At 39.7% G+C, this 72,089-nt stretch overlaps 1 long non-coding RNA gene across 6 annotated transcripts; it reads right to left on the bottom strand.

Annotated features, from left to right (window-relative positions):
* Positions 1–42,152: 42,152 nt before the first annotated feature.
* LOC135261482 (uncharacterized) lies at positions 42,153–61,593 on the bottom strand. Of its 6 annotated transcripts, XR_010331963.1 has the most exons (6): positions 59,865–61,593; positions 53,038–59,447; positions 52,385–52,436; positions 47,997–49,983; positions 47,375–47,434; positions 42,153–47,013 (listed from the first exon to the last, which is right to left on the bottom strand). It is a non-coding gene; the product is annotated as an uncharacterized LOC135261482 (long non-coding RNA). The 6 variants fall into 6 exon arrangements; XR_010331962.1 differs by having other exon boundaries at positions 42,153–47,434; XR_010331966.1 differs by having other exon boundaries at positions 42,153–47,434; positions 47,997–48,053; positions 59,865–61,591.
* Between the last annotated feature and the right edge of the window lie 10,496 nt (positions 61,594–72,089).

The raw sequence follows: 72,089 nt of genomic DNA, 5'->3' as shown, positions 1-72,089 counted from the left end.
TTGATAACATTAGACAGCCAAGTGATTCAGAGAAGGTGAAAGAGCACACTGTCAGACAAGTATGATGCGATGAACATAGTAAATCACAGCCCTTTACCAGAGGAGGTCAGAGAGAAGAGGAGGGGAAACACTCAAAAAAACAAAAAAAACGTTGCGTCATCTGGAGACCTCTCTGTTTTGTGAGGCAAAGAACATGGCGGCGAGCAGCCAGGGTCTTTTTAATGTCTCGCTGAAGCTGGGCTGTAAAACCTGATGGAGTGTGAAATTAAAATGTGTATCACATTTCCAAGCATCATTTGATGTCCTCTCCCCCAGTACAAATGGTCCAAGGTGCTCTCCCGACGAAGTGAGAGCAAAAATCGGGATTTCAGATTAAGACAAAAGGGGGAAAAAAAACAAAACATGATTGGTGGTGCAGATTTAATTTTCAAATGGTTGGATTTGTTTTCTTAAAATACAACACATGGTCGTATAGATATGGAGTATGGGAAACAATAATTATGCTGTTTATCTTAGTTTTTCTTGCCATATTCTGCTACTATGGAGTATAGCATTACTTAATATAATCAAGTGTAACACTGGCATACCTCCACACCTTTGGAGCACTGGTCAATGTGGGAATGCACAGTTTATTTTCTGGTATGAACTGATGAGTAGCATAAAATTGCATGAATACCCTTTTGTCCCAGCTCCTCCCCCCAGATCCCTTTTTTTTGGGCTAGGAGCTTAGCCATTAAGTAATCTGTGCACATAACGCTGATGTAATTTTAGCAGAGAGAAATTCAAGCCAGGAGAACAGTAGATATATGCCAGTGTGACATCATGCTTCTGTTTGGCTAATAAACTGGAATCTAGCTGTAATGAGAATATAATAACCCTCTGAAATGTATGATGGACGAGAAAAATCTCTAATCCAAATATAAATCCACATATTGTAAATAATAATAATAATAATATGCTAATAGAACACCAGTGAAATAGTTGATTCTGGTGTGGAATTTGTCTCTCAACATGAGGACTAAATAAGTGTTAATTCCAGTAAAGCAAGCCATCATGAAAATGAATTGATCAGAGATATAGCCAAAATAATGGGTGTGTCAAAGTCAACTGTTTGATATATTGTTAGGAAGCAAGAATGCATTGGTGAGCTCAGCAATAGCAAATGATCTACTAGACCACGGAAGACCACTGTAGTGGATCACCGATGAATACTTTCAATTATAAAGAAAAACCCCTTTTCAACTGTCGACCTGATCAAGATGTCAAAAACTACCAAAAAGAGAAGACTACACCAGCATAACCCCAGCAGATTCACTGCGAGAAGCAAACCACTCAAGACCAGAACAGGTTACAGTTAAACAGTACATTGAAATATACATGACATAACCAAAATATCTGGACACATCTTGGTCTGGGGCTGTTTTTCATGGTTTGGCCTAGGCTCCTTAGATCCAGTGAAGGCATTCATCCATCCATAATTCTACAGCGTACAATCACATTATAGATGATTCTGCGCTTCTCCAACAGTTTGTGGAAGGCTCTTTCCTGTTTCATCATGCCGATGCCCCTGGGCACACAGCGAGGTCCATATAGAAATGGTTTTGTCCAGAACGGTGTAGAAGAACTTCATTGGCCTACTCAAAGCCCTGACCTCAACTCCATCCAACACCTTTGGGATCAATTGGAAAGCCAAATGCGAGCCCGGGCTAATTGCCCAATCAGTGCCCAACCTCACTAATGCTCTTCTAGCTGAATGAAAGCAAATACCTGCAGAAATGCTCCAATATCTAGTATAAAGCCTTCCAAGAAGAGTGGAGGTTGTTATAGCTGCAAAGGGTGGACTGAGTGCATATTAATACCAATAATTTTGACTGAGATGTTGGATGTCAGGTATATATATATATGCTTTTGCTCATGTAGTGTATATATAAAACTGTATAGTTCTGGAACAATGTTTTAGGAACGGACGAGACAAGTATTAACCTCTTCCAAATGGATGGAAAAAGAAAAGTGTGGTGAAAGAAAGGAAATGTTCATGATCCAAAACTCCTCCAACCCCCTGTCCACCATGTGAAACATGTGTAGTTGTCATTAGAACTGAACTTACTCAGTTGTCTTCATTGATGATGTGACTGCTCATTGCAGCAGCAGGATGAATTCTTAAGTGTATAAAAACATTTGCTCAGATCCAACTAGTTCATTCACTGGACAGCCCTTCACCTTGCAACAGGACAATGACCGCAAACACTCTGCTAAAGCAACCAACTCTATTTCAGATTATATCCAATTACTTTTGCGCCCCTAAAATGGGAGACTACATATGGAAAGGGCTGTAATTCCTACACGGATCACCCTATATGGATGTAAATACCCAAATTAAAGGTGACAGTCTGTGCTTCAACTTCATATTCATTGTTTATTATTAGTATTATTATTAATAATAATAGTATTATTATTATTATTATTATTATTATTATTAATAATAATAATAATAATAATAATAATAATAATAATAATAATAATAATAATAATAATAATAATGAAGAAGCACTGCTGTTGTGCTGTGGCTTGCCACGTCTCTTCAGAAAATCCCAAAAGAATGAACGTTTCAGCCTGGTGATTCGATTTTTTAATGTGTGATGGATGAGGTAAAAATGATGATAAAAATAAAACGCTATATGTCAGCCAAGAACCTCTCACCGTAACGGACATATCCAGCGGTGCTCTCGCTAAGCCACGTAGTTATTCATTGTCCTAGCTTTCTATTCAGGGCTACTTCATTTTCTCTGCCTAGCAGTCAAGGCTTTTTTCCCCTCTCTATTATAAAATATTGGATTAAATTCAAGCAGTGCCCCGCCATTGAAAAGAACAGGACACTCGTTGGGGAGAGAGGCTGATGTACTTCTTTTCAAGATCATCCCATTTTTTCCCCTCTTTTCTCTCCATAGCCATGGCCTCGTCAGTAACGCTAATAGAAAGTACCTTTTTCACATTGTGTTAAAAACGAAGAACTCATTAGTGCAGTCGGCGTGGGCCCCAATAGGAGCTCTGGAAAAGCAGAACAAAGATTCTGTACACATGCTAACAAAGGTAAACACCCAGCTGCCTGCCCCCCCAATTGAAAAAGCATGCTGTAATCTTGGCTCCACTTCTGTATATTGCTCTCTGCTATTCATCCAAATATCTGTTTATTCCTTTCAAGGCCTTTGCTTGAGGGGTGGGGGAGCCAGGAGATGCCACATCACAACCTCAGACATTGTCCAGCTACCACAAAACACACATTTCATGTCTGTAGCAGGCGAGAAAAACGTTGAATTTAAATTCATTAAATTCTTTATGCAATGTACCTCCAACGGCCTGTATTATTTATTCTATATATTCTATTCATTATTTTGTTTGAAAAAAATGGGAAAATGTTGGAGGTTAGGACTGCCGTTACGTTTCTTTCCCCAGTTCCACTTTGGAAACTCTAAAGCTATCTTTATATCCAAAACATTGCATTCCAAGTCTTAGATGGGTTTTTTTTTTCTATGTGACTCATCATACGAAGCTGAAGACACTTCCTCTGCTTCAGAGGTCACCCTTCACTTCACCGTAATTACAGCTGCTGTTGAGTCATACTTTTCAATTCACTGAATCTTTCATTGCTGTCTGCCTGACGACACAAGAACACATTAGATGTACACCCTCTGGGAATAGGGGAGGGTAAAAAAAAAAAGTTATATGAATGTGTGACAGCATCACGTATTGCATGACAGCCCTAATGTGTTCCCCTCATGACACGACATCACACAGCATTGTGCATGGATGCTTGTGCTTGGAAGATGTGGGAAGTTTCTTGTGTGTAACTCGGCTGAACTGTTCCTCCTAATTGCATGCAAGCAAAGCATGAGGAGTTCCTTGTTATGACCCGAGATTGTTTCACGATGCTCTGAAGAGAGAAAAATACATAACATAAGTTGGACATTAGAAACATGAAAAAAACAAGAAAAAATGTTTTATATTAATATATATCCAATGCTATAGGTTATTAGATTTGTTTATAATTTTTAATAGCAAGTAGTAGTAAGTAAGTAGTGAAAGTAATAGGAAGGTTTATTTAACTTGATTATATTATTATTATATTGTTGTAATTATTTCAAGGAGGAATAATATTTTTCATCTCTTGTGTAAATTTTAAAAGAGAAACTTACATACTGGTTTCAGAGAAAAACAACAGAACAATTCTTAGCTGTTTTTTTTTTTTTTAATATAATGGCCATGTTTTGACTTTAATCATTGAACTACTCAGTCAAAAGCTATAAATACATGAATACAGAGATTGAGTTTTCTGTTTTACATGTTAAGTTAAATGCCTGCATTAACTGAAATAATGTCTGTATTTATGTGTCAGTAAACGGGAGCTGCACTCATAATGGCGAAAACAAAAATACCTCAGTTTGAAAAATCACTAAATCTTTACCATTTCCACTTGAAACACACAAATTGTGTCATATTCCATAAAGTGACCGAATACCCTTGAGTTCAGTAGGAGACCATATGCGCTCTGCAACAGCAGATTTAAAATTGAACATTTTACTGTGTAGCTGTTTGAATGGATAATATGTAAAATTCATTCTAGGTAAGGGCACCTGCTTAGAGAATACTCTCTGGATTGGAGCACCTGCTGAGAAAATAATGTAATGGAACCAATGCCTTGCAGTACAATGGCTTGGTATTTGTGAGACACACAATAGCCATTGTGTTATCTGCTTTTTCCCCCCCACTGTTCTATTCCCTGGATATTCTGATATGAATAGGAATTTTGATCCCTATCTGTAACAGAAGGGCTGTTGTCTGAAATACAGTAATTTGCAGTATCATTGTCAAACTTACATGTTCCATTGGCTTCAGTATGCTCTATAATTGCAACTTCAAACCCAGGAAAGGCATTTTGATGTTCCCAGGACAGACTAGATGAGATGTTGGTTTGTGAAAGATTTTTCCTGGAGATGAATTATTCCCCTCAGTACCAGCATAGGCACTTCTTAAATGCTTAAGTGTGACCTTGCAGAGTGATTCCACAATTGACTCTCAGCTTCTCTCTCACACATTCCAAGCACAGTGAGACCGACTATGCAGAGATTCCTTTGATATGAGTGATCAAGACAAGTGATCCCATACAGACAGGTTTCTCCAACACGTCAGACTGGGAGAAACAGGCTATCTCACTTATGCCAGACACTGATGGGGAGGAGGATGAGGGAGGAGATGGGGGGGGGGGGGGGGGGGGTTAGTAGGATAAAAGGCAGACGAATGAAAGGGAAGTCTTGGATAGGAAGATTGAAACTGAAAAAAAAAGTTTAAAAAAGAAAAAGTATGATGATGGAGATCTGGAAAGAGAAGGAACTGCAAAGTGCTTGAAAGTCTGTCATATCTGGAGATGTATTATGAACAGCAGGTTTGCTTGGATTGCACATTTGAGGCGCTCAAGTAGAAAATCCCCCTGGGAAATCAGAGGAGACCTATCCCGATACCGTACACAGTTGGTCAACAATGATTGTTCTAATCTCCTGGTGCATGGCTCGGAATCGTTAACATTTCAAGGTAAGGTTTAAAAAGCTGAGAGTCATTTCATTTTTGCCCTTTGCTGAAAGTACAACCGCACTGACTGGAGAAATGTAAAAATGTATTGATCTGGATCAGACTCAAATTAACAGTTTATATTATGCATTGACGTGTGACTTCTGAAAGGAAATTTACCATTATCGCAGTGTTGAAATACTGCCCTCATAAAATGGTCCTTTGCATTGATCTTTTATGGTTAACACTGAAGGATGCCCATGTGAAGGCATTATTGGGCTTACGGGCTGCTCACTATCCCAATGACAGGCATCACTCCTTTACTGTGTCCATTATGAAGGTTGTTGATATGTGCTGACACATTGGGATGCACACATTATGTTGGTTTTATAGACTGCTATATAATCCCTGGCCATTCCAAACTTTAAAGGTTGCGCATAATGTACATGTCAGCGAGGCGATGATGGATGAGCTCTTGCCCTTTAGGTCTTCTTAGGCTCATTGAGGACAAAAAGAAAAAACTGTGCATGTTTCCTGTATTTTCTGTGACTTTATCTAAAAATAAATCTCACGCAAATGTCGATCAAACACCCTCTGCAAGGTTAAAAGGCATAGTGTCACCCCTACAGACAGCTTTCCTCTCTGACAACCAAAAATCCTGGAGAAAATTGGCCTAATCCTACAGAAAATTGATCTAATCCGCTAATAGATTAGCCTGTCCTATAGGGCATTTTTACACGGCAAGAAGGGCTTCTAATTTAATGGAAGACAGTATGAGCTGCCCGCTTTTGCATTCCAATTAGAATCTCAATTTCAGTTTCTTCTGCACTCCCCACTGGCTGGTATTGCCACAGCAGGTGGTCCTCTCACTCCCTTGATTGGACATGGTTTTGTAGCGCATTAGCACTGGTGGGTGGTTGATCCTGTTCACAAAAAAAGCTTTGAGCATGATTTTTTTTTCTTTTTCTCCTTTCCTCCAAATATCCCACTACTGAATACTGTGGGCACATGGTCATTTGGACCAGCTCGAGCCACTCTGCAACCTAATGCAGTAATTATCCACTGACATTTCTTATCACGCTGATCTAATCAAGTAATCAAGGGCCCAGATGAAGGGAAGTCATGGTTTGTAGAAAAAGCCTTGAAGACACCCCAACAAATGAGCCCCCGTTTTGAGGGCTGCTGTTCACATTTAGTAATTTACTACCACTGATCACTTTTATTTATTTTCACGGTTCTCTCTAGAAGTGTGCAAAAATAGACACGGAGCATCATTGTGACGTGTCTTGTCTCATAACCAATTTGTAGCTATCCTACCAATTTTCTGGAGTTCAAAATGCGTCACAGGTTCAGTTATTAGTTCTTGGATGAAAGCTTATCATCGCAACAAGGACCTCAGTTCACAGCAGTAATTTGTGGAATGCAGCCCTCAACCCAATACGTACTAGACATACGGTATAAATAAATTAAGAAATAAATGGGATTTGTCTAAATGCTTTTAGACTCTTAGCAATAGCACTATATGTACAATGCAGAAATCTGGAGAGCCTTTTAACTACTTATGTAGTTTAACCTGACAAGACAAACAACAGTGGATTGCGTCCATTCTAAATTATATATAGCTGCAGTCCATTCTAATTTATATGTAGCAGCTTTACAAAAGTTGGAATTCAAAAAGGAGCCCTTCAGTCATAAAATAAGAGAAAGAACTGGCTAGGAAATTAAGTAATGGGTACTGGACTTGCGACCAGTGGTGCCACCAGTCCAATGAAAATGTCTCACATTGGGTCTTAACACCCCATGTTCAGATATTTTTCTGGGGCCTCTGTCAGTCAGGACCCTTGGAATCCTTCTTTCTCGACCTATAGCCCCCCCCCCCCCCCCCCCCCCCCCCACCATAGTTGTGTTAGAAGAATTAAGGTACTGTTCCAGAAGAAACATGACTAATACGTCGCCTTTAGGCAAGAAGCCCTACATGGATTGATTTAGAGACTGTGCAAAATGGTACCTCACACAAATGAACGCAGCTTACATGCAAGCTGTAGTGTGTCTTCTAAGCACAAGGAATAACAACTTGTGAACACATTTAAATGGAAAATATATCTGTTAAGCTGTCCAAAAATGTACAAAGAGAGGCCAATGGGAACAGAAGAGGGTGAAAAGGGGCTTCTTGGGGCAATACATACATGAGTCAGCTGCAAAACAGGCACAGCTGTACTGTGCAGCGGTTTGGTGAGAGTGTGGCCCTGCAGGAGACAAAACAGCAGATCAATATGACTTTGTTGAAACAAAAAGAAAGACTTGACTGAAAATATGAAGACATGATCACGTAAGTGAAAGAAGGAAAGAGAGAGATGAAAGTGATATTTGTTCAGTCTGTAGGTATGCATTTTCTCCAAATGTATATGAAATGTATACGTGCTTTGTTGTTAAATTCACGCTATTTCTCAACCACTCCTGGATTCCATCCAATTTTTTTTTTTTTTTTATCCTTACAGTGTTTCAATTTCCAAATAGGAGCCTCATTTTCTGGTCGACACACTGAGTGCATTTTTCTTCATCTTGTTCACAGCATAAAAAAAACCATAATAAGCCAGACTCATACAATCTCTGTTGTCTCCTGGGTAATATTTGTGATATGTTCTGCTTGCATTCTGTAGATTTGTTGTGGATAGGTACCTGGGAGGGAAGGCAGTAGTGCATTTTCCATTTCAATCTTCTCATAGTTATATGTGCTATCTGGGAGCTTGTATACAGAGTGGATAATGTATGTTCCAATCTTATGTTATATTTTGCCAGTGTATGTCTTTCTGTCACCCAATATGAGTATATATGGACTTCTGGGTATATGTACTGAAGTGGTTAATTTTGAGGAAATACAATATCTGGGTAGGTGAAATGCATCATTCCTGTAGACATCCTATTTTTGCCATTCCCAGAAACATAAGAAATGACAGAAGCAGTAACATTGTTTTTGAATCAATTTCATTTTTACCTTCCAGTTTATGGTTATCATATGAATTTGTGTGAAAATCCATGCCCTATTATCTACAGTGTTGTACAATATATTTTGCAATTTCTTTGTGTTTTATGGACATGCTTCATTGGCTTCTATTCTTTATGAACCTCCATATTACAGCTGGGTATAGCAATGTGTTTCAGTGGTCACACGTGTGTGAGAAGGATATTAAACGCTTTGAATTTATTCAATGCAGCCCCATAGCATATCACATCTTAAACTTTATTGCCTGCATGCGACTTTGCGGTAAATTAAAGTCAAGGAGCCACAACTTTGCATACAAAACAGGTTGTGTGACTAAAAAAAAACAAAACAATGGCAGATTGTCTAATGCAAGAGACACATTACGCTATATTGCCTTGCTTCCTTCAGCTGAACCGATGAACCGCATTTCGTTTAACATAAATAAATAATTGCTGAAGGTGCAGTACAGGCTGAATGGTTTTTTTATTTTTGTTTTTTTTGCCACCTGTAGTTTCTTTTTATTTTTTTTACTTTAGATAGACAAATTCAGTTAATATATGCATATTTATTGAACAACAAACCAACGTACAACATTGTTTTTTTTTTTTGTTTTGTTTTTTACATAAAAGTAATCTTAGACTCAACTTTCGTCAAAATAGCCTCCTTTGGCTTTAATTACAATTCAATTCTATCCAATCATTTTGCAAAGTGGGAGGTAGAGGGGTGGGAGGGAGTGGGTAATTAAATTGAATGAAATTTCATCTAAAATAGGTTTGTTTAAATCCTCAGTTAGCCAAATACCTTTTTGCCTGCAGTATGTGAAAAATAGGCCCTAAAGTTGCAAGAAAGGAGGAGTTAGTCATAGATGCACGGGGCCAAGTAAACATATTGTGGCAAGAAGGTTATTCCCAGTGAGAAATTGCAAAGACGCTTAAGATTTCCAGGTGCAGTGTTCCGTACACACTCAGAACGTTCCAGCTGATGTGCAGTAATGTTATCAGGAGAAGATCCAGGAAGGCAGATCAAGACAAATATCTTGTGTTGTCCAGCAAGAGAGACCGTATTAAAACTGCACCTCAACTACAGGAAAAACTGAATGCAACTGGAAAGAAACCAGTTTCCCTGACTACACTGAAACGGCAACTATGATTTGCCGGTCTAGAAGGATGTGCATCTGCCTTTTGACCTGCGCTGTATGTGAAATGAAGAAATACAGTCCCTTACCACTCTCTTGAAACTTGAAATATTATTTGTGGAAAAGGATCTATGTTACACTTTATTTCTACACCATTGCCACACAGATTATTTTAAAGTGCTTGACATTTGCCAGTTGTGTGTGAACAGCTGCAGACTTGAAGATTGATTCATAGAACTTCAACTTGCTCTGAAGATGCATAAAACATATTTCCCCAGGACATGGTTAGGCCACACCAGGGCATTTATTTAATCAATACTTGAAATTGTTTTCTGACCTGCAATTACATGCAAGTGCAGTTTTGTCTCTTCACAGTTTGACGAGATCAGCAATCACCAAAATGAACTCCCGAAACTCACAGAAGATGTAGGGACTTTTTGAGAACATCATAGACAGTGTGCATAACACCAAGAGACAGATTTAAAAAAACAGATAAACATCTGCAAGCAGTATGTGGTTGGCTTTAAGATTTTCTCCCCATTAATTCAGCCTGTAAGCAGAAGTAATAAACAAAGTAAGCTTCACGTGCCCTTTTTTGGCAACCATTAACCTCTTTTTAAGTGGACACCTTCACAAATTCCTCTGTAGTAGGTCTGAGGTAGTCAATGCACACTGAATCTGACTCATCTCCAAGGAGACGGCATGTACCCGCCATACTGGTGAAGAAAAGAAACAATAATTAGCCAGGTGTTTGCTTGAACAAGGACTCCTTCCCTCTCAACTAGCACAACGAATCATCAGACTGTGCATATGTGCAAGAACTCTGTGGGTGTAGGACATGGCATGTGTCAGATGGTTCACAGACAGCTGCTAGAACAAGCTGCAGTTTATATGGCAAGGTGTCTATACATAAACAACTATCAGTGTCATTACAGAAATATATCTCCCGGTGTTCTTCAGTTTTTTTTGTTATTTTTTCTCCTGAAAACAAAATGTTCACAACATTAATGCTCACAGTTCATTGGCTTTGTTAATGGCATGAAAGGCTCTTCTTGGCAAGCAGTAATCATCTTGCTTTTTTCATATCATTTGATATCTGGATTGGGGCTACCATTGTGGCATATTCCTTACACTGTTTACAGTGATGTTCTTGTCTCTCACATGCTTCTGTTCTTTATTGAAACCATTTTGTCTTACCTTTTCTCTCATGATAATTATACATCGGTTTGGTAGTTATGCCTAGTTCTAACAGGAAGTAAATATGGTCACTTTGAAAACATACTGGGCTGCATATATTATGTATTTTTCCTGGCGCAGTATGTCATACTTTGAGTAGTATGAGTTTTGTATCCTTACAAGACCCAAAATGTTTCAGGGGGTTCTTTGGGTACAGCTTGCGTATGAAGCATCTTCGGAATGGAATGTGGGACGAGCTTTACTGGAACTGAGACAAATCCCCATGGATACAGTCTGCGTGCTCGCCAGTTCCTCTGCAAGGGAGAGGGGGCGTGTGATATGAGGAATTCCTCAGGGACAAAGCCACCTCTTTTGTAGGACGAAATGGCCAGAATCACAAAGCCATTTTTCCAAGTGAGATCCCCTGCGGTTGACGCGAATGCGGCCTTCTCTGGTGAAAGGACACCCTGACTTCCCTCATCCCCTATTCAAACTAAATGCGTGCCTCAGGACAGTGATTCATCTGTCCCGACTGCTGACCATCGTTAAAGTCGTCCAACACTGCCCATGTGGCCAAAAATATTTATGGGTGTTCACAACTGCGCTTGGTTTGCCCAGATGCCATTGCTGGGAGCTAATGGTTGAATTATTAAATGCCTATGAGTTACACTACATTGCATGTGTTCTGATCTTTTACTTAGTTTGCGCAACCCTCACCCAAAATGTTTTCTTTGGTGTCACCAGCTGCGTTTTATAGATCATTTATAATATTTGTTGAAAAAATGGATAATCAACATTTAAAATGTTCACAAATCCATTTGAATGGAAATGTAGCTACAATTTCATAATGAGGCCTAATGTCTGTTTTCACTTAGTATGTACCAATTTTGTGAATGGGTTCCTGGAATGTGTCATAAATGAAATCACATAAATAAACATTTTTAGAGGAAGTAATTATTATTTTACTCTTCTTGATACTTCCATTTTTTATCATTTCAGTATTTAATAGCAGTAAAAGGTTGTATTTTAAGTGGTAATAAAAATTATCTCGATCCAAGTTTATATTTTTGAACACCTGGTTAAAGTCACCACATGTGTTGTGCTTGTGTGATTGGTTATATCAGTTAAATACATAAACTGGTAATATGACAGCAGAGATGGAGGCTTTAGGATGAACGACAGCAAATTATAACTCAAGGCCCCGGACTGACACAATATCAATAGTTTTGAATAAGCCTGTTTTGCAATGTGTCAGCATGACGGACTGGGTCTGAACGAATTCTCTCGCAGTCCTCTGTGCGCGTGCAAATACGCGGTCTTAATTGTCAGAGATTTCATTACACCTTGTGCGCAAGGTCCCCACAGGCAGGTTAACATCATTGCCCAAATAAAAATCACAATCTCTTGTTTGTTCTCTGTAAACACCAACCTAAGAGAATATAGTAGGTACAGTAGGTATTGGTTAAATATAGTAATAGCATTACATATGAATGAATACTCTATGTTTACTGTAAAGCTGTGCATGTCTGAGTTGTGGGGTGTGAGGAGCAGTGGAGGGAGGTATTGGTCACGCGTGACCCACTCCTTTTGTGTGTATCCTGCCAGCTCCACAGATCACTGTATGTGTTAAAAGTTTAATGCCTTGAATAACATTGCACTTGACTGTCTTTCAGCGGTATCTTGTTAATTGTGTTCCTGGGGCTTGTATGTTTCATAAAGAGCATATTTCAGTATTGAGATTGAGATTTTTTGGCATTGTGATCACGTTTAGCAGCATTCACTTTTATACAAAAATAAATAAATAAATAAATAAAAGAAGTAAGTCTGGTAAATATATTACAATTATTTGGCCCATTTATTACATATTCCCCTTTTGCCTGCTGTAAATGATATCTATTTTTTAAAAGATGTTGTTGACTATGAAAAGAAATATGAGTAAGACTGATTTTATGTCAAAATATTTACAATGTTGTTTATACATTGTTTCACAATATAGGCAATTGTGAAATAGACAGTTTCCATAATTATGTGCTTATCCTTCAATTGTACATTTAAGAATACATTACAAAACAAAACACATAACACTTTACCATATGTTGTATTCCAAAGATACTATACTGTCCTGCAAACTAGATTGATTTTATGCATAAATTTACTTTTATTTTTAGATCAAACGTTTCTTCACACTATCCTTTATTCAGTGGTATCGTGCACAGAAACATTGTACGAATGTATTTGCGGTTTTTGAGACTGACGTCTATAGAAATGGCCCCGTTGTGGAATCGCACACTGTCTTGGATATGAGAACGGTCCTCCTTGTCCCAGCGGAACTTGCATCCACGGTAAAATACATATGTAGTTTTTATGGTTCGCACTGTATGTGCAAAGCACATGTTAGCAAAAGAGTCAACCACAGCCTGACACACACTGTCTTCAGAAAAGAGCGAACCCAGTTCACTCAGCTTGACAAGTTCCAGGCGATTTGTGCACTTTGTTTCTGGCACCGTCATTCACCCACTCCCCCTTTCAACTGCACTCCTTTTAGCCACAACACAATGTGTCATAGACACACGATGACTGTTTCCACAACACGGTGATGTCATTTCTCAGCTGCTGTTTTATTTTGAGACCTAGGAAGAAATTGAACTGCAATTTGCGTCACTGAATTCAGGAAAGTGTTATCATATGTACACAACATTACACAAAATCATTTATCTTCAGGGATTTGAAACAAAATAAAGTTTGCAAAATACGATGTGAAGAAAGGACAACAAAGCACACAATTCTACTTGTGTCGGCACTAGGATTTATTTTTTTTCAGTGCCACAAAATTTTGTTTCTGTGGCAATGACAGCAAGTCTTACATGGGCATGTGTGCGATGCAAGGTACTGGTGCCACGCCCACCTGCCCCCACAGGTGGTGAGTGGAACTGACAGAGGGGCCCCCCATTAATTCACACCTGCCCTCCGCCTGGAGCTCCTCCGGTCTGACGCAGGGATAATCTCAGCCAGCCCCCGTGCTCCCTTCCCTGACAGTCAGACAGTCTCCCTCCTCAGCCATTTTTTGATCAGGTTAGTCACGGGGTAGGCTGCTCCTGGCTTTCCGTTTGATTTTTTGCCAGAACATTCTCGGAGAGACTTGATGGACACAGCCAGGCTCCGGCTCATTTCGGTTGGGATTCAAATCCTCTTTTTATCAGCACACCCCATGGGTATCGGGGATTTTTGGAAGCTGTGTTTATCAGCATGGATTGAACCGAACCCCTCCCGCCCCCTCCCCCTCCCCCGCCCCCTCCCCTTCCCCTCTGCTGTGCATCCAGGACTGCAATCTGCCAGGTCCCCAAGTACACCAGAATGCAGACTGCACCTGCTGATTCAGACTACATTTAACATGAAGGACGCGATCTGATCATAACATTATGTGGTAATAAAATAAAAGAGTGAAGTGTAACATTCCTGTTACAAGCACATGTGGGATTCTTCAAATACCAATGTGGCTCTTAAAAGAACTTTAAACCTGAAGATTGATTTAGTTGCTGCATTTAACCTAGTATTTAAGCTAACAATAATAATACTACTACTACTAATAATAATAATAATAATAATGACAACAACAACAACAATAATAATAGTTTTTTTTTTTAGTAAATACAAAAAAAAAAAAATTTGGGACAGTGACACAATTTTTATTGTTTTGTTATTGTACTCCAGCACATCGGATTAGGTTTTTTTTTTTTTCAAAGAAAAAAAAAGGAAAACAATGAACATAAGGTCAAAGGGCAGACCTCTAATTTGAGGGTATTTACATCCATATTTGGTGATCCAAGTAAGAATTTTTAGTAATCAGCTGTGCTTCTAAAATAGGTGCTCTATGCATGTTTTATTTATCCAGTGTGACTGATTTAACATGTTGGTTCAAATCCATAATGCCTGTGTACAAGTGTCCACCGCAAACAGCCACATTGCTTTAATGATTATCTCATTTGCAGGATCGTGGGTGTGGCCAAATCTCTGACACACCAGCGTAAGGTACAGCTTTCCAGCAGCTGAGCCTGGCTGCACAGAAAGCCCCTTACTGCTTCAAAAGAACTGGAGGCTTCACAGTGCCAGTTACCCGCCTGTTACCCACTCTCATCACAAACATATCGCCGTAAGCATCGCAACGCAATCTACCTCTTAGCTGGCCACACTGCCATCGACATCAGCTCCACAGAGATGGCTTTGAAAGAATGACAGGACACAAATGCCCGAGCTTGTTCATCTCATGGCATGATCAATAAATTACATGAATATAATTAAAAACAGAGTAAATGACCCGATGCACTGTGATTCCTTAAATCAGTATGCTCAACAACCTGAATAGATAAACATCCTTGTAAGAGTACCTTGGGGTTTTTGATTTGCCAAGATTAGCTTTCTGATTTTTTTGTAGCCCTTGTAACCAAAGGGCATCTTAATCTATTGGCTTACTTGACCTTTTTCAAGCATGCCAATTCCTTATATGTAAGACCTTTAATAGACTGTTGATGTTAGACTCTGATATGTAAGACTGATGTCAATTAGTTTAGCTAAGTTGCTGCAGGTGTTTGGAGGGGAATAATGTTGGCATAAGTTTTTTCTGACTTCATGCAATGACATCACCCCTTGGAGTCACTATAACAGCTTGTGAATGGCCCTTGAGAGGCTGGGACCTTGTTGGTTGCATTGTGAGCTAATAGTGTATATTCAGGAGAGCTCTGATATGTGTCAGTAGGTCAGAGGTTCAATCTCCACTCTCCCCACACTGCGCTGAATTGTCATTTTGTGAATACATTTATATGACATGCTAGGCTCTCTATACGTGCATTACAGACAAGTCCTGAAAGCCCTGACACTCAAATAATGGGCACTGAAGTTTTCAGTGTCAGGATTGTGTAGGTTTTCTTTTTCCGTCTACTGAAAGACTCTCAAGACTCAACCTTCGGGAATCCAATCTAACTCCTATGCATGTCAAGTGAATATATCAGACTGTGGGAGCCTTTAATATCATTGTTATGTAGACAGGTAAGACACCTAAGATCAGATTAAGACTGAATTCTTTCACATGATGGCTGGTGGCTGTAAAGCTGTTCCTTGAGTGATTTTCACCGATCAACAACAGCAGTGCAGCCTGAAGCGGACGCGCGTGGACGCACAGCAGCCATGTAGCATTTTGTTGCTCATTCTTCCCCCCCTGCCTTCCTCCCAGCCTTTATGGTTTTTTTGGATTGATGGATGCAGTCTCCCCCTGTACGTGTGATAGCAAATGATCACCTTGTAGATGGGACAGTAACACAAGAGGCTCGGGGAAGCAATATATTGGGTTCCGCTCTCATTAAAACTACACAAAAGGGCAAAAATGTGTGGTGGCTGGGCCTCGTCCTCCCGATGCCCCTCATATTTGATTAGCGACAGAATGGCTGTCAGGCTAAAAGTCCCCTTCCCTCCCTCCTACTTCAGCAGCATGAAGAGAGATAGAGCTAGAGTAAGAGAGAGAGAGAGGGGAGGGGGGAGAGAGAGCGAGAGAGGCATTGCATTCCTATTGCATCAGTTCACAATAACAAGACTGGGAGATGTCAGGCTCAGACAGACTAATGGGTTTTGCACGCTGTCATGGAGGACGTAAATGCTTTTTCACGTTGACATTATAAAGCCTTGTCCCTGCTCGGCAACCCCACAGCATTACCATGTTAACAGCACCCCCCATTCAGTCCATGCCAATGTTATTAAAACATTGTTGTGTGTGCGTGTGTGTATGTGTGTATATATATATATATATATATATATATGTGTGTGTGTGTGTGTGTGTGTGTGTGTGCCTGTGTGTTTTCAGACACACTTTGGCACATTTGTCTGAATTTCCAGGTCTCCAAATAATTCCAATTAATGGAGAGAGATGCTTGGAGAGAGGAGGAGAAGAAAGCGTCTTTTTCCTCCTCTTTTTTCTTGTCCAATATAAAGGGGAAAAGAGAAATGTCGCAGCTCACACAAATATGACTGCTGCACAAAGGAAGTGGAAAGAGCCATAATGCTTCTGATAAATAGAACTATTACCGAAAGAGAACTTGAGAGGGGCAAGGGCGCTCTGTATAAAATCTTTATTTTCTTTTACTGCTGAATGGTTTGTCTTTATTTGACAATAATAACAGCTCTATATTTTACAGCGGCTTATCTAAAATTTTGCAGGCAGACGAGTGTTTTCCCTTTTTTGTTGTTGTTTTTGTATAGGTTGATATGTGTTTTGAGATATTTTTTTTTTGCAGAGCATGCTGTCTTACACATTTTACAGTCTCCCTCGGTGACAGACTATTGTTGCTAGGCATTGCAGCATCCATGAGGTTTCCAAGCAGTGAAGGCAGAAGCGTGTCAGTTTTTTGATAATGTACCGTGATTACTGAAACAGCGCACATTTACAGAATAGACAAAATGTTAATTAAAAAATGCTAATTTTTTTTTTCTCATATGGACAAATCTGACAGTCTAAAGGCATATTGTGATTTAAAAGCATGTGCATTTTTTATACACTGAAATGTATATTTATTCCTGAATTTATAAAAATGGAGACTGAATCAGGTGTTAGAAAACATCAATTTAAAAAAAAATCTCAATCAAAAATAACAAACTGGAAAACAATTGCTCTGCACCACAGACTACCATATAAACTGGGAATAAAACAAAAGATAAGACTGAGATAAAAGTACAGCATGTTTCTGTTTTGGATTTGGTGTAGCGTCCCTTGAGATAAATTCCTCTTGGTTCAAACAGTATTGGCTTTTGTAACTGGCCAGGGAAAAGAACAGTTTTTTTTCCTCCTAGGACCACAGTCATGTTGGGGTACAAAATCACCTAAACTGGTGAACTCTAGTGCTACTCTTTAGCCTGAAGGTGATGTAGAATCCATAATTTCTACACCTTTGAACATCAACACAGGATTCAGTGGCCATCGCTGGCTATCATTTTTGTTTTTTTGGTAAAAAAAAAAAAAAAATGAACCTGGGAAACAACATAATGGACTTTTCTCAGGTGAAATAAAACTGACTGAACTATCAAACTTTCTCCGTGCCATCAGGTCACAACAACTAAGAATGCTGCAGGCAACTATATTGTTTACGTGTCTGAATTCACACATGCAATGCCAATTTTGAATAGCTATAGCAGGCTTCTGTGGTTCCCCAAATTCAATTCAAAATGCTCGCACTGACATATCAAGCTGTGAACGGTGCAGCCCCTTCCTATCTTCATCCAATGATTACACATTCACTCCAACCAGACCTCTCTGTTCAGAATCCTTTGGCTGGGCTGTTCCATCTATTCAAGCACCTGGCAACGTCTTTGTGCTGATCCCCAATCATGGTATGACCTTCCCCAATCAGGCAGGAAGGCAGCTTCACCAGATCCACAAACCTACCTCTTCAGACCACACCTCAATATTTCTATTAAATAAGAAAATCCATCTCTGCCTTTGTCTCATAGGTCTTGAGGGTCTTGAGGTATGGACCTTGAAAGTGGCACATTCAGTGAGCTCCATATTGTTTGAGACAAGAACATTTTTTTTTGATTTGACTCCGTACTCCACAATTTTCTGATTTGTAATCACACAATTCACATGTGGTTAATGTGCATTTTCTCTGTTTTTATTGAAGGGCATTTTTATATACATTATGTTTCCCCCCCATTTCAGGGAACCATAATGTTCGGGACATATCAATGTTATGTAAATGAAAGTAGTCATGTCTGATACTTTGTGGCACATCCATTGCATGCAACGTCTGCTTGAAGTCTGTAACCCACAGACATCACCAGGTGCTGAGTAACTTCTCTGGTGATGCTCTGCCAGGCCTGTACTGCATATTCTTGCATATGTCTTGGGCTAGTTGCCTTAAGTTTTCTCTTCACCATATGAAGTGCATGTTCAGTTGGATTCAGACCAGGTTAATGACTTCAAGAATTTTCCTGTCTTTGGCCTTTGTTGCTTTAGCAGTATGTTGGGGATCATTGTCTCGCTGGAGAGTGAATTGCTGGTCAATAACTTTCCAAGAAATTTCCTTGATGCATTTAGCAGACATGATGATTCTGTCCACTTTAGAATTCATTCTGCTGCTGCTACCAGGATATGTATAAAAAATACCCTTTAACAAAAGCTGGGAATATGCACTTTAACCACATGCACATTGCTTGTTTACAAAGAGTACAGAGCAAAATCAAGAAGAAAAAAAAAGTCTTTGTTCTAAACATTATATTAACATATGGAGCTCACTATATACAATTCTTACTTTGCTTATCAGTAGCTGTACTGGTCATTCTTTACTCTGTGACTTGCATTTTTGTAAGTTTCTTTGGCTAAAAACATCTGTCATGTGACTAAACTATGGGGGTTGAAAGTTGAATGTCTCCTAGCGTAAATACTAGATCTTTTTGTGAGAAAATATTTTTTTTCTACACCAGCATTACAAAAGACACATAATAATACATAGCCGACAACTGACAGCAACTGACTCATGACGGTAGAAACAACCCTTACCTCCACAGCCTCAACCTCAAGACCAGATGTCTTCTCCTCACCCACAAACAGACCCACCAGGTCAGGCAGTATGACAAACAGTGCCTGGAAGTCATGTTTCAATGCAGCGTGCAGGAAATGTCAATCAGCAGACATGAAGCTTCAAGTGTATGACTGTGAACCATAGATCAATATGGGCCCAGGTGTGAGAAAGAAGCCTGTGGGGACTGCTCTAGGTAAAGGTATGTCTCAGTGTGATTTTGAGTTTGCCTTGTAGCTGAAACAGCCAGATGTGCCTGCCTTCGACTTAAACGCAGAGTTCCCAGCAGGATGTTGTAATCGTGACAGGAATGACCAGGAAGACATAATGACTGGCTTTCCCTTGGTGCCTTAGGATGAATTTGCTCCCTGCATTCAGAAACTCTTCATTTGTGTTATTAGCATTAGACAGCTCTTCACTGTCACTGGGCTAAAAAATGTTTCCTATTCTATAACCAATGAAGTTTTAAAACTTTTCTTACTAAGGAATCTATCAGAGAAAATAATCCACTGGGGTTCAGGTTGAAGTTGAGGTATAAGTAGTTAAAGTATACATTACAATTGAAGGGATGCATAATATGCAGTTTATGGGAGTGATGTGATGCATCTGGAGCTCCAGGTTGTATCAAGGTGTGGACTTGAATCAGGGGAGGAACAAGCCTGGAGTGCTCCGCAAACTCAGGGCGAGGGACAGGGCTTCAGTGGTCCACAACTCAGGGCATGGGAAAGGCAGAGGCCCCAGGGAAAAAGAATGAGAAGGAGAAATTTAGGCACTGTATACATTAGGAGAGTACAAATCTGGAGGCCAGAATGCACTATGGAAAGCCCCATGACACTATGCTATGGCTGCATATCTAAAGAGAGATAGAGGAGAGTTAAGAGAGGGATGCACTCAACCATGAGAGTGATTCAGGACTGACTGTACCTGGCACCCAGCAGCAAACCTGAGCAGTCACATGCAGTGGCATGTTTAGGTGCATGTTTAAAATGGCAGTGAATAGAACACATGCAATTAAGAGTCATAGATACTGGCCTGACAGGACTCCAGGAGGAACATGCTCCACTCCACCAATACCGAGAGGTGTGTACAGTCCACAACAATCAGCAGGTACTATACAATTCAAAAGTTATCAGAAATGATAAACATCTGTCTGGAGTTGACTATAGGACTGGCTAAAGAGTTCAGCCTACGCTTAAAGACAAAGAATGTGTCTGAAGCCCAAACATGCATTGGGAGGCAAGAATAATTTAACAAATGTATTATTTGGACTTTTAAAGTCAATGTATATCCCTAACACTTTCTTTTCTAAATGTTTTCTAAATTCTTTTCTATCAAACCATTTTGCAAACAAATCTCTCCCACAGTACTGTACACTCTGTCGGCCACCAGTTTTTTTTTTCACCGTCACTTTCCTCCCTCAGACGAGCTCTTGGGAGTTGCTGGCACAGGCAGACTACAGGCCTCCAGGCCGATTGCGTAAAAGTTGATCGTATGACCAGCCCTCGCCTTTTTTGGTGTCAGAGGCGCAAATGTTAACTGTTGCTGTCTATCCTTATACAGTAACCTTTCAAGCATGTCTGTCTAAATTTTCTTATTGGGAGTCCTTACTTGTTTTTTGCATTGAAGGTGGCAACCCTAGTAATTACAACAGCTGCCAATGTTGCACTTGGCTTACGCCAATCCCCTCCCTCCCTGGGCAACAGGATACAACCAGTTGTATGCCACCCTATAGGGCTGCTGAACACAGTTAGGACTGGCACGTAGGGATTCGATACCAGACCATGGGGCTTCTCTGAAAACAAGCATTTTAACAGGATTCACATGTAGAAATTAATTTTCTGAATTAAAAAGAAATAATTAAATCACTGGCATTTGGCCATTTGCAATTTTGTGTTTCAACTGAACTTCTCAGTGAATATTGACTGAAAAAATCCCCAAAATGCTGTCATTGTGTAGAAATCTTAGCATTGTCACCACCTGCTGCGTTGGAAATGTATGATAGTGGTTCATTTACTTGGTTATGCAGAATTTAATTCCAATGCCACACCCCCCAATCACCACACAGTGAGTCAAATCACATGTAGCAGTGAAACTGCAGTTCATGAGGAGTCCTGCTATGTCATTGTGCATCATTGTAAAGGGTAAATGAAGCAGGGGGGCTTGTTATTTGTTTTTGCAGATGCAACCATGTTTTATCACTGTTGTTAGTAGTGCTAAAAAGGGAAATGCAGGTGAACACTTTCAATGAAATTTCCCCTGTTTATGTGCAATTTCTGTCAGTTTTGTTGTTCTATCGAATTGATGTCAATTACCAAATACTATTTACATTTTAAAGTCTGTAGTAATACCTGCCATTACCAAAAGTAGTTTCAAATGGAGAACAAAAGCTCAGTTCAGTAAGCTAGATAGCAACATTGTTAAATTAATCCTTGTGGTCAAAAGTATTGTAGTATTTAGTATTTTGTCTTGTAAAATTATATATACATTTACAATTACACAGTATATTATTGTACGAAAGCTGTTAAAATAAAATAAAGATGTGCAACTTTAAATACATTTATTTAAAATTTAATGCCACCTCCAGGATTCAGAAGACCATCTGAAAAGAAGGATAGGTCTGACATATTATGAATGACCTTCACATTTTCTGTGTAATTGTGATGGAATTCCCCAGAAGGGAACCGGCCTAATTATGAGTACACATAAACACCATCACATCTCAGAGCGATGTTAGGCGTTTATGCAAAATATTTGGTAATGGGCAAATAAACACATTATGATCTGTTTTGCAGCTGTTATCATCGCGGTTTATATGGTAACCGTACACTCTCATGGTTAAAAATAATTTTCACAGAAAGATTTCACAACTGTATTCATACAATTCTGACAACCTGTGGTAATTTCCAGGTGGTTAATAAAGGCAATTTATCTATAATTTACATCTCTGGTGGTGTGCACCTTAATACAGAATCATACAGCGCCGTGAAAAAGTATTTGCCCCTTCCTGATTTCCTCTATTATTAAATTTTGCCACAATGAATGGTTTCAGATCTTTAGACAAAATGTAATATTAGACAAAGGGAAACAGAACAAACAAAAAAAAAAAAAACATTTTTAAAATTATTATTTCATTTATTTAATGAAAAAAGTTATTACCCATATCGCCTCTGTGAAAAGACCCCTTAGTTCCTTAATCAACAAATTAACCAAAGTTTGTTAATCGTTAATTACGTTTAGCTTATTAAACACAGCCCGGCTTGATTGTACCCAGCCCTGTTGAATCTCAACCTCACTCATATTGAACCTTACCATCAGAATGAAGTTATCACCACATAGTTTCTACAAGCACACTATGCCACAATCAAAGGAAATTCCCGAACAGGTGAGAAAAAAGTTACAAAGCCATTTCAAAGGCACTGGGACTCCACTAAACCACAGTGAGAGCCATTATCTCCAAATGGAGAACATTTGGAACAGTGGTGAACCTTCACAGGAGTTGCTGGCCTGTCAAAACTTCTCCAAGGGTGCAGAGACACCTCATTCGGGAAGTCACTAAAGATCCCAGAAGAACATCTGAAGAACTGCAGGCCCCTCTAGCCTCAGCTGAGGTCAGTGTTCATGACTCCACAATACGAAAGACTGGGCAAAAATAGGATTCATGGTGAAAGCACGTTGGAAACCACTGCTACCCATCAGAAACATCAACGCTTGTCTCACATTTTCAAAAAGGCACCTGGATGATCCCCAAGCTTTTTTGGGATACAATATTCTATGGACAGATAAATCAAAAGTGAAACTTGTTAGATGACACGGTCCCATTATGTCAGGCGAAAAGCAAATACAGCATTTCACAGCAAATACAGAAAATACAACATCATACCAACAATCTGACATGATCGTGGTAGTGTGATGGCGTGGGGATGCTTTGTTACCTCAGGACCAGGATGACTTCTCATTGCTGAAAGAACCATGGAACCATGAAACCCGAAATTTCTTAAGGAGAATATCTGGTCATATGTCGGAGAGCTGAAGCTGAAGCATAATTGGGTAATGCAGCAAAACAATAATCCGAAAGACAAAAGCAAGTCCACATCTGAATGGCTGAAAAGAAGAAACATTTTAGTTTTGAAGTGGCCTAGTAAAAGCCCAGACTTGAACCAAATAGAGATGCTGTGGCAGGACCCGAAATGAGCAGCTCATGCCAAAAACACTCCCAATTTGTCAATATTAAAACAGTTCTGCAAAGAAGAGTGGGCTAAAATTCCTCCACAGTGCTGTGACAGACTGATATAAAATTATAGGAAGTGTGCAACCAGTTATTAACTTTAAGGGGGCAATTACTTTTTCAGATGGGTGATATGGGTGTTTAATAATACTTTTCATTAAATAACTGAAATAATTTTGTCCAAAGATCTGAAACCAAATATGCAATAATAGAGGAAATCAGGAAGGGGAAATACTATTTCATAGCACTGTAGAATAGGATGGGAATAGATACGTAAGTAAAGAGGTCCTGAAAAAATGGACACGTGAGGCATGGAGGCTCTCGCTGATCCGCTGCTTATCTTTGATCACGGATTTAGACATTGATTCTCTGTGAAATGTTGACATAAAATAAGTCAAATGTATTGCTGACCTTTCAAAATTTCTGAGGGCAAAGGGGAAGTATGGCCTGGGAATTACCATGCAAATATTTCCACCTTGACATTTGAGCTCTGCAGTCAGTTTAGCATTCTTATCCGGGGATGGAGAGAAAATGTCACCTTTTTGCATTTACTTGGGGAATATGGTCAAATTAGACTTTAAGGGCGTAGATATTATCCATGTGTACTTCTCTCACTGGAGCAAATCCTTTGTTCTGCTCTATTTTTGCAGTCACCTTTACTGTCCTCCTCAGTGATTTGGGTACCTCCTTCCAGAGAACTTCACCCATGGCAAACTCAGCAAGCCTCTTGGGTCATTTAGTCAATTAGTTTCTAACACTGATGTTTCAAATTCATGCTGTAACCAACAGGGACATCCAATCTTATGTGCTTTAATTTGTCCATAACTTTGAGCAACTAGTTAAAGCCAGTTTTCTTGTATTCTTCCTCAATTTATATTTCAGATTTCAGAGACTGTCAGTGGAAATGATGGGTAAGTCATGGATAGAATAAACTATACAAACGCTAAGTTTGTTATTCAAATATAACAGCAATGCACAACAGTGGTTAAGTCACTCAAACTTAATGCAAAAGTACAGCAATGAAAAGATCCTTGGCCCCTTTAGCCATTATCTTGAAACCTATCCATATGCCTCAGAGGCTTTTACAAGCATGAGTATTTGTACCTAAAATGATTTTTATTGCGGATTAGAAATCTATTCCAAGTGAGTGAAAGGTGCACAATGTTGAAGCTGAGTCAAAACTGTTTCCTACAAATGGGTGCAAGCTTAGCTAGTGTTCTAATACAAAAACCTGTGTTTTGGATAGGTTCCATTTGTTACCTTTCCCTGGGGCATATAATGGCAGTGAAGGCCTTTGATGAAATTGTCTCACTGGCAGTATCAATACTTTCTGTTCTTTTCAGTTCTTCATTGCACTCATAAACTGAGCTACTGCGGTTTACCATAGTGAACGTTTATATGTGGTCAAAGTCTCATTTTCTGAAAGAGCAAAGAGGAAGGAAGGCAGTACATGTGTCCCAACTTCAGACACGCAGGAGTTTATTTACTAAAAGCCTTGTCATTTGACTTGCTGCCTTAGTCAGGCACAAACTGAAACATTGTAAATTGTTACGAGAGAAGGAGGCAAATAACTCACCCTAATGTGCAGTCAGTTGTAAAATGAATGAAATGTAGAAATACAATGTGTAAAGCAAGCTTGTGGTCCGTGCTGAAACATATCCTGCTTACCAAAGTTTGTTAATAACTGTCATAATATAGGGTGATATTAAAGCAGCGAGAGTGATTATGAGTCAGTTTTTCCAACTAAATGCTGCTCCATGGAAAAGTCACAGATGACTTACATCATTGCGTCTAATTAGCAGAGACTGAGACCCTCCCCTATCCTCACTTGGTAATTGCTTGACAGTAATGTTGTAGCATTGACAGTGACAGGGTGAGTCAAGCAAATTAACGGAAAGATAAACGCATCAGAAGTCTGAGGAATAAATAAGCAGAGGCCCTGTCAGGTTCACTTTCCCTTCCTGGTGGCCTTGTTCTCCTCGCGCGTGCATGAAGCTCTGATTCTGGCTACCGCGCTAATGAGTCTTACAGCACTTAAAAAATAAAAAAAAATTAGCTCAATTAGTTTAATCAGATTAGTAAATCAGTATGCAAATGGAGGATTATTAAATTAGTGGCCATGCAAACTGTCTGCTTACTATGCAATGCCTATGCATTTAAAACTAAAGACCAATGTTGCATTTTGGCTGTATATCAGACAGATAAAATGACCCAAAGTCCCTATCACTGTAACTGTCTCTGATAAATCATACCTGAAGTATGTGCATGTCTGTTTTCTATTTGTCAAAACTATGGTGGTTGAGACATCCAAAGCAACACAACATTACCACAGCAATGCAAATCAGAAAACACATTAACAAATAACAAAACACAAATACAACAACAAAAAATGAATGCAAATACGAAACAAAAGTGTGAAACAATAAAATAAATCTCTGAAGCACAATGATGAGAAAAAACACAATAACAAATTGAAAATGCAACAACATTACAGAAAAATGCTGTATTACAGAAAAACTACAACAGTTTGTTTGCGACCAAAATACCGGTTTTACAAGACGGATACTAGACATGAATGATAAAATGTAGAAACAGCCGTCTGTAAAATGAAAAACCACACACACTAATATACCCTCCATTTGTTCTATATGAAGAATTGTTCATATGCACACACGTGCACATGCAGTATCAATAGGAAGACTATGCTCATACTTATTCTGTCTATATAATAATACACCTGAATGAGCTGTCACTGTACTATCACCTACGCTACGCTAAGGGGCACAGCCCGGTTTGAATACATTTCCATCGAGCTATATTTAATCCCAGCTCGGGGCTGGAGAGGATGCTTTTGAGAGTCCGTGTTGCAGTACGTTCGAGTCCTCCGTGTGCGGGGGGGGGTTGTAAATTGGGAATGAGGTGACGCGGGCTCCAAGGCTTGTGTCAGCTACGCGGGGATCCTTTAAGTAAAAAGGAACACAAGACACAGCCGCGGCGTAGCTCTCAATTTATGGGCTAAATAAATCTTTCTTTTTCTGAGCGCGGCCCCTCTACGCCTGTGAAAAGGATAGACAACCTTGTTTCGGCAGCCCGGCGCACCTAAATGAAAGTTGAAGGCGAGGAAATGGCTTTGTGAGAATATATTGAGGCTGAGTAAATCAGGACACCCTGAGATGTGTTTTGTGCTCTTTGACGGGGTTAGGGGAGGGCACTATCTCTATAAAAAAAAAATACAATGCGGCTGGCTGGAATTCATGTGTGGAAGTCTCACTCTTGTACGTTCATTAAATCTCGCTCCCGATGCAGGTGCAACCTGCCAAACCGTGATGAGTGGCGAAGACTTTGCCGGCTTTTGTTCGTAATTGCATAATTGGATCGATTATCGCCGTAAACGAATGCATGTGACCACAAGCTCAGAGTCTGAACGGTGAAATACTGAGGGACATGTTCGTCCCGTGTTAATTCAGGTTTAAAAAATGGATCCTGTTGTTCAAAAGCCAGAACCATCTCCTCAGCCGACACAACCCCTGACGTATTGCATGTATAAAGACTGTCATGGATGCATTTGCGCAACTGTGGATGGAAGATTTCATCTTGTACTTGCAGCTTCGGTTGGTCTTTTTCGGTTAGGCTGCAGTAGCTGCCCAGCTTTTGATTTTTTGTGTATACAGCAGGGATTCATTCTCTCCGTGTCACAGAAGTGCATTTATTTTCAGTAAAGAACAAAATGGGACATAAAGAGGTTGTCACTGTATGTGGTAAAAAGGGTGCCATGCCTCTTTTTGCCCAATTTGTCAAAGAGGATCTCATTAGTAATGACATGTCATGAGGTAATTGACTTTCTATGGTCAGTTAAGCATTGTACACCCTCTGTCAATCAAAACTGCCTGAATGCAATTTAGTTCAAGCAGGCTATCCATCCTGCATTCTACCGTCATGCTGAATACTAAATCTCATTTGGTGCCAGATGAAAACATCTATGAGGGGAAGAGGCGAAACACGTCTATGGTATATATGCACTGTAGTCACTTCGTTTAACAAAAAATATATGCATGCATAAAAAACGTACACATGATTGCTTAAATTATTAAGAAGGACCATGGCAATGCGCCCTGAAGCCTGTAATGTATAACATCTGTTCTCCAACTTCAATTTAAACTCATTCCCATTATTTATTCAACATTCATTCCTAATTTTTGCTAAACAATTACATTTGTGTATGCCACACTTGCTTCCATACATTATTTAAAATTATTTAAAAGTCACACACCGAGTTACCCTGAATAGAATCTGGGCATAAATTCCTTGTGTATTTTTATTGTATCTGGGAGAAATACATTTTATTCCTAACCACGACAGACAAAGCTCCATAAGCAAATTTGGCCTCTGAGGTATTTTTGATTATGGCCATGCATGAATATGCCCTATATAAACATGGAAAAAACATAGAAACATGGAAAACCTTATAGACAGTCATGTATACTATATGATACTACAATTGTCTGAATGGCCAAAAAAAAAAAAAAAAATTAATAAATAAAACATTTAAAACAACACAGGGACCCTTGAGTACATGTTCACCAGTAATAATGCTTGTAATACTTGATCAAGTCTTGGAATAATGACTGAATGGAAAAATGAAGAGAGGCATTTTTCAGTCGAGGGACACCAGCCTACTGCTGCAGCCCCATGTCACTCTCCATATTATTGACTCTGAAAACCTCATACAGGTTCTGTCAGAGCAGGGTTCCTCCATCATCCTGACAGCAATGTCAGCACTTCAGGAGAGTTTCAGAAAAAAAAAAAAAAAAACACCAGCCTCAATAGGCAGGAGAAGTAAATACTGATCATGACCCATGCTGGTGTTGATGGGAGATTGAGTCCAGAACTAGAGATCATTGGTCTGTCCAAAGGATCATTCCATTGCCTGGATTCAAACAATATCTGACAGACACTTAAATACAGGTGTTCATCTCCATCTTAAGAATAAAAATTTGTTATTTCAGCAATAAAAAACAAACAAACAAACAAACAAACAAACAAAACACCTGCCAAACTGTGAAGGACAAAATAAAATTTTCACGTAATTGTACATCAGGGAACTTGGGAAAAGTGACACCATGAAAAAAAAACCAAACAAACAAAAAAGTTTCTACCAGATATTGCGTTTTAATACGAGTGGCTGTGTTTATTCCCCAACCCTTCAGACCACTGTGCAGTGTTTTATGCCCACGATTATGAGTTTCATCAGACATGTCAACAATGCTCCGCAGTTCCATCATCTCACAGACAGATCTGCTCCAGTCTTAGTTACAGCATGCACTGGTGACAGATGGAGGAGCGGGGGGGGAACAATTTCTGTTTAAATTTGTAGTAAATCATTTTTTTTACACGCCATATGTTAACCTGCAGGAACATTTACCATATGGTTATAAATAATGCTAATTGCTGCTCAGTATCTTGTCAGCATTATAGAACGTGTTAATACTTTTTGTCCACACTTTTAGAGGTAAATGTTACAATTTTGGGTCTATAAACTATATAAAAGTTCCAGAAAAGCCATATTTAGACATCTCATAATAGTTAGGTTATACACAGTACCTGTGCATCTGGAGTAAATAGATGAATATTTTGTGATGACTCCCATAAGGTCAAGCAGGCTTGAGTGAGAATGTCTCCTATAAGCTAATGCAAGTGCAGCCTGCAGCAGATGCCTCAAGCTAACAGCAGTTTGCTTAGTTCTTACAATACTGAGTTATGCATTCAAACCAATTTTCCATTTTTCCAGTTATTTCAATAGCAATGTGGGAAATTAAGACATTAAATATTACTATGATAATCATTTTTATTTGGAAATGTTGGAGGTTCACTTGGCTCAAAAATATAGTTAACAGTGCTTGAATGTTTGTGCCACTTCATTGATCAAGGGTGTGAGTAAATGCATGCTTGCGTGTGCGTGCCGTTCCCTGGGACAGAGGAACCCTGAGGCTAATGATGCAGCTTCCAGTTCAGTTACAGTGATCGCAAGACCTTCATACATGATGCTCATGTGCCTGTCTACATGACCCCTTGACCCTTTTGTGACCCTTAGTATGAGTGGCATCATAACTTTCAGCATAAAAGCTGGGTGACAAAGTGCCAAAATGTGTTAACGCGTCTTCTTTTTTTGCTTCGAATTTACACATCAAGGTTAAAATCAAACATGCTAAAATTCAAAGCAACACGTTTACCTGCATATGCAGAACAGAAAACACAATGCATGTATAAAAAGGGCATATATGAACCTGTGAACAGTACAGTAAAATTTGGACAAATATAAATATTTGCTTAGACAACATGGCTTCTCGGGCTAGCTATACAAATGCGCTGTTTTCCCTTGTAATTGCAAAGCCAGCAAAAAAAAAAAAAAAAAAAATGCTGCTGACAAGATAGTGACACTTCAGTAACCTAGATCCTGACAAATGGAACTGAAAATTAAGATTGTTAACTGCTCCCAAGGGGCTCAGTCAGTGAAAGTATCTTGACCCTATGGCCAGGACTTGCAGATTTGTTCCCAGGATATGACCAGGGTTGGTTTACGTCTGCTTAAAATTCCTCCTTGGAGTTACTTCATGAGCACTCACAGACTACCAGCTCTCTTCAGTAAGCACTTTGTTTAAACTGCAGTGTTATGCTTCTTGCACAAGGTGAAGCTGGCACAGTGATTGGTCATTCCAGGGGCACAAATGTTGATTCCACATTACGGAGAATAAATTGTCTGTAAAAAAAAGAAAGCAATTAACAGTATAGTAGCTGTCTCTGCTACACTGGTTAGCCTCTTTCATACACGCCCTTGTTATGGCATGGACAATCTCCCATTACCAGAGCTAGGAGCTGTGAGGACACATTTTACAGTCTGAGTGTGCCTAAATGAAAGATAAAAAATAGCTTATTCAAACCTTTAAACTGAAACGCCACTGTTCACTTTCCTGATGTGACCCTTGCACTGCTGACAGCTCTAGCTGTCTCCAATAAACTCATTAGGCATAACAGTAGCATTTCATCAAGCTAGCATGCATCTCTCCATGACAGGCCGCCTCCACACACCAATACACAGTGGATATAAGACGGATACCGACCAGTAACAGGAAAATTGGTATACAGTGAGATCTCTCCAAATTAAAGGCATACTATGCAGGATTTTTACCTATATTCTGATATAACCATGCTCAGTCTATGATGCACTGGCAATCTCTGTCTTTGTGCACATGTGCTACATCCATGCTCCTCAGCCTGTATTCTTCTAAGATGCATTTGGGATGTTTCATGGTCTGTGTGGGGGGTGGGTGTGGCTACAGAGCCTGTGCGGTGGGATCTGGTTTCAGTGGAGCATTTGAAGCTAGCTACCAACTGCAATGGTAGTGGTGAAAACGTAGAAGTAAAGCGAAAAGAAACAAGAAGTCGTCTCTGACTGAGCCGTTGTGGGTGCAGTCAGAATGTATCATAGAGGGATGGTCTTCAAGGGATGGCCAATGGGTTTCGCAAATAAATTTAATTCTAAGTGGAGCAGCTCGTGTCTATGGAACGAAAGATGTTTGACTGACAATGGTGCCTTTTTCAATATTTGGGGAGTTGAGATTTGGCAGCTGGTCCAAAGGTAGCTTATATTCCATTATATTTCATATATGATCTCAGTGATCTGTCTTGCCATCATACTACAGTTTAGACAACATGATGCAACAAGATGACAGACACAGGTTACCCTGTGATCAATGCATTACTTATTTCACCTGAAAGAGAGAAGTCATATTGAGAGTGCAATGGCTGTAACTATGCTGTACTTGAAATTATCCTGAATTTGTTAAAGTACACAAGCATCCTGTAGTGATGCTTTCTTGCTCTATGATGAAGCTCAGCGCAAGATTTGCAGATGACTAACAGCCAGGGCATTCAATAAGACTGCTGAACTCAGTAGCAGCTCTGGCTCCCCCCTCATATTCTGGCATGTCTAAAATGATAACCGATATCTAAAATTCATTTTGTGCCTTATAGAATTATCATCAATCTTTTAGAATGTCACGCATGGTTTTACTAGCCCCGTTTGCTGACGTTAATGTGTGGAATAATAGACCTCCATTCCACGGGGTCCCCTGTAATTGCCCTGCTTCACTCACCGCACATGGCATTTGCACATACAAAGTGTCACGTTTGGTCTTTATTGACATCTCCTTTGGAGAGCCCGGGCCAAGAAGCTCGGGGCACGCGCAGCGCCCCTCGTTAATATCCGTCAGGGGCGTGCGCATGCCTAGGATGTCGCCCAGGCTGCCGCTAACGAAGGAAGTCGCCTGTCGCCGCGGTCCTCAGCGGCCATACGGATGCTTTAAAAGGCCCCATTCGTCGTGCGGAGGTATTGGGTCAGTGGTTCTAGGGTGAGTCTCTGCATTTCCTCACAGTGTGGAGTCTTTTGTGATTCTACTTCCTCCCGATAATAAGCCTTTGCTGGTTGCAACCCATGACCCTAAAGGCAGATTTCTTCAGTGGTCAACGGAAAAATACCGGATGTTACCAATGGGGATGCCACATTGCTGATCACAATGCACCACTGAAATGCACTAAATCTTTGGTCAGAAGTGAGACATCTGACCAAAGTGACCACTTTATAAAAACATGTTAAGTAAAAAAGTACAGTATGTGTATATATAATACACACACAATACAAGGCCTAAATTACGAATATTTTATTCAAAATTATGGGCATGTGTTGGTCCACCCTTTGCTGCTATAACAACCTCCACTGTTCTGGGAAGGCTTTATCCTAGATGTTGGAGCACTGCTGCAGGGATTTGCTTCCATTCAGCCAGAAGAGCATTAGTGAAGTTGGGCACTGATTGGGTGATTAGGCCTGGCTCGCAGTTGGCTTTCCAACTCTTACCAAAGTTGTTCGATGAGGTTGAGGTAAAGACTCTGTGCGGGGCTCTATCCATACCATTGGCGACAAAACAAATTTCTATATGGACCTCACTGTGTGCCCGGGGGCATTGTCATGCTCAAACAGAAAAGAGCCTTCCCCAAGCCTAAATCATGAAAAAGAGACCCAGACCAGCTCCAGATACTTTTGGTCATATAGTGTGTGTGTGTGTGCACACATATTTTAGATCTTACAGAAGGAAACTGAACGTTTATTAAACACCCCCATATGTAGTAAGTAACAGTGAATTTGTTTCCAACACATTAAAACCAATTTAGTTCATTACTGTAAATGAACAGGTTTTATTATTCTGTCTTAAAGCTGGGATTGTGTCCTAATTAGAAAACAAAACATTTGGTACATATCCAAATGCATATTTACGTGTTCCAAAAATGATAGTACACATTTTCAATTTAGCAAGCGTGTTTTTTCATTCAAATTATTGTTGCCAATATGGTAGACAGGTCTTTCACCAACAGTGTATGAATTGTGACCATTGTAAGTGCAACACTGTCTAGCACTGACTGCTATACCTTAAAAGGGAAAGTGAACTGTCGCCCAGACTACCAGGAGTGAGAGGCCAAACAGATTGTATATTTGCCCTCAAATGTACACTTTTTCAATGAAGTGATGCTGGCACACCTTTCAAAAGTTCTGGGATGTGGCCGTGCCCCATATATTGAGACCTGGACAAAGAAACATACATGAAATGTGCAGTTCATTAAATAAGATGCTAACTTCATGAAATATTTTTGTGTATATTTTAAAATGGTACTGCTTGAGAAAATGTTAGTGCCAATTATTTTACATTTTCTGTACCCCCTTCAGTAAGGATCATTTTTTTGTTTGTGTCTCAGTCCCCAATGGTTTTCATCCCTGTTTCTTCTGTATTTGCAGCATAGGACTAGATCTTTTTTGTCCTCGAGGTTTTGGCTTGTCATGTAAATGGAGCCCGACAGTGTCACAGAGGTCATCTCCACAGCGTGTGTTGTCATCCACCCTTCTGCATAAGCCCTGCTGTGAAGAGGGAGAGAGTAATTGAAATAGAAATGATCTGTTTCGATCCAGCAGGATGGTGAGCTGCAGTTGATGGATGAACAACCTCTACTTGTACGTGTGTGTGCGTGTGTGTGTGTGAGTGAATATGTGCATGCAGTTCGAGATGTGTGAAAAGTCGGGTCTGGCTAAGGTTCATTTCAATCCAGTGAAGGTCCATTGACCTTTTCAACACAAATAATTCTGGAGGAAGTGGTTCCTGGTGCAATGCGTGTGGTTGAGATGCTGGGGGGGGGGCGAGGTACTTGTGGGCCCCTGCCTCAGTCCGCAGCTGTGGGTAACCAAGTGATCGAGTCAGGCGGTCTCATTAAATTAACACCGGCTAATGAACAAGGCAGTGTGGTTTGATCTTCTCAGCAGTATTCCTGAGATCTAAACAAGCGTCCCATCATCCTCTCATGTGCGAATGATCAAATGCTCTGTCTGGGACAAAATGCTTGCACTGGGAAAAACTGGAATATCACACTAGGCTGGATTATAACAGTTCTATATTAACTTAGGTCCATGTGAACTCTTTTCATGGATATACAGATAGCATACATACATTCACATACATATACATGCATAAGTAAGATGCATAATTAGCTTAATTCTAAGTGAATAAAATTTATGGTCTTCTACTTTTTATGTCTATTTTATATTTCATATTCATGAAATTTTTTAATGTTAAGATTTATGGTTGTTAACTTGCATGTTTGCTGAAATTACATATACATTTTTTTTTCCCCCAGTTGGGTCTGCTAACTTATAACTTAAAGGACCATACCAGTATTAGGATATTACAGCCCGGTTATATACATATTTTGTGACGGGGAGAGTTGCTATGAATGTAACAAGTTTTTGGATTTTTCTCAGAAAATATTTAGCCTAGCACTATTAAACTTTGATGGCATGGTGGTGCAATGAGTAGCACTGTCACCCCACAGCTAAATGGTCCTGGGTTGGAATCCCAGCCTGGGCCTTTCTGTGTGGAGTGTGCATGTTCTCCCCATGAGTTTCCTCTGGGTACTCCAGTTTCCTCCTACAGTCCAAAGACATGCAGGTTAGCCTAACTGGAGACTCTAAATTGCCCCAAGGTATGAGTGTGTGAGTGAATGGTTTGTGTGCCCTGTGTTATATTAACAATCTGTCCAGGGTGTATTCATGCCTCTTGCCCAATGCTCTAGCACCCACTATGACCCTGACTAGGAAAATGGATGGATGGACTATGAAACTTTAAACAACACTCGGTGGAGTAGGCTCGTGAGTCCAAGGTAGTGATTTCTGCCCTTCCAACCTCTTGAGGGCTGACTGCTAGACTCTGCTCTGTTATTTCTTATTGGATTCAGACAATGAGTGACAATGGATCGGCCAATCAAATCTAGATCTGTAGTGATTAGAACATTCCCAGGTCACCTACTTCATTTCAGCAACCCCTATTTGATGTCATTAGGTTTGTGCCAGTAACAGTTGTTTAGACAGGTAGCTACATAGCTACAGTGTTCAAAGACTGTAAAGCTCTGTTTCATAGAGTTCTTTGTTCTGCCTACATAATGTTTGGGACAAACAAATTTTTTTATTTGGCTCTGTAACTCACATGTGGTTAAAGTGCAGGTTTTATAACAGGATATTTTATTAATTATGTTTTACCATGTAGAAATGACATTACTTTTTATACATATTCCCCCATTGCAGGGTGCCATAATGTATAAAAAGAAAGAAAGCACTGGTGTGCTCAGTAATCGCAAAGGGCCTGATTGGCTAATGGAAGACCTGCGGTTGATCACCAAAGAATTCCCAGCATAATGAAGAAAAACTTCAAAACACCTGTTAACCTGATCGGACACACTCTTCAGGAGGTAAGCGTGGATGTGTCAGTGACTACTGTCCACAGAAGACTGCAGGAACAAAACTGCAGGGGCTACACTGCAAGATACAATCCAATAGGTAGCCACAAAATCAGGATGGCCTGGTTACAGTTTGTTAAAAAGTACCTACATGAGGCTGCAGAGTTCTGGAAAATGGTTGTGGACACATGAGAACAAGATTCACTTGTATCAGAGTGATGGCAAGAGCAAAATGTGCCTCCAACAGCGTGTAGAGAAACACCTCATCTGCTCAAGTTCAACCAAATGTTTTCAAACTCATTGGACGGTGCTACATCCTACAGCAAGACGATGATCCCAAACATGCTGCTAAAGCAACAAAGGAGTTTTTCAAATCCCAAAACTGGAAAATTCTTTACTGGTTAAGTCATTCATCCAATCTAAATCCAATTGAACATGCGTTTCATATACTGAAGAGAATACCTAAGGCAACTAGCCCCCAAAACACATTTTTGTGGTTAGGGGTGTGGTATTTATTAAGTTAACGTACTGTAGTTGTGTAGGCTAGATTCTAATGACACATCCAACTGGATTCACAATACTGGTCCCTAAATGCAGTTTTCATGCAACAGCATGTCAATTTGCAATTGAAAATCTAGATTTATAAATGTATGATGCCTGTCTGTTATGATATTATTGTTACATAACCATATTATAAATATTTGGTTGTGAATAAGCTTATATAAGCAATATTGCTCTGATTACAGTTGCTGATTGGATGTCTCCTGTGGCATCATGGAATGTCCCTCAATGGGAGGTGCTAAGTACAATCTTCTAAGTGTAATAACCATATCCTGGTTCAAGTAGATAAGTCAAGAAATAATGGCCTTTATGAAAAGTAGTGAGACAGGCTATTTGAACATACTTTACACTGTGCAGTGCCCATTATTTTAGCTGGATTAAAAATAAAATAAAAAATCTGTTCGTTGCAATTTAAGCACCATCAGTGCTATTGGCCTATTAGTTGCTGTAGTAGAACCTAATTGTGATTGAGTAGCAGTAACCTGATTTACAAACATAAAACAAGTTACATATATGCGTCTCTGTCATTTGCTCGGTGTCTTCCTCAGGGGTAAACATGAAATGATTAACACCAATGGCCTGGTCTGACATGCCGTAAATTGTTTTAATGCTTTATTTGTTCATAAACACATTGATGTTAAATGCCGGTGAGCTGTGGCCCAATGGACATGCTCCATTAAACGTTTAAAGCCCTGGACAGCAAATCTGGCAGTATATGTGTGCCAGCAGCATGTCAATTCATTATATAGAGAGATTATGTGTGTGTGTGTGTGTGTGTGTGTGTGAGAGAGAGAGAGAGAGAGAGAGAGCTGCCCATTGCCTTCTTCCTGTAAGCCTCCAGATAGAAGATTGAAATCAGCTCATAATTACATAACCACTATAATCTACCTGTCGTTGGCAATATATTACAATATATTTGACGTATGGTCAAATATATTGATATGGTGTGTACATGTATGTATAAACATAATAATAATAACAATAATAATAATAATAATAATAATAATAATAATATGGCAAGCCCTATTGTGAAATTTGAATTTGAATTGTCCGTCTCAGTTGTCCATGAATTCACAGATCAACCCTTGTTATGGATTGGGGGTTGTTCACAGGTAAGGTGTACACATCAAATAAATACATTATTTATAGCCTGGTAATAGTCAGCTTTTAATAAATGTCAATGTATGCAACTTACACCTTTAAAGGGACACGACTTGATAACCTTTGAAGGGCATTGGGGATTGTGGTGGTGATGATGTCAAAAGGAAAATTGATATGAGAATCCATAGATTTGGGGGGAGGTTCCAAGAAAATGTTCTGTTGTTACTGACAGCTTAAGTCAATGCTCTCAGCAAATTACAACCTTTGTTGCTTGCAATTAGTCTTTAGATTACTGGCACATATCTGTCCCTCCTATGTTGAACATTCAGTTGAGAAGCACAACTAAGCATACCATGGGATGTGCTTCTTACACTGTTGTTTAAATAACATTCCCGACACCCTGATGGAAAGCAGTCAAATAAGCTACATATATGAATAGAGAATGGGTCCATGAAAATTACATCAGTGTTGCATATATATACTCATATACAGTGAGCTCCATATTGTTTGGAACAAAGACATATGTCTGTGACCCACAGACATTACCAGGTGCTGTGTATATTCTCTGGTGATACTCTGCCAGGCCTGTACTGCAGCCATCATCTGCTTCTGCTTGTTTTGGGGGCTAGTTGCCTTATGCTTTCTTATCAGCACATGAAATGCATGTTCAATTGGATTCAGATTGGGTGACTGACTTGGCCAGTCATGAATTTTGCTTTGAAAAAGTCATTTAACGTCCATTACTTGCTGTAGGATGATGCGCTGTCCAATGTGTTTGGAAGCATTTGGTTGAACTGGTACAGATGAGATGCTTCTGTACACTTCATAACTCATTCAGCAGCTATCACCAGCTACATCACCAGTGAAGACAAGTGAGCCAGTACCTGTGGCAGCTGTACATGCCCAAACAATAACACCTCCCACCACTGTGTTGCACAGAGGCATACTGCTTTCCCTAATCTATGACTGTAACAGAAGGCGAAAATGAGGATATAATAATCAGATTTCTCAGATTTCTCCCAAGATGTTATTTTGTGGGATGTACAGAGTTGGTTTCACTATTTTCTAAAATCTTGTTCGAATGAACCTCATAAATAAGACAAATCTTCTGAATTTTCTTGTCAGAATTGTAATAAGCCATTGCTTAAACATTTATTATGAGCCAGTTAAAATTTTCCATTAAACTTGTAGGTAAACAGATTAAACCTATAACTAGGAAATAATGACAACAGTATCTTGAAGTTTTATTCAACAAAATAAAACCAGGGAAGATCATAACAATGCCAGTGATCCCATTCACAGCAGTATAATGACTTGGTCTGAAGTGTTGCTTAAACACAATTAAAAAATAAAAAAGGCATTATTCCATCATTAATTCATACCTTACTTAACTAAACTGAACTGAGCAATTTCCTTTAGAGGGGGAAAAACAGGCAGTTGTCACTTGCACACATTGCTGGCGACTTTCACCTTGGCTATTGTTTTGTCTCTGGAGATAACATGACCCACATATTTGAACTTTATTTTTAGGCTACCTAACGATATGCACTCCAGACAAAACAATAACATGGCTTGTTGTTTATCTGTCTCTTTGATATTGAGCACTACCAGACGATGTTAAATTAGCTTGGGAGGAGATACCTAATGCAATTAATGCATGTAGCTTGCAAATACAGTACTGAGACAAATTATGGAAACATTATGTAGTTTAGTTCCCTAAACCTTTCTTGCTGTGCCCTTACTTCTGATGTTGTTTCTCAGAGCGAATTCCTTCTGTAAAATGTATTCAAAGCAGTGATCATCAGTCATTTTAAAATGAAGGGTACAAAAAAAAAATGTTTTCTATGCGTGAATATTTTCATTTTATATAGAAAAATACAGGGGGAAAAAATGCATGTTCAAGTTGATTATAAAATCTCAAACAGTAAGACACATGAGACTGCTCAGTTATGTTGATATGAACTAGTATGTATACAGTACAGACCAAAAGTATTACGCCACCTGTAATTAAAAAAAAAATTAAAAAAAAATAGGTAGAGAAGAATTCAGTTAATATATGCACACTTATTGAATAATAACCCAAGGTACAAATATTTGTTTGTTATATTCCAGGTTGAAATGGGAAAAACAAAAGTTTAAACTTTATTATTTGGTTTGTCATTCAATAAATTCACATATATTAACTGAAGTCTTCTCCACCAATGGTAAAAAAAAATGGTTTTCACCCTTTTTGAAAGAAAAAAAAGGGAATACACTGAGACACAGCAACAGAACAAAAACAGTCTTTAAGGTTGTATTACAAAATTCAGGAGACTGGCAGGCATAAAAGGGCTTCATTGTTGGTTGTTTTTAACCTTCTGTGTCTTACTATGATATGAGACAAAAAAAAAAACTGCAAAATATTAAATATTTAACAAAAACTTTGACAAACTGACTTGAAAAACATGGCAAGTGACCCCACATTTAACTCAGTTAACTTTTGTTAAGAAACTGTTAATTTCACATTGATATTTACACCAAACACACTTTGTAGTACTGATTACTCTGTTTACTGGGGAAATGTATGAACACTGATTGTTCAGATATGTTCTTTAATTGTATACTTTTTCTTGCTAGCATACTAGACATAATTTGTGCACATAATCATCAGTTGTAAAATGGCCATTCCCACCATTATGGGAAGATGTTCCCATTTTATAGATCATTCTTTCTAACAGTACTTGGCTATTGGATAGCTGTGGGAGCTATGAAAGGATGTTACTCGCATGTAAATAATTTAAATGTGCCATTACTATGATGTTCCATATGATATACAAGAACTTAAACACAGCTGAATAACACACACCTTTAAAAGAAAGGCCTAGTATAAAAATGTATTTTCTCTTTAATGTTTTGCATGGACAGTATCTGACCAATGCCACTACCCCATTATCAAAACCACTGTAGGAGGTTTTTGAAATAAATAACTAACCCTGGCCCAAAATAAAATAATATGTACATTGTTTTATATTATGTATAAATTTAAATGTATAATGGACAATAGTCAGAGTTAGGATTGTGGGTAAGGGTTGTCCATGAGTTAGTTGTAAAAATTTATAACTGCATTAACTCGTGCTTAACTGCATGAGAGAGAAAGAGAGAGAGAGAGATAGAGAGAGAGAGAGCTAGAGAGAGTTAAAAATAGGAGTAGGCAGGAAGCTAGGCCCTGAAGGATGATGTGCGAACCACGTCTGCACTGCACTAGAGAAGCTTTCACTCCAACAGTGCAAATCAGCATCTGAAGACAAATAGTCTATCTCATAAATTAACCACCGCCTTCAGTTTGTAACGGTCTGTTGCACCACAGCAGAATCGCTTCCTCTTCACATGACAAGCAGATATTAAAAATAAACACAGCGGGGAAAAAAATCCCTTGAGTAGAGCGGAGAACATTACACTAGGGAAAGAAGCTGCTTTAAAAATGTAATAACAATGACATGAACCCTTTTAAGGTAATGCAGACAATAGACCGGCGAAGAATTTTGGTAGTCAACTTTGTAGTGGTTGTGACGTGTTCCAAAAAGTTCCAAAAAGCATGACAAGAAAACGGGCTCATTGCTCATCACTTGACATTGCAGATTATATCTCCCTTGATTATTGCCCTTGACATCTTTTAGAACTCTGTGAACATGTAACCATTTCACAGTACTGATAAACAATAGATTTAGGGTGAAATTATTAAACCATCAACTGTCAGTTGGTGAGTTTGTAGGCCACTCAGAAGCCTCTAGTGAAAAACCTAAAACAAAACTTGTGTATGGTTGTTATCATTCATGGTCACTTGCTGCAGCTAACTGTCACATCATTCATCATTTATCAGCTATGACTACTTTACTAGTTGACTACTTTACTAACAAGTAGTGTATTTTTGATAATCTGACATGAGCCGTTTCTAAACTCAGGGACTATAAGGAGTCCAAAGTACAACTGAGTAGAGGTGACTAATTGTAGAAGTTGTGCATGACTTGTGGCTGGTGGGCTAATGCTATACTTCTAATAGCTTCTCTGTTTCATGGCGTGCCCTTTAATTACTCCAACAAAGTCAATGATTTCCTTTTCTCTGTGATCCATTCTTGTCTTCAAATTTTGGTTGCTAGGTTCACTTGGGATTGGATGACATTGCGACCAAAAAAAAAAAACTACTAATAAAAAATAACTAAACAAAAGAAGGTTTGTCATAATTTGCTTGTAAGCCGCAATGTGTCAGCGTCTGTTTGGAGTACAGGGAGGGGTAAAAGGACTGGATGGCAGGTTTGCAGAGAAAATAAGGACACAAGTCGTTTTATTCTTTTTTAAACAATTTAATCCGCAGATGTACATATAAGAAGACAGAAGAGGCTCACAGCTTCAGGAGAAATGATTTATGAGGGGATGCTGGTTGTTTGTTTACAAGACACTTTCCCTCTGAAACATAAAGAGCAGTTCTGTCTCCTAAATTATCACATTTTATTTATTCACAGACCACCTTATCTAGGCCAACAAACAATGCTTACATAACCATCTATTTACACTGACATTTTCTTTTCTTTTTTTTAAGAGGAGCAGCTGAGGTAAAGTGACATGTTCAAGAATAGAATAGCCTTTTAATGGAGAGATATACGAGCACTTAATGCATTTAATCCATCTGTCCTATGTTGAAAACAAATGTGAAAAATAAGAAGCAGTCTTGATAACATGCTGGATATACCTATAGGACAGGTTCAGTGCAGTTTCCAAAAATCAAAGCAATAGATGAGGAACTGTGTTGATTTATTAATATTCCTGTGGTTTACTGTTTAAAAAAAATATGCATAGAAGTGAATAAGCCTTTGGATAAACTTTTGATACATGTAACCAATATACAGCACAGCATATGTTAAAAAGATCATGAATAAATAAGTGAACACATAAACAAACATGGATTAAAAAATAGAAAAATAGCCAACTGAATTAGCACAAATAAACTAGCTAACATGAATATATATATATATATACTGACACCTGATTTTTTATTTGCTGCAGTAAATTAGGTTTTTTTTTCTCAATATGGCCCATCAAAGCATGTGATGTGCTACTTTCTTCATTCCCAGAAGTCTGCATATAATTTGCATTTAATCCAAACAGCAAATTAAAATAGCTATTGATTGAAGCATTCAAGTGCTCATTCCTTCTCACAGTTTGACACACGTCTTCCGTCCAGACTACGAGAGGGAAAAGCCATGTTTCCGAGGTCCAGCTGCAGTGCCGCAGTCAGAGATGGAGGCCTAATTTGTAATATTGGGCACACTGAGAGGTGCTCACATACTGTGGGGAACTGCTGGATCTGGAGGTGCAGTTGCATAGCAACTGGAGGGTAGTGATAATCAAAAGAAACATGCACATTTGGGTTTGAGAACCGGATGTCTAGAGAGCAGACCATTTTGGAGCACTGCCAGGAATTCTATATATTATTTATTATTGTTTTTGTATTATTTTCTTCTTGGAGACGAGAGAGAAAGCTGCTGTGTCTGTTTGCACAAAGACCATTGTTAGGCATATGTTCATCTGAAGACTTAGATTCTCATTATCTTGAAAAAGTAGATGAATATCAGGAATCAAAATGAATGGGTTATTATTACCAAGGAACATGGACAGATCTTTCCCGCATGTAATCAAACCTTAAAGGATTTCATGCCCATTTGAGACATGGTGGTCGCATGTTATTAAACAGATCACAATACAATAGAAATTAGCATTTGAAATACCAGCCGTGTTTACATAAGGCAATAATAATGCATTTGCGGCAACAGAATCAAGTACGCTGTGCAGATAAGCATTTCTTCTGAAATTAAAAGAGTGCAATTTTTCTACTGAATCTATTAACATTTTATGAGCAAAATCAGACAGAAGCGATCTCCTCTGCATAAAAGATAGCTGGGTTTAATAACATTGCGTGACAGGAAGTCCCTCTCGCCCTCAGAATATGAACCGGGCAGTGTGGAAGCTGCATGAGTTTAATGTAATGGTGCTCTGTAGAGACTCCTGGTCTGCTGTTCCCCCTTGCGCCACCTTTCTGAGGTCACAATGCTCCCATAAATAATATAGGAACAACAGTAATAAACCACAGATGGTATGATGCATTTTTGAATATGTTGATTATCATCTGCACCAAAAATGCTACGGTATTGCGAATGATTTTATGAATTCATCACAAATGGATGCAATATAATATAATAGTGACATAACAGGTCACTTGTGACACTGGTAAAATTGCAATTTCAAAAAGCTGGGCCTCTGGCATATAGAACAGTTCAAATGTGTTCTCTTCTGCCATATATTGTTTGGTGATTCATAATCGTTTGATAGTTAAAAATTCTTGGGGTCTGTATTTTTTCTTTTTTTCTTTGTGCGCTAAAAAACTAACATTTCTTGCTGTGAGTATTTATTTTTTAATACATGGTTCCTTGTTGTTCTGTAAAATGTTTGATCAACTCGAGGGTATAATTACCCATTGCTCAATGAGTTCTTAGAGAGCTTTAAGCTGCTTATGAGAATTGGATTTCATTCAATCTTGAGACTGAAGAAGACTGCCATCTTGATGGTCAACCAGGGCAAAGATGCACTTACAACAGCATTTGCATATGGTGGCTGTTTAGTGACATCCCAACCCACAATCATTCCTTGAGACAAATTTTCAGCAAAGGAAAAGATTCAGCAAAGGCAAAGCCAAGGCAAAGCTTAAAGCTTGCTTATAACTCATAGGACAACAGGCACTTGTACCCTAGAGTTCTGGTTCTTTATTAGCTTTGCTTTAAGCTGCATATGTGAACCCAATCCCCCACACCCTGTCATCAGCATCGGCCCCCTGATGCAGAAAAACAAACAGTGCAAGTTATGGCCAATCAAGTTGGGCTCCCCTCTTTTTCCGGCAGACCAGACAAACCGAAGAGCCATAACCACCCCCAGAGCTTGGGTCATGTGAAGCAGCTATAGTGAATACCCATGCCATGAGATGGTCAATATATCATTGCGCTTCAAAACTTCTTATGCGACCGATGGTGTCATCGCATCTAGCAGATAAAACTGTACAATGGCGCACAGTGAACTCCAGTACACCGCTGTACAAATGTTGTTCACACTTACCCCCAGAAAAGGTGCCTGAGATGCTGCTAAGCCTCGATTTAGAGTGGCTGGGACCTCCACCGGAGCGGACAAGCCCATACTCTCGTATGCCGAGTTAATCGCACCAGTGAGCCAGGGGAAACCATAACAGTGTGATGTAACAACTTTCCTTTAGGCAGCAACAGGATAACACACAAAACAGCTGATCTGACTGTTAGTGTTGAGCGACTGTTAGTCTTTTTCGAGTTCAGTTCGATATCGACAGTTTCCAATTTAGGTTTTACTTTTTTTTTTTAATTTTTTTTTTTTATATGAATGTACCATCAAGTAATGACAATTTAAATTATTTTTGAAGTTTTAAAATTGAAACGTTAACCCTTTAAGTCACACCAGCCCCTGGGTTTCATTTTCAACAATGACATTTTCAGTCAATCTGGTCATACCAGACACTGTTTGAAAGTGTTACAACTCACGGTTCTAAAATTATAAACTATTTTATGATGCCAATGTTTCAGTGACAACGGTTCCTTATTTTGTAACATGTGGGGTGGCAAAACAAACTTGGGGGTCCTCACCTTCTTCGCATTTTGGAAATCTACAGATGACACACATCATGAAAAAGGAGCTCTGCTTGTCACTGCAAGAATCCAGCAAACTTCATAGTCATTTTTAATCCCAGAAACTCAAAGAAACGTTGATAGTCTATTGTTTACTTAAAATTATCATTGTTGTCCATTTCACTGTTGCATGCACGCCAAAATTATCTTATCTCTGGTTTGTACAGTGGTGGTAAAAGTACTCAAATATCATACTTTAGTTAAAGTAAAGTTACAACTATTAAATAATAAAACAGCATTGTCATGAGGAGGGGGCTTAAATGCCACCAGGTCCGAAACACATAAGCAAAAGGACATGTAATAATCTTAGGGTTAAACACAGGATATGGTCGCAGCACAACTGTCAGATGGTAAATGGACTGCATTTATCTAGAGCTTTTATCCAAAGCTCTTTACAATTGATGCCACTCATTCACCCATTCACACACACACAACAACGGTGAAAGGCTGCCATGCAAGGTACCAATCAGCTCATTGGGAGCAATTAGTGGTTAAGTGTCTTGCTCAGGGACACTTTGACACGCCCAGGGTGGGGGATCGAACTGGAAACTCTCCGACTGCCCGACAACCGCTCTTACCTCCTAGCTATGTCACCCCAGATAAGGGATGCTCTCCAGTGGTTTGCAAGTTACAAAGTTTTCAATACCACCTTTATGAGGAATGTGAATTTCATTCACCTGAGCCAAAGTTGGCTGAGCAGTCTCATGTGAAACAATCCCAATGGGACTACAGCGATTGCTGCTACCATTAGTCCCAACGGGCACATAATCGTGATCCAACTGATGCAGTAACCTGGGAGAAACTGCTAGCGCAGGCTCGCAGGGAAGCAGTTCTCTCCTGATGCTTAGGCATTGAACAGGCTGGCTCAGGGTGAGAAGACGTTTGTTGTGATAGATGGTGAACTGCAGTTCTTTGATGTGGGATGCCAGCATCTTGATGTGTTTGACAGCTAACCCCTGAGAAGGTGCTAAAATGAGCCAGTCATTTAGATATGTTAAAACATACATGTCTTTCTGAAGTAATAGGGCACGTACCACCATCTTAAACGTGCTGGGAACTAGGGACAGCCTGAACAGGAGTTCGAGGAGAAACGAAGGTGGTGCCAATGGCACTGTACAATGTTCAAATGGGAGTAAGCATCTTTTTCGATTGACAAGCATTAACTAGTCCCCACTAGTGGCTGATTATGCTCAATCCACATTTGTGTCTTAGCATCTGAAAACATTGTTTCACTAAATAATGAGTCACTGCCCTCAGATGTGATATTAAACTCATGCCACCATCTTTTGTCGGGATAAGGAAATTGAGGGAATAAAAACGTATCATTTCATCAGGTTTGGGAGGCCACTGAGTGCTGATGCCAGATTTGTGGTAGAGGGCAAGGAGAATGCTTGTTCAACATTGTTAAGAGTGTGCTTTGTGATAGGGGGGCCGATTTTACTCTTGAGCAGCCACCAACAATGTTTGTGATACAACCACACAGGACTCTTGTTCACTCACTCAGGATGCTGCATCTGCACTCCTCTGACACAAGTCAGGAATGCTTCTGAGCATTGCGTTGGGGAAAATGAGCTCTGGGTGTAGCAGCGTTGAACGGCCTCGCCCAAGCCTTCCCACTAGCAATGGTAACATCTCCTTGACTCCTGTGCTGCTCTTCAAATGAGCGCCGGGATGACATCATCAGAGGGCGAGGACTTTTAGCCCTAGCACGATGATCCTGGTGTCTTGCCTCTGTGGCGAGAGGCAGGTGCTTCAGCAGGGTGGGCCACACCAAATCCAGTCATTAAAACCTCACCATCACCAGCTGGACTGAAAAGACTATCAAGGGAAACTGGAGTATCTTGGAGGGGGACCTTGCCCGTTTCAGGAAGCGTGGAGCTGCTGGGCCTTAAGTACCTGCAAGATGCCACACTCCAGCCCACAGTGTGTCCAAAGTCCTGTGCTGTCACCTGAGTGAGTTACAGGACAGTGCCCGTGTTCTTCCTAATCTCCATGGACACGTCACCTGGGAGGGAGGGAACGAGGGATCATTGAAATGCCTCTGCTCTGTTGCCAGATAGCCAGGTTGTTCGTTGCATCAGCCCCTTGGGACCCACATCAAGGCATTTGGTATCTGTCGGGCCAAGTGGGAAGAATTGGTTTCCTGGCTGTAGGGGCAAGGAGATAAGTAATCAGAGTCCTCGAGCTATGGAACCCCTTCAGTGAAATGCACATAAGAAACCACCAGCACCTTAGTTGAAAAACAAGCACTTTTTCCCTGCAGTCTCATCTACATAACCTGCAACTATACCCCCCCAATCTGGTAGTTCATAAAAATGTTCTTTCACCAGCAAAATGTGTATTGCATCATAGCAACTAGATAAAACCAATAATAGCCCAAAGGTATGCCAATACAGTGCTGAAAAACACTGCTCCCCGAATAAAGCAAGAAGAATTTCAGTTGAATTATACTATGTCTTTCTACTATCAATATTTGCAACTAAATATGGAATAGATGTACAATCTTACCATTGGTTTTACACTTAAAGATGTCTCTTTCAGTGGTCCTTTTTTGTCTTGAACAAGTCACTTGAAAAATAAATATGCACATGTGGTATGTAGTTACAACAGCCATGCGCAAAACCCCACTTTCATTTTATGCCAGTGCAACTCCTTTCACTTTGTTCTGATCTGATTGATAAATCAGCTTCCAACAGTGCATGGTATGTTTCACTTGAATTTTATTGCAAAGAGCGAGAGCCTCACGTATCTGCATGAGAGGTTGCTTCAGTGTTGTGCATTCAACTGTTACATTACCTATCACTCAGACACCAAGCAAATGTTTCATGTCAAATTAAAAAAGTTTAGTCATACAGTTTTGACCTGTGTAAATAAAATATACTGTAAAGCCCATTCAAACTTTTAGCCTATAACAATTCTATATACAGTATGTGGGTTGATTTTATTCCTTCTACACAGATTCATGTTTAACTCTGACCTACTATTGGACTTTATTTGGTACACTAACAAGTCAAAACTACTTCTTCATCTCATGCACAATTTCATTTAAATTTAATTCATAAATTAAGTCAATAAATGGAGCATATACAACTCATGTATTGAGAGAGGTTTCCCATAAGATGCCCTTCACCTGATGAAATCCTAAATCTGAGAATTTTCTGCTGGAGGAAAAACCAGAACAGGTATCCTGGAATGAGAAACAAGGAAACCAGATTTAGCAGACCTCTCCAAAACAAAATTCCAACATGTTTTCAGCACTGAAATTGCTGTAGTCTCTGGTTTGCTTTCTGAGGCTTTCCAGTTTCCCCCTGATTAGGTAGTGCTTGTCACCTCATGGGATGACATGGGGGGGCATTCAGATCTGCCCTGTTTCTCAACATCCCTGAAAGGCATTTCAGAGAGCATCCATGTTTGATAGGTGTGAGATAATTTATGAGGTCATTAAATTGCGATTGCATCCTGCTTGTCTGCCAGCAGTCTGCTAGTCGTTCGTCAATCCGTTCCCCTGTTTGCTGATCTCATGATGAAGCCTTATACTGATGACTCTCTCAGGCACGCGTGATGAGCCAGACAGGGCGCTCTGTCAGTGGGGATACATATTTAATGATCTTTCCTGATATATCGCCATGAGAGGACTGTCTAATTGACAGTTTATTGCACAAGCCGGTGTGAAGGGTATTGGTCTCCTTAGCTCCCTTGTGTCTCACAGTCCACAGTCCACCTTACTGCAGGGAGACTAGTGTAATGAAAATGTCAATATATTATCAAATCTGTGTCAAAAAAATACTATATATATATATATATATATATATATATACATACACAGTATATATATGTTTTATCTTGTTGTATTCATAGTTTTTCCTGATGTCATTCTGGTACTAAATCATCAGATTGGAAAATCTTATTGTTGAGGCTGGTTTCTCATCCTTGAAGTAAAAATAGCCCAACTCACAACCAAGGCTACAGAGAAGAAAGTTGAATAATGGACACACTAAAGGAAGCAGTGTACAGCTTCCAAGCCAGTCGCTGATTGACATGGCTGAAAAGGGCAGTGGGGCTGAAGCCAATTTCATGCTAATGTCTCAGTGCTGCCTTCCCTCCACAAAGGCTAATGGTACTTTCTCATCCATTAATAGACGACGGATGAAAAAATAATAATAACAGCACCCCCTACACACACACGCACATACGGACACATACACATAACAGTCTGAACATACTGGAGCATTTGTCATGTGGACAATGTCTTCATAGGGAAAAAAAAAAAAACTTCTCATGTGTCTTAAAGTTCATTTTCAGATGGAATAATATTCCTTGATTTTGAACAGTAAGTAATAAATAATAAGAAATGTATTTCATTTAATTAAAAGATTTACGTATGCATGCACCCAACCATGTCATGGTGGTTAAAGTAGCGCCTGAACAGCCGATGCACAACAAGACGTGTTCCACAGACTGTGGAGTGGCCAACTCTGGAGCCATATATGAGGCTTCTCTCCCCTTTCATAGCACTTTCTGAGCAGTGATCCCCTTTTCTCTGTCTGATATAACATATTAACTTATAATACAATTACATCTCAATTCAGTAAGATCAGTACTGTAGTGTCCAAAATCAGTCTGCGCCACTGATGCTGACCAATCACCTTGACAGCAGTGGTGGACATGAGGCAGACCACATCGATCGATCTTTTGACTCTCGCAAGCACACTGTGTCTTTAGCCAGGGCACCAGTTTGTTCACAGTCTGCTCTCTGCAGCGTATAGCTTTAGTGCACTAAACGTGCGTCTTTTAGCTATTGATTCAAATTCTGAGCGCCTATTTGGTTTTCAGTGACAGCATTATATGAATTGTGTGAAATGGTCCATACTTCGCATTTCACATCAATTTCATTGACTGAAGAGGACACATAGGATGTTCAAGGAATGTTGTATACACTCAGCTGGAGGTAGTTACTGGAATTATTTCAAACAATGTTCTGACTGGTCAACAAGCAAACAAATGCATTGTATAAAAGGCTTTGGACATATTGAGCTACACGTTGCTTGCTCGTTGCTTTTCCTGCACCCACGTTCTTGTTCTTGCAGCTTTTCAATTTTCACGGATGCACGATGGCCCTGTGAAACAGAATGAAATAATCCACAGATTGAATACACAGCAACCAAGAAAATTAAGCTGTGGCATAGTGCAAAGTGGTATGTCCAAATGTGAGATGTCACGACCCTCTACTAAAAAGCATCCATCGTATGAATGGTGCAAGAGACATCAGGCTGGGTGGCAAAAACAAGTACCTCAATCAAGTGGTCAAAGGGCTGCAATTTCTACCTCCCAATTAAATTAAACTCGATGCAAGTAAACTGTTTTCACAAGCACATTATTATTACTGGTGATAGCTTTGCGGTTTCCCTTATTCAAGGTGACTGGCACTGAATGCATTTTTTATGTGTTTCATACTTATTTATTCAGTGGTTACTGTAGTTTCTAAAGGATTTCGCATTAAGTACTTTGCTCAAGTACCACAACTGACAGGAGAGTTTTCAAAAGTTAAAATAATAATTATGGTAATGATAATAATATGCCGATAAGTTCTGCGAAAGTTCAGATCTTGATAGAGTATTTTTATTTTAATTTATTTTATTTTTTTAACCCCTGTCCCTTTAGGGGCTCCGTAATGTGTCACCTCTTACGGAAAAAAACAACAACAAAAAACAAAAAAAAACAAAACTGTACAACACGTTCTTGCAAATAGGTAGCACAACACCAATGCATGAAGTATGTGTAGTATGGAGCAGAATTTTTATATTTGACCTTATCTTCTGTGTTATTAAGCCTAAATCGCAAATGCACTTCATATTTCTTACATGGCTTCATTAAACGTGTTGCTAAGTAACTGGCGGTGAGATTGTTCCACATAATGTCAACTTTGGCAATTCTGTGTGCAGGTTTCTGTGAAAGTGTGTGTGTGTTTGTGTGTGTGTGCGTGTGTTTCGTGTGTGTGCGTATGTGTGTGTGTGCAGGGGGGCGGCAATGCTCCAGAATAAAAGATTGCACAGTTTTGTTTTAGACAGGCACAGAACAGAACTCAGTTTCAGGGTCCCTGAAGGAATCATACCTGTAAACAGGTCTCGGCCTCGGTGGTAGCCCCTTTCAGTAAGGCTGAGGTGGGGATTACGAAACCTCCAGAGGGGCTCCACGGGGATGTAATCCAAAGTATTATTTTTTTCCCTCTCTTTTTCTGCATGTGGGTACAGTATATCAGAAAGAGATCTTTGAACAGGTTTGACTATGGTCTTTTTGTTTTTATTTGTATTTATTTTTTTTATTTTGATTTGAATAGTCGCCTTAAAATTGAAGGGACTGTGGTGGAAAAGTTTTTGATTTTATGAATATCCTATTTTCACTTTTATACTTGAAATACTGCATTCCCAACTGAAGCATCTTAGCAAACACATCCCTATTTAGAATGGCAAGGGTATCTTGAAGTTAAAGTATTTTGGTACATGGTATTGGTAATGGTAGAGAAGCTAACATCAGTCTTTCTTTGGTGATGTCAGCATTCACAGATTCACCATGGCATTCTTGAATTTTTTTTTCTAAGGTAATATTTATTGGCTTTTAAGCTGGGTCAGTAGGTGTTTGTTCAGCTAAATACACATTTAGCTAGATAAATACAAATTGTTAATTTACTTTAAAAGCTCTCAATTCCCAGCTAATTCCCAGACTCAAACATTGGAACAATTAACAATAGAACATATCGGTTGGATTTAGGCATCAAAGACAAAACAGTGAGAGGATAAGGCTTGAAGTGTGTCAAAATGTTTGAAGGATGAAGGATGTTATCATCATTGTGCATTTTGTCATTGGGCATCAATTTTTAACAAACACATCAAGTGGGTGAGAATAATGATTGAGATGGCTGACTAGAGAGGGGCACTCTGTACAAACAGTTTTTCCCCCATCTCTCCATCTCTGTGAATGGATTTGTCTCCCTTATTCTGTGTTTAAGGGGTGTCCGTTTTTCAATACAGACCACAATTAAATGAAATTCTGTTTAAATGCATGTTTTTTGGCGTGTTAACACCAGGTAGTGTTTTGCTTTTCACTTGCTCAAGTCACATACAAAATTCCTCAAGTAAAAGCTGAACGTTAGTTATTAAAGGGGTCCACCAGACATTGTATTTGTTCATTTATCTTTTATTTTTGTACCTTCATATTAGTGTGCAGTGAATATTTACAGGAAGTGTCAGTCATTGTGAGGTCACCAGGGAAGCGTATAATTGTTTTCATCATCAGCAGGGACCATTCCTGAGCGGTCTCACTGACAAAATTCAGTTTGTGTGAATCCTTCTGAGAGGTGTTAGAGGATACATCATCGGTACATTGTCCAATCATTTAAGCTGTTTCCAGCTTTGCTCGCCTGAATTTTTCAAAGATGAAAAAGGAGAGTTTTGGCAGCCTGTGTTGGAATAGACAAGTGTGCCGAGCATGATAAAAGTAGCGAGTGAGACCGTCGGTCACCTTGAGGAGTCGGGTGCGACGTCGGAGCTTGGCGAGTCACTTTTCACAGACGCTGTTGTGGGAACAAAAGGCAGAAGACCAATTAAAACTGAAACGCTCCAAGGGCGATTGACACGTCGCGCAATTCCAGCCGGACTCTTCCCTCCCCGCCTGATATGGTTTGGTCTAAAACTCTGCAACTCCATTAAAGCACCTTAAAGTTCTTTCCCCCCTTTATACCAGTGTATTAGAGTGAAAGAGGTCAGGGAGAGTTCAGATGTAAATGTAGCTTTGGAGAACTTTTCTCCCTTTTCCCCCCGGTAGAGTTAAAAAGCAGCAGTTCTTTGAAATGCTTATGCTCCTCCAGGACAGTACGGTGTTTTGTTAGGGCTCAGTTAATATTGCACAAGCGTACGCGTGCACAAAGCTGGGAACTGTAAACCTCTACCCTCTGTACACATAGAGGACAGCTGTGTGTGTATGTGTGTATGTGTGTGTCAAAGCAAAGCAGTGCTTCCTAAGAAATGCACTGCAAGGTTACCAAATGTGGTGGAATGAACAGGCATTACATTATTCATTGGCTCAGAAGGTGCCCTTATCCCAGGCAATTTATGACGCTTAAATTATTACGTCTTGCGTCTGTTGTAACCCATTCATCTGAACTTTTACTGTACCTTGCTTAGGGATGTGGCAGCAGCAGACTCCCACCTGGATTTCAGCTCTTGCTGAGTCTCAGGTCCAGAGGTAATATCTTCAAACCCTACTCCACGTGGGTCCACAGTAGTGATTGGTGGGGAAAAAACAGTTGCAGTGTTGTCACATTTCTTGAGCCAGTGCACTTGCTGCGTGTACAAGTCAAACGGTGGCATATCTACTAGAGTATTTTGTCACTGTTTCATTGTAATGCTAATGTGCTCCATGCTTGCAGGTTCATAGCTTGTGTAAATATTACCTTGGCCTTCACTGAGACTTTCCCTAAGCACTAGAAGAGATTGACAATATGAATAATTAGAAGTGTATGAATTAAAATAAAAACAAAAAAGTTCACAGCAGTAGCATCACACCAATAAATAATAATAATAATAATAATAATAATAATAATAATAACAAAACACTCTGAAAACAGTATTTCATTCTTATAAACCAGTACACAGATTTTTTATAAAGCTACCAGTGTGAAGCTTTTGCATGAATTATCTCCATTTGGCATGTGTTGTGTTAGTCAGTCATGCCACTCCAACAGAAGCCCCCAATGATATCACCCCTCTCTATTACACCAGTGCACCAAGCATGCCTCTGTCTGAAGTTCTTCCAGCAAGCCTTCAGGGCTCAGGTAATAATGACAACAGTTTTATAATAAGACCATCTGGGACGAAATGGCTGTGACGCTGTCAGGACACTTGATGCATGATAAGTGTAAACTGAGAAGTGTGAAAGAATCCAGACTAGTTCTCAAAGTGTGTGCGTCTCTCTCTCTCTCTCTCTCTCTCTCCCCCTCCCTCTCTCTCCCTCTCTCTCACACATTCTCTCTCTTCCCTGAGGAGTCAACCTGTTGTTGTATTCTACAAGATAATTTTGTGCAGTCCATCAGCGGCACAGGCGCTTGTCGTGTTTATCATTTGGCAGCCAGGGAAGTGAGAGGGAAGTGTGATTCATACAGAGAGAGAGAGATTACAGAACTATGTTGTGCAACTTCAGTACTGGAGTGAGAGCGCAGCGTTAATGCCTGCACTGTTTGAGAACTAATTCTGTTGTCAGCATGTCCAACCGTGGAATATTTGTATTTATATCAACAATTTTTTTCCATATTGGTAATTCCAAAACTCACAAATACAATGGCCTGGTAAGACAGAAAATTGGCTGCTTCACATAAAATAATCCATCTACACACTAGGTTTAGAAATGTTCCCAACAGGTACACCCAGCACTTTCAAGTGACAAAATGTGTAATGAGAGTTGAACAAAATCCATTTTTTAAGCCTCTTGAGAATTGGCTTCTGTATTAGCTGTTGCTATGGGCTTTATACCGTTTGGGGCTGTGAGCCAAGGCAATCATTAAACAAGTTCTGCATTTTAAACAGGATCAGGGGATGCTTTTTTTCTCTCTTTTTGGTGAGTACATATATGCATATAAACACCCACCACACACAGCAGTATCACTCCTGTGCAGATTGAGACTGTCTGGAACAATCACAATCAGATTTAATTTCATCCTGTTATTTACATACGCATAACAGAAGAAATGACTGAGAGTTCAGAGCAGGCTTTTTAGACCCATTTCTGTCTCGGGATTTTAAAACATGGTGCAAGCTAGGGAAGTACATCGATATCCAGTGAAGAGAAAATGTTACAGTTTTTGTGCCATACTTTCAGGTAGTTTGTGCTATACAGAGTATTCATTTTTTTTAAAGACAATACGGTTTTATTAAGATTTAAAGGAGTGAGTATATTTTATGAAAATACCATATTTACACATGGGCAGTGTAGTATAATGGGCAAGGAGCTGGTCTTATAAACTAAAGGTCACAGGTTCAATTCCCAGGTAGGACACTGCCGTTGTACCCTTGAGCAATGTACATAACCTGCATTGCTTGATTATCCAGCTGTATAAATGGATGCAAAGTAAATGCTATGTAAATGTTGTGTAAGTCGCTCGGCATGAATAGTATAGCCTGTTTACATGGTAACACAGAAGCCTTAACACTGTGATTATGTGCATTGGAAACTACATGTTATTGCCACTAGTCCATAAAAAAAGATTCTTTTTGCTATTGAAGAACATGACCTTGTAGTAAATAAGCTTGTCATGTACCAGTTCATATGTACAGTGTAAGGTAGAAATCTTATGAATGAATTTGTATGAGGAGTAACATAAAACTACACAATGAACTGAGAAAGAAGTGGTTTAATGCGCTTAGATGTACAGTACATTACTAGAAACAGCAAAAATAAATATAATTTGAATGAAGACATGCTTTGTGTCATTGTCATTTCATTCCAGGTGAAACTGAGGCAAATTAACTTCACTAGGATTTGAAATGAATCACCCAGGGGAAATAAGAAGGAGATTAGCTGCTGTAGAAATTAGCTGCTGTGCTTCATCTCAGGCACATGATGTAAATATGTTATTAGAAATAAGAAATAAGATGTACAGATATGTACACGATATGTTGGAGCAACATATCGTGCTGCACATACATAGCCGGAGAGAATAATAAAGGAACGACAATATTATTAATTAGCTGTGAGTGAATTCATCAAGACTTGGGACATTTTTTTAATATGAACATTATTACCAAAAGCCCTTGGAAATTCTTTTTAGTTTTAACCTGCCTGCTCAATGTGAATGGAGCACACACAAAAAAACAACTTTCCTTGTTATCTTTCTGTTTTCATGACAGATCTTTCATGAATGTGTTGAACAAGCTACCGTCAGCTGATCATAGACACACAGCTAGGCTGTTGCTAATTTCATGGTGCATTATTTTAGTTAATGTCAGATTGCTGAATAGGTAAGTAGCCTTGTTTGTTCTGTAGCTTGATTTTGCAAGGTAGATAGCTTTTAATTTAGAAATAGCTCAGTGAAAGTAAACATTTAAAAAATAATAATAATAATAATAAAATATGATCAAGTTCAAATGGAGACATCTATGGTCCACTGGCCTGCAGTAAAGTCATTATGAATGATCGGATTGAAGCAATTGAGACACTTAAAAAAAGTTAAAATGTTAAAATGTAAAACTTTTTTCTCTTTTCATTTTGGATCGGTCCCAATGCAAGAAATCTATGGAAAGGAGCTTGTTCAAAAATAAATTAATTAATTTAAATAAAAAAAATGAAATTCTGTCAAATTCCAATCCTGGTATTTGGCCCTCAATGCCAGCAACATTCAAGGGATTGATATTTGCCATGGCAGGGCAACTGTTTGCATGGTCTTGGGGGTTTGGGTTGCTCCTACTGTACATTTGAAGTTATTTCAGAATAATTGAGAACAGAAGGATTTTTACAAACGAGGCTTTGGAGGAATGCCACCCACATCTCTTTTTGAAATGTATTCAAGAAGAGACAAAGTAGCCACTGTATACAAAAATGGAAGATCTGACAGAGAACTCTATGTTTCTGAAACATATGGGAAGGATTGTTTAGCTTGGCTCCTCTTGTCCAAGTTGAAGTAGCTGTCTCAGACTGGTTGACTAGAGGGTTTAGTTTCAGTAAATATTTGGCAATAAAATAATTATCCAAGTTAAACAAAATATTAGAAGCATGGCAAAATGTATGGAGATAGAAGCTTTAGTGTAAGATCACCTCTAAATGGAAAACAATTAATGTAAAAATGTTAATATACAAAATAGTCTGGTCCTAAATATGAAACAAACAGAAGAATATGGTCTATGCTGTTATTACACTATATCCACGCAGATGTTGCTTAAACATTAATTATTGTTTGGCCAGTTACTATACATACATGTCCAAAGCTTTGTGTGACCTGAGAAGCAAACACAGCTTATTAGATTAATAGATAGAGATAGCAGAGTGAGGTCATATGTTACTTACCATGACTTTTGAGAACTGCATCTGAGTCAATGATTGGTCCAGCTTCACCCATAATACAATTCATGATCCCTCACTACCAGCACTAAACAGAAGCAGTTTTATATAGATAGTTGGCTGACTCTCAGCAAATACACACATTTCTCAATCTTAGTCACAAGATAGCATCTCTCATTCAGGGAATGCTGACTGTATAATCAGATGAGACCCAGTGAGAGGGGGATGGGTACCTGGGCAGCAAAATAGAGGGATGGGGGAGGAACAGAGGATATTTGATTGTATTTCTCATTCCATATTTGAAAATCATGTGAGTGCTTGGATAATATAGATAATATGTCTGGGTTTTAGGCACACAAGAATTACCAAATCCTTATAATAATAATAATAATAATAATAATAATAATAATAATTATTATTATTATCCATCCATCCATTATCTATACCCGCTTATCCTGAGCATGGTCGCAGGGGGTGCTGGAGCCTATCCCAGCATACATTGGGCGAGAGGCAGGAATACACCCTGGACAGGCCACTGGTCTATCACAGGGCACACACACCATTCACTCACACACTCATACCTATGGGCAATTTAGAGTCTCCAATCAGCCTACCTGCATGTCTTTGGACTGTGGGAGGAAACCGGAGTATCCGGAGGAAACCCACGCAGACACGGGGAGAACATGCAAACTCCACACAGAAAGGCCCCAAACCGAGATTTGAACCCACAACCTTCTTGCTGTGAGGTGACAGTGCTACCCACTGCACCACCATGCTGCCCTTATTATTATTATTGTTATTGTTATTATGACTATTAGAAGAAGAAGAAGAAGACAAAGAAGAAGAAATTGATTCTTGAAAGGATCACACTGAGACTAAGGTGACAGAGACACCTTTGACGTCGGCTCAGTTCACTAATTCCAACCTTTGGAGGCTTGATTCATATAAGGTTTTTCTACAGCAAGTTTACATTTTCCCATGGCAGATCTGGGATGCAGGCACATATGAGATGGTTAGACTTTCACTGATTTCATACTCTGCATTAGCCAAATCAATGAAAATCAATTATGACATCATCAGTTTATAGCAGATTCTTTGACACAATAAAAACAGATGCATTTTACGAAGGGAAACAAGTTGCATCATAAACCAGTGCAATTAGCAACTGTATCGCTTGTACAAAGCACAATGATATAAAAATAGCATCATAGCATCACTCTCAATAGCTCACAATACCTATAATCATAAAAATAAAAAGTGATTGAGCTTAGCACCTGCATTATATTATATTATAACATTTATTTATTTATTGGTTTATGTCTTTTTGAGAAAAGCATAGTGCTTTGTTTATACCCAATAACTGCAATGCCTCACTCCTGACCCACTAAGGTGGTCCCTCTGTGTGTAACAGACCTGGTGTGGAAGCACACTCCTGCTACTCAACTGCAGTGAAACCTCCCTACTTCCTGCACGGTGATATTTCACTCCTGTGTTGACAGGTTTTCTGTAATACTGTGACATGTCTTCTCATCTCCCTTCAGAGAGACTCAAAAGAAATACGTGTAAAACAATGTCTGGTTTTTTTAGATGTTATTATGATTTAACATTCCTCTACCCATCCTGAATTCTGTCAAGTGATCTGTTATTTCTCTCATATTTTTTTCCTTTATTTAATTTTACATCTTGTTCTTGCTTTTATACATTTTGCTCTGTGCATTCTGTAATTTAACATATATGTTTCCATCAAATTTTACATTTTGCATTTTGAAAATTTATGGTTGAGGAATGAATATATATAAATATATGAATTGAATATACATATATGGAAACCAGCAGGGATGGTCGAAATATAAAATTTGATAACCAATTCTTATTGGGTAGGATGCAGAAAATAAACAACTCATAATATGCAGAACATTGTAGGAAGGCTACGGCCCGGGTTATGATCAGCATTTATTTATGCGTGCTGCATTTGAAATAGAACCCTGAGATCTGATTCTTTATGTGGGGGAAGAGACGTCTGAATTCAGCTCTCTGTGCACTGATCTATTGCTCGGTGCGCACTCTTGCAGTTTGTCATGTTCCTGGCATTGCCCCCCCACCCCCCCACCTCACAATCTCACAGATAGAGTTTTTCAAAAAGGCTTTTCTTCACAACTGTCATTGCGCCCAGAGCCACCACCTCACGCAGAGATGCATAGCAACACGAGCGTGTTGCGCGTGCTCCACACTGTATGTTGAGACGGTGCCACAGGTGAGAAAGCGAGCAGCCATAGTTAATGTAACCATGATAAAACACCCCATTGCCGCCGCCCCCCCCCCCCCTTTCCCCTTCCGCTCCACGCGCACAAAATATTTTTGGCTGAGAACTTCAGTGACACGTTACCCCTTTGCTGGATACAATCTGCAACACAGCCTTGCAGTTCTCTGTAGCTGAGAGAATCATGCTGAACTCTTGGACTGCAGAGGGGAGAAGAAGGTCCCCAGAGTGCCAGAGGAGGGAGATGGTAATCCAGCAGCACGCTTCCTGCAATACCTCGGTCCGGCAAAAAAAAAAAAACAACAACATATACATCCATTTCTTTATATATATATATATATATATATATATATATATTTTTCATCCTAATAGTTACCACTACTGCTCTGCACCTTCCGTATTACTTTTTAAAAATTATTATTCTGTCGATTTGAGACTTATTTCAAGTTCCAGTCGCTTGTCCCTAAAGGGACCCAGCTTTACTGTCCATGATTGGCAGGAATTGCAATGACATGACTGCCGCATCGCACCTGATTCTCAGGCCCGCCCTCCCCCCTGAAAGATAAAGAGAAAGGGGAAAGGAGGGTGGAGGGGTGGGGGGGTGGGGGAGGGTGTTCACGAGATGCATGGCAGACAGTCCACGCTTCTCTGTGCGCAGCAGCCCCAGAAACAGGAGAGAAGCGGTGCTCTTACCATAATCCAGCAGGAAGACGAGACGCGCGCGCTTTGTGCTGCTCCCTTTGTTGTGTGCGGTTTTCCAGCCCTCGCCTGCACAGCTTTGAGCAGACAGCGCCGGCTAAGCCCTGCTGATAGAGAGAGCGCCTCACACTTTCCCCAGTGCAGAGAGATAAGAGCAGTGTCGCAGACGGGCTAATCCACAATGAAAATGCAATACAGCCGGCGTGATTGATAACCGCTGCACAGGGTGGTGTTGGAAGGCTGGGGGGTGGGGGTGGGGTGGGGGGGGGGGGAAATAAGGCAACTGGAGATCTGGACTCTAGAGGCGGTCAGAGACCACGAACGAAGGCAAATGGCAAATTATTGCGCCCCGTTGCAGACGGACAGGAGCCTGCTGTCCTGAGGACTCTGCGCAGGATGACTACGGGTGAGTGAGTGAGGGGCACTGCCAGTCGGCTGCTCTCTCCACTTCCAGACAGGACTGCGGCTGATGTAGGTCAGCCAGTCTGTGTGCGCAGCCTGTGCTAATTCACCTCCGCTGGAAGCCATGTTGGGTCTGCAGAAGCGCCCAGGCTGCCTCTGACCCAGGCATGGCAAACACGGCTAGCGGTGCCAGGCGGGAGGGAGAGCTGGGACAGGCCACAGTCACCTAGCGCCTGCGGGGAGGAGAGACCTTCTGGCTGTGAGCAGAACAGGTACTGCTCCATTTCTTGCTTCGCTGTGCAGTATAAGCCCTGAAACACTGGCAAAGTAGTTTCCTCGTAAGTCAGAAAGGACATTCGGAACGCCCCGCCATAATATGCACCGCATTCGTTTTATTCCAAAGAGTAAATCCAAATTTTTTGTTCTCTTCTTTTTTTTTGTTAGGCTGGTATTTTCCACACAGGAATAATTTCCGTCATTGGCAAGCAGCTCAGACCGAATATACATTCGAAGTAAAAAAGAAGGGCACTTTATTCCGATGGCGGACTCCCCCCAAAAAAATGTCCGCGCAGCTCTGTGTCTTCCTCTCCCCACGTCGGTCTTGCTGCAATGCGACTGGAAAGCGGCAGCCGGCAGAACTCTGCCAGTTGCAAACTGTGGAAGGCAGCAGCTCCGTGACACAGCAGTCTGCCGTAGCACAGTGCTATCACTCTCTGTCCTCAGCCGACTGCAGCAGAGACGCGCTTCCAGGGAAAACTTCACCTTCCGGCGAGAGGAGAAAGCCCCGCACGACCACTTCACTGACCGCCGAGCATCGACGTCGATTTATCATCCGAAACAGAGGGACGAGACAGAGTGAGAGGACCCAGAAGTCTTTCTATCTGGCTCTCGCTCTCCCTTTATCTCTCTCCCTCTCTCTCCATCCTCTCACTTGCTTTGTCTCTTTCCCTGCCTCTCTCTCTCTCCCTCTCTCCTCGCTCTCACTTTCACTCTGTCTCTCTCCTTTGCTTTTCTTCTCTGTTCTCTTTCCCCCTTCTCTCTCTCTCTCTTGATCTTCCTCTCTCTCAGTGTATCTCTCCCCTGTTCTCTCTCCTGCTCCCTCTTTTTCTCCAAATTTCTACCAGTCTGGAACATTATGTCTCAAAAGTGAGGACTGGTTGTATTCTTCCTCGGAAAGGTCATTCCAGTTCGAACAACTTGCGCAGCTATCTTTCAATTGCTGCTTACCCTTAAGTCATCCAGCACACTCAAACCTGAATCGCTTCCCATTTTTCCAACACTCCACTTCTCTTTCTTCTCGTTCTTGCAGTAATTGCAGGGCAACTCTCCAAGAGGACATTTGGCTCACCTTCTTATAGGGAGATTCATTTCACAAGTGATGCATGCACATGTGCAAAACAAAAAAAGGCTTGACCCAGAAACAGCGAAGCCCATACTACTCAACACTCCCACCAATGGTGCAATATATTAACCACAGAAAACCATGGACCATGTACCTCAAGTTGCATTCTCCTTGAGCTCAGTATTATCACAAAACTCAAAATGCTAAATTTGAATACATTTTGGTACTGGTAGCTACTAATATTTTTGCATTCTCACGCCATCACTCAAACCAAGGAAAGTTTCTGGGAGGGGCTCAGTGAGATCCAATAATGAGGCAATGAGAGAGCTCTGGAGGCACATTATTGTGCCCCATTGTGGTCCGCCAGGAGCCTGCTGTCCTGGAGACGCTCTGCAGGATGGCTAGGGGTGAGTGCGTGAGTGAGGGGCTCTGTCAGTCGGCTGCTCTCTCCACTTCCAGACAGGACTGCGGCTGATGTAGGTCAGCCAGTCTGGGTGCATTGCCTGTGCTAATTCACCTCTGCTGGAAGCCATGTTGGGTCTACAGAAGCGCCCAGGCTGCCTCTGACCCAGGCAACACAAAGATCACAGTCACAGTCACCTAGCACCTGAGGAGAGACCTTCCGGCTATGAGCAGACATGTACTTCTCTGTTCCCCGAGTCAAAATAGTAATAGGGGGTCCACAGAGGATCCAAAGCTTCCCTCAGGCTGATAATATTAGCACCCGGGAGAAAAGGCTTCTTTGTGTACCTTTGGCCATTGAGATTAACTTTTATCCACGCTAAAAATAGGTTTTCACATTGCCACACATAAGTGTTTGCTGTACGTGTTTTTTTTTTTAAGCTAATTTTTAGCATCATTTTTGTATAGTACAGGCTAATCAAAGCCAAATAAAGATGCTGAAATGTATGTAGGCCTAGGTGTGTGTGTGTGTGTGTGTGTGTATGTGTGCATGTGTGCATGGTTTGCACAGTCACTAATGATTGTGACTACAAAACAAGTGGGCCAATGGGGAACTCATTTGAAATGGCCTGTTTTTATGCTCTCCCAGAGAAGAGAGCTCTCTGAGTGATAAGCAATTACTCAGCTCCAAGGTCGGCCCTGAGCACACCCATGCGTCCCGATTAGGAGCAGGCGTTAATGGGCCATATGTCCCTGTAATTGACCCGGAAAGCTTGTCTCACCTTGCCAACACCACCTGCTTTATAGTGCTGTGATCTCTCCAGTAGTGCCACTGAGTTATGTATTGTCCTGTAGATATGGGGAAAGGATATAATTTCCAGGATGGTCAAATTTTTCACGACCAGTAAACTTTATCAGATTTATTGTAGAACTCTAAAATTTGTAATACTAATAACTAAATATATTTCGTTCAGTTGTGATGAAGAGATTAATATGAGGCCACACAAACTGTCATTGTGGTTGTATTGGTGTAAATGGTCTTTGTAAATCCTGAAGAATGGGTTTGGGAGACGTTTCCTTATTTTTGACATTTTTGATCTGCATCAGCAAAACTCATATGACCCATGTCTGTAGCACTCATATGACCCATGTCTGTAGCAGACTAGGGCTTTCCAGCACATATGCATAAAGGTTTTAAGCACAATAGTTGCCCTGCATTGCTACTTTCTCAATTTATTAAGCTTTTCTTTTCTCTTGCCCATTTGAACACATTTTACATGCCAAGTGTGAGTCTTTGAGATTAATTGCAGCATGTTCAATTACATTGTAACCTTTTACAACGTAGTAATGGCTTAGGTCATGTGCTGAATCACATACAGCAAACTCCATAATGTATTGGACAAAAACATATTGTTTTCCTTGATTTGGCTCTGTACTCCACAGTTTTAGATTTGTAATAAAGTGGGGCTTTCCTATAGCAAATTGCATTAAGGAACACATACATTAATGAATTGGCTTATTTCCCAGTTTATTAGCTTTGAAGCTTCATACATACCTAAACATTAATGTTTTCATGCAGTCATTAGAAAGTCTGAAAGGTATAAGTAACAGTTAGTGCCATAAGCTGTCTTGAAGAATACTTGATTAGTGCTGTTGTCTACTACTATCATAAACACAATAATTTCACGATGTGGCTGCTTATAAACATTTAATGCCCATAACAATGAGTATATCACTGTAATTAGTCAGATATATAGGAAGGAAACTTTCTATGTCTTCATGAAAAGTGGTTGTTGCTACATTTTACTGCAAAATGATTTCAGACTTGTGGTGAAGTGGTTAACACATTGGTCTGGTGCTCAGCAACAGGAGCAAATCCCAGGTTGGGTAGTACTGTTATAATACTAAGCGAGGCTCTTTACCTGAAGAAAGTAAGGGCTAGATTTACTAAGAAAATAGTCGCAGTGCAAAACATTTGCTATAGTGTGGCTCTGTCATAGATGCCGACACTTTAACAATGGATATATCTTGAGGTCATATGCCCATTAATGACCAATTTACAAAGACTGGTTCTATTCACGCAAAGAAATGCATTCAATGCCCTCATTTGCAATTTTGCAGTAGGAGACACCAATAAAAATGGTCAGAAACAACATGGGATGCTTACACATCCCGATTACAATGTGCTAAAAAATGGACAGGGAAAAACCAGGGGGAAAAAAGCACAGCAACCACAAGAAAAAGAAAACATAAATTTACAGATCAGGAAATATACAGTGAGCTCGTTAATGTTTAGATTTGTGATAAAACCGTTCACATGTGGTTAGAGTTGTAATTCTCAGCTTTTATTAAAGGTTATTTTTATACACGTTGGTTTCACAGTGTAGAAATTACAGCACTTTGTATACATTTCTGGGCACCATAATGTTTGGAATGTATTACTGTTATGCAAATGAAAGTAGTCATGTTTGTAGTGTATCCTTTGCATGTAATGACTGCTTGAAATCGTTGCATGTCTTTGTGACCCAAAACATCACCAGGTGCTGAGTATCTTCTCTGGTGATGCTCTGACAGGCCTGTACTGCAGCCATCTTCAGCTCCTGCTTGTTTCGAGGGCTAGTTGCCTTAAGTTTTTTCTTCACCATATGAAACGCATGTTCAATTGAATTCAGATAGAGTGAATGACTTGGTCAGTCAAGAATGTTCCTGTTTTTGGCTTTGAAAAATTCCTTTGTTGCTTTAGCAGTATGTTTTGGAGCATTGTCTTTCTGTACGATGAAATGCTGTCCATTGAGTTTGGAGCCATTCTTCTGAACTTGAGCAGATAAGATAAGATGCTTTTGTTCACTTTAGAATCCATTCTGCTGCTGCCATCAGTAGTTACATTATCAATGAAGACAAGTGAGCAAGTACCTGAGACAGCCATGCATGCACAAACCATAACAACCCCCACCATCATGTTTCACCGATGAGGCGGGGTGATATGGACCTTTTGGCCTCCACACTGCGCTCTTATCATCACTTTGATACAAGTCAATTTTGGTCTCATCTGTCCACAAGCTTGGCCGTCCTGTTTTTGCCGCTAACTAGTGATTTGCATCTTGCAATGTAGCCTCTGTTTTTTGGTTCTTGAAGTCTTCCATTAGTCGATGACACATCCATGCCTGTCTCCTGAAGAGTCTTTCTGACCTGTCAGATTGTTGTTTGAGGGGTTTTTTCCATTATGGTTAAAATTCTTTGGTCATCTATAGCAGCTGTAGAGGTCTTCCTTGGCCTACCAGGCCCTTTGCTATTACTGATGTCTTTGTTTCTCTTTTTCTTCTTAATGGTGCACAAAACAGCTTAAGGTTTGGCCTATGTCTCTAACTGTATTTTTCTTCTTATTTTTCAGCCTCATTATGGCTTACTTGACTTTCAATGGCACAACTCTGGTCCTCATGTTGACTAACGCAAACAGAGACCAAAGGCAATCAAAAGCCTACAACCAAGACTTGATACTGAAAGCTCTCTTATACCTTATACCAATAAGGAAGCAATTAAACCCACCTGACTAAACACCAATGGTTCCCTGAAATGGGTGGATTATGAATAAAATGTACTATAATTTTTACTTAGTGAAAATAAAATGAATAAAAATACCCTTTAATGAAAGTTTAACCACATGTGAACTATTTTATCACCAATCTAAAATGGTTGAGTACAGAGCCAAATCAAGAAAAACAATATGTCTTTGAATTTAATGATTGTAAATTGTTTTAGCAGAGTGTGTTGTAATTGATGCCGTGTGTAATTAACCTAAACAAGAAATTTGAAAAAGTTTGTTAGTTTTTTCTCCACCCACACTCCCTCTGGCATTTTCCATATAAATCTGAAAAAAATCGAACACAAACCTCACATGATCCTCTTACACTACCTCAATTTACCAGCACTGTCATTCAAGTGCTGTATAGACATTATCTTGTCGAAGAAAGGCACTGTTTTGTGGGATGTTCTGCCATTATTTTGGATGGTACTATGAAGGTAAAGATCTCATGCTTGGGACACATTGCACAATTTTCAAGCCCGATTTCACAGCAGTTTGAGATTGGGCTGAGTCTGTGGCAGTCAAGGATAATCGTGCTGTTTTGTCACAGTTGTAATTGTTATGTGTGTGGGAGTGAAAGACTCAAATCTGTCTCATACGATTCCAGTCGGCACGATTAAGTCAAACATGTTTGATTTTATCGGGTCTGGTTTTGCATAATCCTGTGGTTTGTGCTTGTCAAAGACTCAAATCACAACAGAAATTTTCAACGGCCAATGAAAAGTCAATTTGCAACAGAGGAAGAAGGTGGGAATATACAGAAATAAATGTAAAAAATCTAACATCAGTTGAGCTAAATACACGTTTTCTGGAGTGCTAAAAATAAGGAGCGACCTGTGCATTTGTAGCAGACTCATGCGTGCCTGTAAAATGTCAACTAAAGTTTTTTTTTGTTTTTAATGTGCTAATCACAACACAAAGTTGCCAGCTGTATTGGCTCCAGGTTTACTTTTCAGGTGCATGTGTGCAGGTGTACCATGAAAAATCATGTTCCTCAAAGACAGCTGTCGTTATGTGTGTGCAACAAGACCAACAGAAAATCTGCAAATGTCAGTTGTTAAATGTGCGCTGCGTAATCTTTTCATAGCCACTTGCTATTGGTAAAATATGTTATTTGTGTCCACAGCTTTAGTAGGACAGTTAGTAGAAGACAGGATTCAGAAGAACTTCAGAGATCTCAGAGTTCAAGGTCATCCAGCAGAGCCATGATTCCTGACCTATAGCCCAGTCCCCAAAGAGGTGTGGCCTATTCCTCATACAGGATAGGGGAAAGGTAGTTGATAGTCACTTAGAGAAGCAAACTGGCGTACTTGTTGCATTGTGGCAGGGAAAGGCCTAAACATTTTAATTTGTGTTTCATGTTTCTGACCTGCCTTCTGGGCCTTGTGTCAGGAATATTGATTTGACATAGACACCTGCTCCCTTCTGAGGGCCTTATCTGAGTGCTCTGTGATTGCAGGTTGCATGTAAACACCAGCACCTGGCTGTGACTGAAGCAGTAGTGATTAGGTTTGTGGAAAGGAAAGTAGGATTGGGGGAAGGGGGGGGGGGTGTTGAGGCAGACTTACATGGGTGGTGCCCTCCCTCCACCCCACTGTGAAATGCTATGGGACCATGAAAGCCACTACATTAATGCAATCCATTATTATTGTTTTGTTGTTCTTTATTCTAAAATTATTTTTGTTGTTATCATCCCATGATTTTTTGGATAATTTATTTGTGTGCCATGCATTTTCACAGGACTCATTATAGCATTTATTTTTATAGCATTTAGTGTCGTTTGATTCTTGAAGCATTTTAGAAAGATTTGTTCCCTGTCTTAGTGGGATAACTCTTTCATTACTTATATGAGAATAAATCATACTGATTTTATGGTCAAGCCAATAACATTCCAAGGAAGAAAAATGCTCAGTGGTGTTTTCCCAGACTACCATGTGCCCTCTATTTTCCAAGGGCATTTGCTTAGTTAAGTACACATTACCTAACTCCTGTAAAATCTGGGTGCTGCACATGCAATAGAGACTGCTCAGTTCAGACCCCGCTGAATGTTTTCATAAGGTTGAGGGAACACCAGTTGGGTTCAGTTATAAGTTTGAATTTCTGGAGTCTCTCCAGGTCAGTTTTACAATTAAGCTGGAAATTAGCCATCTCACAGACCCACACAAGAGGCCCATTGTACATGGCCGTTACTGCCTGAGAGCCAGTGAAATTAGCAGTTTAACGAAGGGTGCAAGTTCGGCAGGTGGTGGGGGAAGGGGGGGGGGGCAATTTGGGGGAAAGAAACCTGCTTTATTGAGTAAATTTCAAATATGCTGGGTAGTTTGATTCACAGAGTCTCGGGCTGTCCCTTTTAACATCCTTGTTTTCGCTGTGTTCCACAAGCAGTGTGATAGTAAGATTTATAGTGCTCTTTCGCAACATTCTCAAAACTGTAGAGAACACAAAGCACACAGAACACAAAGTGCCTTTAGAGACACTCCAGTGTGTTGATAACACATGCACGAAGGAAATCTCTTGGTATAACGTGGTACCGAGTTTGCTAAGGCTAACTGTATCTAATTCATGCCAAATATTTGCTTGCTTCCCAGAAGTATGGATGGATTTTTCCCAGTGTTGTCTTTTTATGGAAAAAATAATAATTCTCTTAATTCTCTTTAATTCCCTCTTGCTTGAGAGCAGAAATGGGCACTTGATTGTGTACAGTAATGTTATTACAATGTACTGTGAAAATCTGGAATACTACAGGGTCATTTTGGTGGAGGTGTGTCATCATAGTCTTTTCAGCTTATGAAAGCCTCCCATTACAGTATATTATGTTATGGTAATCAGCATTAATACCTATAAACAGTGGCATATGCATCCCCATCATGTTTACAACAACAGTATTATTAGTACATCATGCACACAGGTCTAGATTCAATAGTCAAACTCATCACTTTTGTCTTTTTTATGTTCTTGTGTACATTTTTCAACATATAATTATGCTTTCCGTGTTCAAATAGTTACCTATTTTCAGTCTAATTTGCACATGGTTAAACTTTAATAAAGAGACTAACCAAATAATTTTTGTAAAACCATCTGCATACTGTTTTTGAGACAACGGTTGGTGCATATATGTTACCCGCTGTCAACACTTCATGTTCACGGTTTGCATATCACAATAAATGGTGGTAAATGATTAAGCCTTTTTTTAACCGCATTTCCTTGTTGGGTTGCTTTATCTCTGATTGAACTGACCTTACTGCTATTAGCTTTAGTTTAACCCAATGCCTGTTTCACTTTCTGTCTACAGTACTTGACATTCAGTACTTTTTATATTATAGCTACACACAACCTTAGTCCTGGGAGGCTGCATTTACTAGGTTTTAGCTCCTGCTAATCTTGATAGAGCCCATTTGCACCCTTCCCCTTAGGAAATGGACTAGATGTATTTGGCCAATTCAAGTAGCCGTTGCCAAGCTTGGAGGAAGAAAAAAAAAACATTTCTGTCAGGTTTTGCTTGAGACTGACTGCTTCAGTCGCGAATGATTCAATACATAGCCCCTTGACACTGGGTGTAGCCACTGAGGTACATGAGCAAGGCGGTCTGAGAGCATCATAATGTGTGCTGACAGATTGTATTTGCTTTAGTCACGCCTCAGAATTATGCAAATCTCAGGGTTGAATGCTTGGTCCCTTTGATACCCTTCTCTTCTCAGGCTGTGTACATGTAGAACACTAATCATTGTAAATGTGTGGCATGGGGAATCTGTGAGTGATTGACAGCCCACGGCCACTGTGGCAGATAGGTGTTTTAACAGGTAGGTCCCTCAAGAACAAAGCAATCTAGAATGACAGTGTTTGAGCATCATATTTATAGTTTTCAATCAAAATAAGTAACTGTTCAGGTTTCACATAATCTCATTGTTTCCACAGAGTTCATTCATTTTATTAGCCAATGTTTTTTAAACTGCATGCCACTTAATGATAACTGTTACAAATGCAATGTTTGTGTGACTTTTGTATGATGTGTAACAGCATTTGTACAGTTGCATATAATTTAGGTGTGAAATATTATTTGCTTGCCCCTATCCAGTATTACATATTAAGCATAATTTATTTTAATATACTTATGGCCAGTTTTACAAAAGGATTGCAACTGCTTTTCCAAAAGCAGTTGCTACAAGGTTGCAATACCTACGTCGTATTAACTAAATGATCACAATGGGTCAAAATTACCAATAGGATCTATTTTGCGGTGATTATGTCACTCTGCAACTTTTCATCTGATGCATTGTTAAATGTGACCATTACCTACAGTGAGCTCCTTAATTATTTTTTTGATTTGGCTTTGTACTTCTCAATTTTAGATTTGTAAGCAGACAATTCACTCATGGTTAAAGTGATAATTCTCAGCCTTTAGTAATAGGTATTTTTATACATTTTGGTTTCACCATGTAGAATGCAGACAAATGGATTCACAGGTATTTCTGATTTGTCGGGTGTTCCTTATTGCTTCCTTAGTGCTGGCATAAGAGATATTTCAGCATCTATTCTTGATTCTAGGCTTTTGATTGCCTTTGGAGTCAGTTACTGGTGTTTGTCAACATGAGGACCAGAGTTGTGCCAATGAAAGTCAAAGGAAACAGTCAGTGTTCAGTTTGACAGTGGTCAAACCTTAGCCTTACCAAAATCAAGTGTTTAGAACATAATTAAGAAGAAAGAGAGCATGGCTGAGCTCAATCATCAAAAGGCCTAGTAGACCAAGGAAGACCTCTACAATTGATGACCGAAGAATTCTCACCATAATGAAGAAAAACTCCCAAACACCTGTCCAACAGATCAGAAACATGCTTCAGGAGGCAGGCATGGATCTGTCAATGACTACTGTCCACAGAAGACCTCACAAACAGAACTACAGAGGCTACACTGCAAGATGCAAAACTACTAGTTAGCTACAAAACAGAATGGCCAGGTTACAGTTTGCTAAGAAGTACCCAAAAGAGCCAGCAGAGTTCTGGAAAAGGTCTTGTGGACAGATGAGACCAAGATTGACTTGTATCAGAGTGATGGTGAGAGCAAAGTGTGGAGGCCAAAAGGAGCTGCTCGTTTATTGGCTAAAACGAAAAAAAGCACACATAACTCCTGTTTTAAAAGAGCTTCTTTGGCTACCTATTCATTTTAGGATAGATTTTTAAATTCTTCTTTAAGTTTATAAGTGTCTTCATGGCCTAGCACCCCTCCTACTTATCTGACTTGTTTTTAAGGTATTTGCCTAACAGGGCCTTCAGATCCTCTGGCAATTACCTATTATTCATTCCTAGATACAGTGTATAAAATGTATTAAAAGTGTTGTAATTTCTACACGTTGAAACCAAAATGTAGAAAAATATAAATTAATAGAAAAATTCATAAAAACTGAAAATCACCACGTTTTAATATTACAAATCTAAAATTGTGGAGTACATATCAAGAAAAGATATGAATTTGTCGCAGACATTATGGATCTCACTCTATATTTCCTAATCTGTCAGTTTGTGTTTTCTTTTTCTTATGATTCAGTCGCTACTCGTGCTTGGTTGCCCCGTGCCCATTTTTTAGTGTCTTATAACCTGGACGAGGAAGCATCCCATAATTTTTCCTACCATTTTTATGGGTGTCTCCTTTGGCGTAAATAAAACCAATCTTTGTAAATCGGTCATTGATGTGCCTATGACCACAGCAGAGCCACAACAGAGCAAATGTTTCGCGCTCACTGCAACTATTTCCTTAGTAAATCTGGCAGTTTTTCCCGGTAAAGTACCTTGCTTAATATTATTACAGCACTGCTCAATCTGGGTTTTCACCTGTTGCTGACCACCAGACCAATGCATTAACCATTCCACCACGCCCATAGGAGAAGCTCAAATCCCTTTGCAGTAAAAGCTATGAACAACCAATGTTCATGAAGACATGGAAAGTTTTCTTCCCATAAATCTGCCTAATTACAGTGGTATAGGCACTAACTGTTACATATACATACCTTTCAGACCTTCTAATGAATGCATGGAAACATTAATGTCCATATATGTATGAAGCTTCAAAGCTAAAATATTGGAACAAGTCAATTCATTAAACAAGTGTTCTTCAATGCCATTCTGTTAGCATTATTAAAATAAATAAATAAAATAATAATGAATTAGGAGAATACATGCATCATCAGTGCTTTTAAGATGCCATTCATTTCCAGTTAGGTTATGTATTTCATGGAATGTATTTCTTAATGTTGGCAGCACATCTTTGGAAAAAGCATTTCTTGCAGAAAAGGAAATCTTCTGGATAGACTATCACAGAAATACAAAACAGACCATCACAGAGTTCATCGCTGCTTTTGTGAAAAATGAAATAACCCTTCAAATGAGCAGATGTTCAAAATGACCATGTGGACTTAAAAAAATGAAACCAGCAGAAGAGCAACAATGGAGCATTGGTTTAAGTGTTTCAGTGATCAATGATTGACAGGGCCACGCTG

The sequence above is a fragment of the Anguilla rostrata genome, chromosome 8, assembly GCF_018555375.3.
Source record: "Anguilla rostrata isolate EN2019 chromosome 8, ASM1855537v3, whole genome shotgun sequence".
Classification (NCBI taxonomy): Eukaryota; Metazoa; Chordata; class Actinopteri; order Anguilliformes; family Anguillidae; genus Anguilla; species Anguilla rostrata.
The sequence above is the reverse complement of the archived record's forward strand: the minus strand, read 5'-3'. Positions and strand labels throughout refer to the sequence as shown.